Source organism: Macrobrachium nipponense, chromosome 41, assembly GCF_015104395.2.
Source record: "Macrobrachium nipponense isolate FS-2020 chromosome 41, ASM1510439v2, whole genome shotgun sequence".
Classification (NCBI taxonomy): Eukaryota; Metazoa; Arthropoda; class Malacostraca; order Decapoda; family Palaemonidae; genus Macrobrachium; species Macrobrachium nipponense.
The window spans coordinates 23,941,127-24,013,215 of NC_061102.1; the positions used below are offsets into that span (position 1 = coordinate 23,941,127).

A 72,089-nucleotide genomic window follows, 5' to 3' on the forward strand; every position below is an offset into this window, starting at 1 on the left:
TTCTCTTTGCAAAAGGAAAGTTCCTGTTTTTCTCTTTGCAAAAGGACAGTTTTACAGTTTTTCTCTTTGTAAAACGACAGTTCCTCCATTTTCATGGCGTATTTTACATATGCCTTCGTAAATGGACGCTACTGACTGTATAGTTTGTTTGTATGGTGTTTTTACGTTGCATGGAACCAGTGGTTATTCAGCAACGGGACCAACGGCTTTACGTGACTTCCGAACCACGTCGAGAGTGAACTTCTATCACCAGAAATACACATATCTCCCCCCCTCAGTGGAATGCCCGAGAATCGAACTCGCCCTACTACCTGTACGACATTCGACCCTGCTCCAGGATATCAATATTACTACACGAAGGGTACCAATAAAATATGAAGGACTTCCATATCACACGAAGGATTGCAATACTACACGAAAGATTTTGAAAGGTTTCAATAACACACGAAGGATGTTAATATTAAACGAAGGATATCAATAATATACGAAGGATATCGATATAAGTCGAAGGATATCAATATCACACGCCATCTAGATTACAACAGGGGATATCAATGTTATTCGGAGGATATCAATTCATCACGAAGGATATCAATACAACACGAAGGGTATCAACATTACACAAAGTATACTAATAAATGAAGTATATCAATATACCACGAAGGATATCAATATGACACGAAGGGCTATCAATAAACAATTAAGGATCAATTTCATTACATGCAAGGTTATCAATTTCCCCACAAGGATATCCACTATGATACGAATTATCTAAATAAGAAGGATATCAATATTACATTACATGAAGGTTATCAATTTACCACGAAGGATATCAATATGATACGAATTATACTAATAAACGAAGGATATCAATATGATACGAAGTATACTAATAAACGAAGGATATCAATACGACATGAAGGATATCATGAAGATCGCTTTTTTTTTTTAAGTCCTGTTAAATTCAGATCGAATTATTTCATAGACAAAGAATCGAAATAAATACAAAAAAAAACCAAAGCGCCACCTATGCAACACACTGCCGCCATTTCCTCTGACATTCCCATAAAAACTAAAATAACTTTTACTGTAAAAAAGACACTCACATACTCTGAGAGTAACCAACAGAAAATTCTACCTCTCCAATACAGCTCCTTGTTAATATTCTACTGCTCGAAAACTAGTTGGATGTTTTCCTAAAACACAAGTGGCAAATGTTCTCAAGTGACTATTACTCCTGCTGTTATTATTTACGGTGTGCCAGAAGCGACAATAACAGGCTAATCAAACTTCTATACACGAGAAGAGCTCTATGTGTAAGATGAGGGGGGAGGAGGGGGGGCAGCCAAGGTTAGTAAAAAAAAAAAAAAAAAAAAAAAAAAAAATCTCTTAACGTAATAAAACGCTGTGCGCAAACAGATATTTCCTTTTGCAAGTAACGATAATCTACGGAGGTTTTAACTTAATTCCTTGGTTTATGTCTGGCGTCACAACAGCTAAGGTCAATGGATAAAACCTCTAAATAGTATATAACGTCCTTATGATAGGGGCTTCCGGTCTCCACAATTTCATACGTTACTATAATTCTTTTATTTTTACTTTATGGGAACATTCGTAGAACAGGAAAAAAAAAGCAAGAGAAACACTTTAAAAGAGATTTCCCAGTTAATTTTTGCCTTTCTGTAATTTGTTTAAACATTTCTATTCTACTACTGTCAATTTACCATTCTATCCAGAGATTATAATTAATTTAATGTTATTTATGATTAATCTTTTTTTTTGTGGGGGGAAGGGTTTACAAGAGTCAGCACTACTATAGTAGATTCACATCAACCGTGCATTTGATGTCTAGGCCAATCCCTTACGACGCTCCTGATTGGCTGTTGATAAGCCAATCACAGGACTGCAAATTCTGTCTCTCTCGAGAATTCAAATAGGCAGGATGTAGCGATACTTTTGAAAGACGTATACCTCAGGAGAGTAGGAACATAGATCCTGCCCATGTGAACTCTTGAGAGAGAGTGTGTTTCCAGCCCTGTGATTGGCTTATCAACAGCCAATCAGGAGCATCGTAAGGGACTGGCCTAGACATCAAATGCACCGTTGATGTCAATCTATTATAGTCATTGCCTAACGTAAGGAAATGACGGGGAGGGGGGGGGGGGGGCATTTAGATCAACGGCCGCTCTTTTAGACTAAAACTGTCTCATGAACGAATGCCCTTGAAAACAATAACGGAGAATTGAATCAATTTCACCTACATTTATACATCGCCATGTGTTTAGCAAAGACATCCGCAAGGTTATCTCTCCGACCCAGATAAGAGGCGGCTCCAAAAGTGACGTTCAGCAGCATACATAAATCACGATACCTCGACAATGAAAGGTCTAAGGAGGTTAAATATACATCGTCGGGGAAACTGGAGGCCACACCCCGGAGAACAAGTGAGCCAGCAACGCACTATAATCCTAACAAACACCTTTTCTCATCATATTTATAGACAAAGGAGAAGTGCGAGGGGTAAGCGAGGAGATGAGGAGAGTAAGAACAGCCCTACTTCTTCTTCAAAAGAACCTTCTCTCTCTTTCTCTCTCTCAATTACCCTCAACAGCTATATTCCTCAGAGGAGGGTACAAACCACGCCCCACCCTATGTGTATGCGAGTGCGTGTGTGCGCGCACGCATGTGTGTGTGTAAAAATATGATCCCGTTCTCTCAGCTCCTAACATCAAAATTTGTAATGTTTTTACTCTCTCTCTCTCTCTCTCAAATAAACGGAAGCGTGGCTGTACCAAAAATTATTCTATATACCTACTATATTTAGGACATAATAATAATAATAATAATAATAATAATAATAATAATAATAATAATAATAATAAAATAGAGAAACAAATCCACAACTATGTAAATGTACATGTATTTAAATTTAAAACTTTAAAGATAGCTTTCGGGAATCTGTTCGGTTCCCATTATCAATAATAATAATAATAATAATAATAATAATAATAATAATAATAATAATAATAATAATAATAATAATAATAATAAGCGTCCGAGAAAGGGACGACAGCCCAGTCTAAAATTAGGCCTGGGAAAGGCAGGGTTCTGTCGAAACGACATACTTGGTATTTCGAGTACCGAAAAAAAGGCAACAATCAATCAATATATATATATATATATATATATATATAATTAATATATATAATATATATATATAGATATATATATAATATATATATATTAAATATAATCTATATATATAATATAAATATATATATTAATATATAATAATATATATATACATATATGGATATTATACAACCTTCTTATATCAAAAATGCTTACAGTGAACCTTCTGTTAAAACCGTAACCTACAATACTATAGAATGTTTACAAAAAGCTACGGAACACAGAAAAGCAACGTTTTTTTTTAAAAGGACCCTTCTAGGACAACCGTAATCTACGCTATGCAGAAACTGGACTAAAGCCAATGGATGGGGGAGAGTACAGATGGTTTTTCAATCCGAAAGGAAACGATCAATTTGCTGAAACACACTCAAATAACTGTATAAAAGAAAGGCCCAATAAAATATAAACTAAAAATTTGAGATTAAAAAAAAAAAAATAATAATAATAATAATAAGACTGAGCCAAATTAAATATAAGACAAGAAAAATGAGGTCTAAAAAATTAATGACCGAATAAGACAATCTAAATATGAGGATGACAACCAAAAAATCAGACATCCAAAAATTTAATAACAGAATAAGTCAATTTAAATGAAAGACAACCCCCCAGAACATAATGATCCAAAAAATTAATAACTTATAGAAAATGTAAAGTCAGATAATACATTATCTCAATCAACACTGCTGACCAAAGCTAAAGTTAGCCATCGAACCCTCGAATCGTGACGCAAAACGTCATTTTCCAAGAGTTAAGAAATCCCTGTCTTCTTCAGCTTCCAACTTTGGCCTCCAAAACCCTGAGGTTAAACAAAAAAAAATGCTTAAACTCCGATGACTCAACGCCAAAGCATGCCACTTATAAACACACACCTGTTGAAAACAACCATTCACATTTCTTCTAAGAATTCTCTCTCAAGACACAGCGGCCGGGTAAAAGTGATCTTGTTATTTAAGCACTCGGTGATTTTCTATCTACTACGCAATGCAATGCAATATGTGACCTTGTAACATAGTTACTTTGAGGATAAAAAGAAACATGAACATTAAATGTTTGGGTGTATAATTAAAGTTTCTGATAAAAAAAAAAAAACTTAAAATATATCTACTATTCGAGGCAATGCATATACAATATATGGCCTTGTAACATAGTGAGTAACTTTGGAGATAAAAGAAACATGAACATTAAATGTTTGGTTGTATAATTAAAGTTTCTGATAAGAATAAAAAAAAAACTGAAAATAATCCGTTCATAAGAGGAATCTGCAAACAAAATCAAGACGAAAATACCACCAGCCAAATTCCTCCATCATTACCCTCCACCACATTCCACCGAAAAGCGACTCGATCACATAAACGCTTCTGACAAGAATCCCCCTCCTAAATCTTAAATACCTTCCCTTAAATAATCTTTCGGACACCCTCCCTCCCCCTTCCCCCCCAGCCATTCTAACTAAATACCTTTATAGGTACCCCACTCCTTACCCCTCCTCCTCCTCCTGCCCTCTCACTCTCAGGCGTCCCGGGCTCCTCCTCGACTCGACAGAACGACGACGTCGAGGCGTAAAGCACACTCGACATACATGTTGTAGTTACCTGCCACTCGGCAGGGGCCAAGACATAATGGGTTTAAAGAGTGGAGGAGGTCTGACTTCGTGTGTGTGTGTGACACTCAGTGCCGTCGGTAAAGGCTGCGCCCTCCATAACTGCGAGTTGTTTACATTAGTGTTGCACGCAAAGTCGATGTGACCTCAGTTCATGTGCAAATTGATGGGTGTTCCGGGTGGAAATAATATACGTAACTTGCGCTATCAAGAATAATGAGGTCTGGGGTCACCTACAACTTCAAAAGTGACCTCAAACCATGTGTGATTTTAAAGATACTCCAATTGGACTTCGAAACATATTAAAACAGTTGCTAGAAAACGTCCGATTCACTCAAAGCTTGTAAAAGTTCCCATAAAAGATGTTGTCCAATTGAGAGACTTTACAATAAGTGTTACAAATATTCAAACGGAAGGAAATCAAAGCACACATTAACGATATAAACATCTTGAAACGTGACCTCAAAACATGCAACCGTATTGTAGATTAAGAAAACGACTGAAAAGGCTCGCGTGTCATTATGGACACAAAAAGACAAGGAGTTTCTCGAGGAAAAGGAAAAATTGCTTGTGTAAGGAGGATATGTGAAATATACAAAGTGGAAAACTAAGCTGGGTACGTTAACCGGAAACGTTTCTGTGCGCAGAAAATGTTTTGCTGAAACCACATGCTGCTCAAGACTTGTACAACGCGTATGGCATGAAGAGTATTTTCGTATCACATAAGAAGAAACAATTATCACATACCATGGCTTGTACATCCAAGGATATGCCGAAATTCACATACATTTTCCCAACACCACAAAAAGGTAAGCAGGACACACGAAAGTTTAATATCATTTGGTTGTAGTGAATGAAAATACCTAATAATGTTACTAACCTCACTTTTAAATATTCATTGCCGTTTCATTCCAATATATTAAAATTGCTCCAAGTTGTAAACATAAGAATCGATATCCAAGAAGCTTAACTTTAGAGTGGAAGACTACCTACACCAAAGACTATTTATCATTTGTCCAGCTTATGTTATGTAGTCGTTGTCAAGCAATCAGTTTAGAGTATTTTACCGTTCCATATGTGATAATATATGAAATACTAACCAGAGACAGGTGTAGGTACAACCCTATGAAAGCACACGAACGAAAACGTTGAATAAGGCATATTATTTCTTCAAAAATTGTCAATGTTTCTAATTCAGAATTAAACAAATGATTAACTGTCTGTAAAATGCTATTTTGTACAATTTTCAACTGAAAACGCAATTTTACACAACTTTCAACAGAAAATGCAATTTTGCACAATTTTCAACTGAAAATGCAGTTTTGCAGAATTTTCAACAGAAAATGCAATTTCGTGCAATTTTCAACTGAAAATGCAATTTTGTGCAATTTTCATTTTTAACCGAAAATGCAATTTTGGACAATTTTCATTTTTAACCGAAAATGCAATTTTGGGCAATTTTTAACTGAAAATCATATCGTGTCTAGTACAAGGAAATTCAAATTGAGCTCCCTCAGAGAGAGAGAGAGAGAGAGAGAGAGAGAGAGAGAGAGAGAGAGAGAGAGAGAGAGAGAGTCTTTTCCCAAGAAATTCCGTACACATTTCCCAACGGAACCTTTGCAACAGAATGAAACGAAACAACTGTCATTTATAAAGCAAAATCCAATCGCGATTCCAGGAAACTCCTCGATCAATGATTGACTGGTCAGGAAAACCTACCTCTTTTTTTCTTTTTTTTATTTTACCAGAAAACAGAATGGAATCACAAGACAAAGATGGAATACAAAATGCTGATTGGTAATACATCCATAAAACGACAAGTGACGCAATCAATAAGTGTGACTCTTCTTCTATTAATCTCTCGGCTGAACGTCCGCATTCGCACAAACGCAAGGCACAAACACACGGAAGCGCACGCGCAAACAAAACAATCATGATACATACAAATACAAAATGGACGAAGCAGAATCACACTTTTCCAAGTAATCGAAGTTTTCTATTTCTGGTGACTCAAAGAGCTACAAAGCAATGATTGCATCACAAGTATCCTTTCAGTTCGGTTCTTTTAAACGTTTGCTATTCCACTTTCTTCTCTTAACGCTATTTTGTTTTTGCTTTAATCGTTTTCATTCGATGCCAAAGTTTTTCTTTATCCAATACGAGTGAAATTCGTGTTCCGTCTACTTGAGGTTTTGTATCTCAAGCTAAGATTTCCAGCAGACGTTCTCCCCTTAACGATCGAGAATCGATTCTTTAAGTATTTTCCTTTTGTTAACCTATTCTGTCCCATTACATTGTTGCCTTGAAACGTTTCAGACTTCACCCATCCTATAGTAGATTCACATCAACCGTGCATTTGATGTCTAGGCCCGTCCGTTACGACGCTCCTGATTGGCTGTTGATAAGCCAGTCACAGGGCTGGAAACTCTGTCTTTCTCAAGAGTTCACAAAGGCAGGATGTATGTTCCACCACCTCTCCTGAGGGATACTTCTTTCAAACGTATCCTAGGGAGAGGTGGAACACACATCAGGGCCGTGTGAACTCTCGAGGACTGATAGTTTCCAGCCCTGTGACTGGCTTATCAACAGCCAATCAGGAACGTCGTAAGGGACGGGCCTAGACACCAAATACACAGTTGATGTGAATCTACTACAGTTTCCGCTCTTGAAACGTTCAAATCCCATTCCCTTTATTTCTACAAACGTTCTCGACCTACCCACTTTTTGCTACCATTCCTAAAAACGTTTTCGATCTGCCTGGGCCGGGCCAGGATTGCCGGCTGACAAATTTCAATAAAGGACAATAATGAGAAATGTAGCCATATTTCTTAAAATTAGGGTTTACATGTATCCACAAGTTTGAATATACTTTGACCATACTTTTACACAAGCTTCTAGTTTTTAAAGTTATATTTGTTTTGACTTTTGGAAGACCTCAGCAATTGAAATAAAGGACGGTTGGCAATCCGTGACCTACTGCATTTTCACCCTTTATCAAAATGGTATTTCAATTCCCCCTCAAGTTGCTTCATTGATTTGACCAACATAAGGCAATCTGCAATAAACTAGTTAGGACCTGTAACAACTGACACTTGAGGACTGGAAACATTTCCAAGAAACAGCCTAGTATGTTTAAAGGACAAAATTGGTCGGGTAACCATCCATCATTTGCACAAGATTTCACCAAGAATTCCATCTCTCGATGTAACAAAGTGAAACTGGAGCATAATGGGTACAAAACCAATTGGGTCTTAAACCTACTAGACCCACTCTGCCAATGTGGAATCAGAGGAATTTGTTTCTGGTGATTAGAAAGTCATTTCTCGATATAATGGGGTTCGTTCGTTTGTTTGTATGGTGTTTTTATGTTGCTTAGAACCAGTGGTTATTCAGCAACGGGACTAACGGCTTTACGTGTCTTCCGAATCCCACATTAGGCTGTAGGTCCCGTTGCTAGGCAACCAATTGGCTCCTAGCCACGTAAAAAAAATATCTAATCCTTCGTGTCAACCCTAGGAGAGCTCTTAATCAGCTGTGGTCTGGTTAAACTAAGATTTTATTTTTTTTTAAAACCTACCAGACAATTTCTGGAAAATGTTTACAGTCCTCAAGTGCCAGTTGTTATAGTTCCTTATGTAGTTTATTATTGCAAATTGCCTTACATTCGTATATCAGTTACGCAACTTGAGAGGGAATTGAAGTACTGTTTTGATAGACTTTATCTACAGATTATTTCTAGATTCATTTTTAGTAATGATTTTACGATAAAAAGCCTACTAGCTTTCAAAGAAACTGTCTGATTTATTGCGTTCTGGTATTGTTTACCCTTACACATGCCCCTACTGCCAAGTGGGTGATTTGGGTAGTTTCAGAAAGGCGCTCAAAACAAGCTACTGCCAGCATGCGGGAAGGATTCAAGGATCACACACACACACACAGAGAGAGTGTTTGTTTGTATGGTGTTTTTACGTTGCATGGAACCAGTGGTTATTCAGCAACGGGACCAACGGCTTTTCGTGACTTCCGAACCACGTTGAGAGTGAACTTCCACCACCAGAAATACACATCTCTCACCCATCAATGGAATTCCCGAGAATCAAACTCTCAGCCACCAAGGTGGCACGCCAACACCATACCGACCACGTCACTGAAGGCGCTCCTTTTTTTTGTCGTTTCTTTTTTTATGGTTCTTAGTCCTGTGTTTTATCTATTGAATGTGAACTTTTTTCTTTCAAGTTTCCTTTTATTAGTTTTATTCTAACGTCTATTGTAATTCACTGAATTCCTTACATTAAAAAAATACTAATGTTTCCATATTCACCCACTCTGCAGTCCAAGAAACACTACTTACTTTATTTACGTTCTGTTCCTGACCATTTTGTGACCATATTGGTCAGTAATATCAATATTTAAAAGAAATAATTAAAGACACTTTAGGTAGAATCGGATACCATGGGAAAACGTCAAAAAGATATAACAGTAGATCAGCGAGAGAGAGAGAGAGAGAGAGAGAGAGAGAGAAGAGAGAGAGAGAGAGAGGAGAGAGAGGAGGAGAGAAGAAGAGAGAGAGAGGCATGTCGAAGGGATTCAATTCCTAGTCTAAAGGGAACGAGCCTCCTCGAGAGAGAGAGAGAGAGAGAGAGAGAGAGAGAGAGAGAGAGAGAGAGAGAGAGAGAGAGAGAGAGTCTAAGGGCTTCAAATCCTAGTCTAAAGGAACGAGCCTCCTCAAGATATAATTGCGAGTCCCCCCTACCCCCACCCCCCACAATTACACGGGTGGAAGGCAACGGCTATTTATTGGATAATCATCCCGCCATCTCCTTACTCACCCTGCAATTACCTAATAAGGAGGAATACCAAAAGCTTCGCGTTACATAGTGCCACAAAAACTCTTAAAACACTCTCAAACTCACCTTACAAGCGGGATAGAAAACTATACCGGTATAAAAGAAGGACAAGCTGGAGTTCTTTATTTGACATAGAACAGAACATCGAATTTAGGCCAAAGGTCGAGCGCCGGGGCCCTATTCAGCGCTGAAAGGCAAATTGAGAGCAGTTGCAATATGAAACAACTGTTAGCGGAGGATAGACAGTAAGTTGGAAGAGAGAATATGAACTGAAGTACAATAAAAGGAATGAAAAGGGTCGCAGCTAGGTTTGTTTGTTTATATGGAGTTTTTGCATTACATGAAACCAGTGGTTATTCAGCAACGGCTTTACGTGACTTCCGAACCACGTCGAGAGTGAACTTCTAGCAGCAGAAATACACATCTCTCACTCCTCAGTGGAATGCAATAATCAAATTAGCGGCAAACGAGGGTGTCACGCCAACACCATACCGACCACGCCACTGAGGCGCTTACACAGCTAGGAGCCGAAGAGATGCAACAAAAACCCTCAAGTCAAGCCTACAGTGCACTGCGTGAGGTGCACTGATGGCACTATACACCTCCAGTACAGAAGCCAGAATAATAGGATTACAAATAATTGTACTGCAGCAGCTTACCCACATATATATTAATAATGATAATATACTAAGGCTCCATAGACCATAGACCATTACTGCTCACGGCAAGCGCACAAGTTACTCCGTCTACGAGGGCTCACCTCTTGCCACTTCTAGTCACCTGCACCACAGCACTGACCCTGCGCCTCCAAACACACAACAAAGGGATCCCTATATATTCCGACCTCTGACATGACGGACGCACCGGTTATTTTTAACGGTCCAATTTTACAGGTTAACGACAGATTTAAACTCCACTAAACCTCAACACCAATATATATGGCTTCTTACCGAATGTCTATCAATGGCATCCTATTGCCAGACATTTCAACAGCCTAATGATTTTGATTTCTTTCCTAAATCACGTCTGGTGAATCCACCTAGCAACTGTGAATAACATTTGAAATTGTTTAATTTTTCATATTCTGGTAGGTAGACTGTATATTAAAACCAAATACGTAACGAAGCCTGGTGCTGAAACGAATTCTTTGGTTATTTTCCTACGCATATCTTGAAGGATTTTGGAAGAAACCATACACATAAATAAAAGAATATCACCAAGATGATCACTCCATTCTCTCTCTCTCTCTTTCTCTCTTCCAATGCGTGGCTGGTACATTTCCCTAGACCTAGCAGACGTGACCAACAGACTTCATCTTTTAATCTTAAAATATAAAGATATCACCAAGGCGATCATTAAAATAGAATAGCTGACGCATTTCCCTAGGTCTAGTAGACGTGACCCGTAGATTTTATCTTTTAATCTTAAAATATAAAGATATCACCAAAGCGATCATTCAAATTGCATGGCTGACGCATTTCCCTAGGCCTAGCAGATGTGACCCAACAGATTCATCTTTTAATCCGTTTAATAACTGGATTACCGACAGATCAATTCAGCCGGTAAACTGACGTCACAAAATGAACGTCTGGCTAACGTCTTTTCATCCGGGAACTATTTTCCCCTGAAGATGAGTAATGGCAACAACATCATTATATCAACGCCGACACCAACCATAAACAAGTCAGCGAAATCTAATATTAATCTCGTGAGCTAACGGCGTCAATACATCTTCCTGAAGGCACGTTCGATCTGGAGTTGTACGCTAATATTCAATTCAGTTAAACTGAATATGGACTTTATGGCCAAGGCCAAGAACTGGGACCTATGAGGCCATTCAGCACTGAGACGGTTTGAAAGGTGTAACAGGAGGCAAATTCGCAGTTGTACTATGAATCAATTGTTAGGAAAGGGTGAAAAGTAAGATGGAAGGAACAGAATATGAATGGAGATACAGTAAAGGGAACGAAATGGATTGCAGCTAGGGACCAAAGGCACGCTGCAAAGAACCTTAAGTAATGCCTGCAGTGCACCGCATGAGGTGCACTGATGACACTACCCCTCAACGGGGTGTATGCATATACCACGCCAGATATACCAGGTTAGCCAGAGCGCAAGTATATGAACATTAGTCAAAGGAGTAATGACGTCACACGTCCTAGAGAGAGCATTGGCTGACCGTGACATATACAGTGGAGCAGTGCGTGCTATAAGGCAGTAGATTCACATCAACCGTGCATTTGATGTCTAGGCCAGTCCCTTACGACGCTCCTGATTGGTTATTGATAAGCCAATCACAGGGCTGGAAACTCTCAGTCTCTCTCGAGAGTTCACCTGGGTAGGATCTTCCACCTCTTTCAAAAGTATCCCTGAGGAGAGGTGGAACATACATCCTACCTATGAGAACTCTCGAGAGAGACTGGGAGTTTCCAGCCCCGTGAATGGCTTATCAACAGCCAATCAGGAGCGTCGTAAGGGACTAAACATCAAATGCAAGGTTGATGTGAATCTACTATAGGATGTGTATGCGATTTATGGAGGGAAAAAAAAAACACTTGAGGAGTATACGTTCAAATTTCCTATCGTTGTTAACATGGCGTTATTTCGGTAACAAAAATTTTAATTCACGTTTATATGAAGCCTAATACTGGGCACTTGCTCAATCAGACGAATAATATAAAATGTAACCGTCTTTGCCTGTTATTACTAATTTCAAATTACCTACATACAACTTGGAATTCTATTTCACATAGTCAAAAAATTAGTTCGAGATCACTAAACTAATTTGAAAAAACCATCTTTTATAATCCCCTGGAAAATGAAAGGTTGGAAGCAAAAGGTCTTCGAAAGTTCTACCTGCCTGTATACTTTGCCGTTTTCAATGATCTTGCACAGAAAACCACTCGATATCTCTCCCCCTCTTTCAACAGATTAATAAAACGTTATATGTAGTCTCAAACTAAAATGTAAGACTTTTCCTACAATAAGATATGGCATACAGATTAAATATACAATTCATCATCCAAAGTTCACAAAGGCCTTAGAACATGAGAGGAGAGAAGATGGACCAAGATCCAGATTGAGAGAGACGGACGGAGAGAGAGAGAGATAGAGAGAGAGTAGAGAGAGAAGAGAGAGAGAGAGAGAGAGAGAGAGAGAGAGAGAGAGAGAGAGAGAGAGAGAGAGAGAGTCATCCATCCCTTCTCACCGCTCATCCTATCTCCGGAAGTATCTGTGGTTTCTTGGGGGGAGAAGTCTACTTAAAACATCTCTATTTATAGACAAGACAGGAAAGGGGAAATGTCTGGCTTAAGCAAACATTTGATATTACATCAGGCATAAAACGGTTATAGTCGTGACTGAAATCTCCTGTCCCTCATTGTTTTGACACTACTTTACTCTGAAACCCACTCCAAGAGAAATTAGTTTTCATCCGTATTTTATTACACTTCTAACTTATCTCGGCAATAGTCTTTTCATGATTTGAACGGCTTATTCCACTGCAGCTTTCTGAACTTGTTAACTGCCCTTTTGGGCGGTTCTATATTAAGACTAGGATAATATCAATAATAATAGTGAAACATTTACTGTCAAAATGTCCACAGCAAAACTGGTATTTCCACACACGCCTCACCATGATACAAGATTACCAAAGATTGTGATTTATGAACCACTGGTCTAAACAAATTGCCAAACGATGCTAGCATCACTTCGAACACTTTTTAAAAAACTGCCATATCGCACGAATTGCGTATCATATCATTACCTCGTGAATAAACTTATTTCATTGGCAAATACATTAAACTAATAATGGCAAATTAACTCATCTGGATGATAAAGAAAAATTAATTCTAACAGCAAAGGAGCACATACACCAGCCGCCATGCAACAGCGGCTTGGCAGTACTTACATGCAACGGCTAAAACAAAGCTTGTGACTCACCTTACATGAAAAAATGCCCTTGAATAGTTTCGACACCACAAAAATAATGCACAGAGACAGTGATATGCAACAACATTCGGTGGTAAACACCATATCATTGCGAAAAACGGCACAATTGATCAGAAAACCTGCCAGACTCTGCCCACCCAATGGTCGAGCGCAAGAGAGAAACTTGGACAGAGCTAACCTTCTTTAAATACTACATTTGACAGCTGAATGTGGTTGTGCATTACAGGCTTTGGCAAGATGCTATTAGGATGCTAGGGAGACTTGTTGAGTTGGATAAGGGGAGAAATAGCCAGATTAATCATGGACATGAGGTGGAATTATCTTCAAAGGAAAATGATAACCAGCCAAATGTGGGGAATAAAGAAGGAATAAAAATGGAGGATGAAACACTCTGAACAAGAATAAAATGAATTAAGAAAAATTTTGTATTTATATAGACAGAAGAAACATACTAACAAAAAGAAAACTCAAATAGGTATAAATTTAGAAAAAAATGTAATTCAAATTCAATTTCTTAACAACTGCATCCACATCCACATTAGCATTGCAAACAACATCTGCATCCGCAGTTTGAGAATTCGGATGTGCGGATGTCACCCCCTGCTCAGTGTTTAATAGTTCATATTCATACATTGTAGTTAACTGAAAGCAGATTTTGTGTTGTTTGCTAAAATTGGTTTGTTTATTTTATTATACATAATTATCCTTGTAATTTAATGTCATTTACAGTAGTTGTAATCATCAAGGATATTGCATTTTCTAAGAATCTCTCTCTCTCTCTCTCTCTCGCTCTCTCTATAATGCGATGAATTGCTTTGAGTGTTGTTACCCTTATCTTGCAATGAGCATGAAATGACCTTGTACTAAGACAACTAAAACATTTATTTATCGCTGTTACTGTTTTTATGTTCATATGAAAGTATACACACACATACATGAGTAACACTTACAGTGGAACTTCGACATACGAAAGTCCCTATTCATAAAAAATCCAAGTTACAAAAGCAAAGACGAAGATTTTTTTGCTTCTGTATACGAAAATAATTCAGGTTGCAAAAGGGTGTACTGTAAAGTCCGAGATTCGCCCGGACCGCCGAGAACAATTTTAAAACTCGCGCGCCGCCAACTGAGTAGACTCGCCACCATCTTCCCGCTCTCCCATATTGGTTCCTGATGCTAGTCACCGCCCTAAGATCCTGCTTTCCTATTGTTCAGCATCTGTCCCATCATCCCTCTACATAAAGGTGTCCTTCGACCATTTCGTCGCATCAGCGCTATCGTATGCACGTGGAATTCATTCGTTCACTCGTGTTAGTGATTTCACTTTTTTGTATACTTTATCATGTTGTGTGTGAACTTAATTAGCCATGGGTCCCAAGAATGTTGCTGAAGTTCACGGAAAGAAGAGAATCCTTTCTATGGAGACAAAGATAGATAATTAACAAGTATGAAGCTGGCATGCAGTTGAGTGTGTTCGCTAAGGAATACGGCCGAAATCCATCGACGATAGGCACCATCCTTAAGCAGAAGAAAGCCATCAAAGCAGCTACACCTTCCAGGGCGTGACTATTTTGAACAAGAGCCACGTGCATGATGAGATGGAGAGGATGCTTCTTGTATGGATTAAAGACAAAGAAATCTCTGGCGATATGACAACTGCGACGGCAATCTGCCACAAGGCCAGCGCTACTTTCGGTGATCTGATTGCCCAGGCCGAAGACGACGGAGGAGAAGGGACATCGTGGGTGGTTTGATAAATTACGTAAACGGAATGGCATCCATTCAGCGGTGTGGCATGGGGAGGCTGCCAGCTCGGACACGAAAGCGGCCGAAGCCTTTATTAAGACGTTCGACAAGATGACGATCAAGGAAGGCTACAGTTCTCTGCAAGTCTTCAACTGTGACGAGACTGGCCTTTTTTGGAAAAAAATGCCTCGTCCGACGTACATCATGGAGGAAGAGAAGAAGCTACCCGGGCATAACCCTATGAAAGACAGGCTTACGCTCGCACTTTGTTCCACACAAGTGGGGATTGTAAGGTCAAGCCCCTACTTGTGTATCATTTCGAGACTCCTTGAGCCTTCAAGGCCCACGAAGTGCTAAAGGAGAAGCTTCCGGTCATGTGGAGGGCTAATGCGAAAGCTGAGTAACGAGACTTTTGTTCACCGAGTGGGTAAATCTGTGTTTCGGCCCGACAGTGAAGAAATTCTTGGAAGAGAAGTGCCTCCCTCTGAAATGTCTGCTGTTGTTGGACAATACCCCTGCTCACCCTCCTGGCCTCGAGGAAGATATCCTAGTGGAGTATTCTTTCATCCAGGTTCTTTATCTTCCGCCTAAGACCACCCCTCTCCTCCAGCCCATGGACCAGCAAGTGATATCGAACTTCAAGAAGCTGTATACAAAACATCTTTTCAAAAGATGTTTCGACATCACCAATACCACAAACCTCACCTTGCGTGAATTTTGGAAGGAACATTTCGATATCGTCATATGCAACCGACTCATCAATCAAGCTTGGCAGGAGGTTTCAAGGCGAACCTTGAATTTTTCGTGGAGGAAACTCTGGCCTGATGCCGTATCCGCCCAAGACTTTGAGGGATTCAACATGTGCAAAGCTAATGCAGATTCAGAAACAGCTGACGATCCTGAAACTGTTTCCCAAGCAGATCTTTATGAGATTGTTGCACTCAGCAAGTCCATGGGGCTGGTCGTCGACGAGGACGACATCAATGACCTTCTCGAGGAGCACCAAGAGAAGCTTACGACAGATGACCTGAAGGAGTTGGAGGCCATGCAACATAACGTCGTTCAAGAAGAGTTCTCTAGCAGTGGCGAAGAGGAGGAGGACCCTATGACAATGGCAGAAATTAAGGATGCTCTAGCTGCTTTTCATGAGGTGCAATCATTTGTAGAAAAGACACACCCCGAAAAAGCTTACACAGGTCGTATGCTTGCACAGTTCGATGATGTTTGCCTGAGTCGTTTCAGGAACATTTTGAAAAGCAGGCAGAAGCAATCTTCCTTGGATAGTTATTTTTTAAAGAGGCCTTTAGTAGTAGTAAGCAAACAGGAAGATTCAATGATACGAAAAAACAGAGAAAGTTGAAAGTGGTGATGAGAGAAAAAAAAAAAATATATATATATATATATATATATATATAGATAACAAAAGAAAAATTTTTAAAAAATGCAAAAATCAGAAAAAGGCGCCCCCACCCCAAAAAAAAAAAATTTTATTTCAAGTTTTTCGTAACGTTAAGTGTTAATGTTTTCTGCCATTTGTCCTCCTCTCTGTCGCCATTTTCGGAGATCGCCTCACTCAAAAGGTAAGGTTCCACATTTTACTACATATGTATGAGCATGTACGTACAGTATTTCTTGTACCATGTACACTAATACACTTTATTTACAGGTACAGTAAAGGTTATGTTAGGTATTGAATGGTCCAAATTGTTGTATTTCATTGTTTATTGGTCAATTTAGCTTTATTATAAAATTTACTGTGGTGTTTTGTAGGGCTTGGAACGAATTAGGCAATTTACATGTAAAATGTAGTTCGAGATACGAAAAAATCAGGTTACTTTCAGTTAGTACATCAGATATTATGTGGTAACAATTTTGAATTAGTATATAGTATAATAAATTGTCTTTAACATTTAAATATATCTAAATTATTTAGATTTATAACATACCCTCATCTGCGAGGGTATGGTCATCAAATATCCACATCTGCATCCGCGTATTTAAAAAGATTGATATTTATATCCGCAAATTGAAAAAAATTTACATCAGCATCTGCAAATCCTATTTTCAGACACCCGATGCATCTCTACATAGTTAACACTGAGTTAGTGAGAAAAATGTGTAAACAATAGGGTACCAAAAAATAGACTGAAATTAACAAAATTCAGAACTGAAAATACTTTTTGTCAGAGGCTACCTAGGTGTAAGTTACAACTTATTACACGTTCTTATGAGGCCACTACGATGCAATTTTTTTTTTATTACATATTTATAATGAATTACTTAAAGACGACAACTGAACTACATATTGAGACCCTCATTGGGATCATCTAAGGGCTTTGTTCTTACGTGAGACAACTGAAAATTAGCGCAAAACAAGAGTTACAGAAGCTGTAGGGAGAGACCAAAGGGAATGAATGAAAAGTAATAAGTCAAAAACAATGGAGCAGAGGGGGCGAAGGGTCACTGCACAGAACTTTATAAGGAAAATTTTGACAGGACAGGAGAAACAAGATACTATTATACACAATTAGAGAGATTGGTTGTTCAAGTACAAAACAACCTAAAGAATCTGGTTCTTCTTTTCATGTGAAATGGCTTATTGCAAAATGCTCAAGGTTTTAACATTACTCAAATAACTGATCAATAACTAAGCACATTTTTTCATGCTAGTTTTCATTTTATTCACATTTTTGCCTACAACAGTCTGCTATCTGTCTACCACAGCACTGACAACATAATGTCAAAACATTAAACTATAAATAAAAAAAAGTAACTCAGCCTAATAAAAACAAAATACAAGCAAGTTCATCTGATCAGATGGAAACTGAACCTATTCCTCTCTATCAACATAGTTAGATTCCACTGACACGATTATTAGCATTATCAAAAACTAACATCCTTTGAAATCTGGCTTACCAAAGAAAAATTTAATTATACTAAATTTCTTTTATCTTCTCAAGCTGACTTTCTTTTCAAAACATTTAAAGACCTAAAATAAAGTAAAGATATTTTGAAATTTCTCTCATTTCTTTTATAGTAATACAAACCATTTACGCTTAGAGTAACCTAGCTGAGATATACTATTATTGAATCTTTTTGAATATTTTGCTCTTCATGCAAGGAATTCTAGTTGTTACATGAATTCTTTACTCGAATTCACAAACCTGATGCTGTGAACAGGTGTATATTAGTGTATATTCACAGACCTCAAAAAAAAAAAATAAATAAAAAATAAAAAAAAACTTTTAAAGGAAGTTAATACTAGAAAAAGGTCTTGAGGTAGCATTTTTCTCACTCATATTATAATCTTTTCTGGGTGGGAAACATATTTGGAATGAGTTTCTTTGTAAGATTTTTTTTTTTTTTTTTTTTTTTTAAGAAGCCTCTATTGTACTGCTGCTGGCAGCATTGTGTCGCCTTGACCTTGTACTGATTGCTAATGTATATTTCAGGCTGGCAGAAGGTTAAATGAAGATTATTCACACACAAAATTTGTTTATTCCAAAAACGTTGGAACAGCCCAGGAGAGTAATGAATTCACATCTTATAAAAGCCAAGTTAATTCAAAAGTTTTCTTCTACAGACAGGTAAGAAGAAATAAAGTATATTTCTTTTATGTCTATTAATATGTTCATCGGATCCAGTAAACTAAAATACCTAGTGTAGTGATTTTTCATCTGATTGTACTGTGAAATAAATGCAAAGGAAATTTTACAATCATATATTCAGGTATAGTATCTATTTTGAACTAAAGCAAAAACACCAGATGAATCAATAACTTCTAATAACTTCCCCTGACCCATCTATGGCACAACCCATCTGAGACACTAATACCCTTGAATGTTATATCTGTTTAGGCCTGTTGCCCTGTCACCAGCTGCAATCAAAAACTAACACTCCACGGCTCAGAAAACGATACAATTTATCAACTAAACAAGAAAAGAAATCAAAGCATCAAATAATGACGCATCAATCTGGAATGGCAAAATCATATACCTTAAATAAAACAAATGAGCAGTCAGTAAGCTTCATGTGTAAAGTAGACAAAATCCAATTATTACTGTAGTGACAGTCAGAATTCACTTTGAACTATAAAAATCAGCACAGCACAATCATCACATGTACTAGGAGCATCAGGGTAGGAAATCAGTACTACAATGCAATGAGTAGCCTAACCAGAGAGGTCTAATGTGCAAAATACCTCAGGCCCTCCTAGCCAAGAAAATTGTTCTTTTAGAGCAAAAAACAGGATGTAAACTAAGAAACAACAAAGAATTACTACTTTTAAGGTGTGTGAATAACATAATGGATGTGGCAATGAGGCAGATAATATGATCTGCCAGAAATCATCATAAATGAAGATGGAAAATAAAAAGAGAAATAAGAATAACCAGCAATGTGAACATAACAGAAATTTTGAGTTTCAAATGGCATTGAATATAATGGCCACAACTATGGACTGTCGTCCTTTAACAGATTAAATCGTTCTGTAATGTTTACGACCACTGAAAGATTATAACCCCTTCAACATCATTTTGATGAATTTTCAAAATAGTTTTGACCAATAAAAACTGTATTGATCCCTGTCATTTTAAATTTGTCTGTTCTATCATAACACCTACATTATTAACTTTGATTCATCATACAATGTAGGCATTGTTTCTATGCTCTTCTTCACCATCATAACCACTGTTCACCAAAAGAAGAATTTGGAAAAAGGATGACAAGTACCATAATGAAGATATTTTAATAATTATTTTATTTCTTAATAGATGATTTTAGCTGATGTCTCAAATAGATACAATCTCACAACACTGTATCACAAGAATGTACTGTATAAAAAATGTAATTTATATAGGGCTGGATACTATCAACAGTGTTTATTACTGGTCAAATTCCATATATAGAAGCAAAAGGAAGAAAGCCAACAAAGATCCTTCAATACTGTCTAATGCAACATGTAGATGTCAGTGACTAGAGAAGAATAAGAATATCACAGCAGTTGCTGAGGTCTTCTATGATTTTGCCTCATAATGGACAGTTATAACATTTTCTTAAAATTCAGCATCTCTGTAAAATACACAAACACCATGATGTCTTCACCTCTCTTTAATAAACCCAAGTACTAAAGTTACATTAAAGCATGCACTTAAAATCACATAACCTTGAGACAAATAAAAATTGCTGTTCTTGGAGTTCCCAAAAAATCCATGCTTAACATGGATAAAATTAACTTTACTTTGACATAGCTGATTTTTCATAATTATGGTTAATCATTACACCAATATTACCCCTAACCTTTCTATCAAAACTTTTAAAATGTTCGATATCATGAACTTACCAAGTAATAACGCATACGATTAAATATTGGTGAAATGTTTGTGAGGAAATCCCACATCTCTCGTGGTGTCTTATTCTCTAGAACCTCTTCCAAACTGCACCCTTCAACCAATAGATTTGTCATGCTACCTCCTTTCCTGCCCCTAATACCATTATAAGAGTCAAGTCCTTCCTCAAAGGAACTCCACTGTTCTTGTTCCTCACACTTGCTCACCATAGAAAAATATTCCTTTCCATTTTTCATAGAAGGTGACTCAGGCAACATATACTCAACACATGTCCCAGTAACGCCCGAACATTTAGACTCAAAGGAGGACCTTCGGTCCATGACATCGTACTCAGGAGGCATTGTAGTTGCAGCATGAGTGTAAAGTTCAAGGTATAAGGCTTCAAATTTATCCATTTCATTACTTAGCAATAACAGTGGATTATTTCTTGGATCCATTTTGACTGATTTTAGTGTTTACTCAGGAGAATGCAAAGATGAATCTAAAAGAAAGGAACACAACTCCAACTCCCAACATTTACACACACAAAGAAAGGAGAGACAGAGGCCTTAATTCTCAGAACCGAGATTGGAGTTTTTGCTTTGCAACAAGGGACTTAATTCTTAGTCCCTCCTGTAGGTGGCTCAAGAGTAAAACCATGACTAGAAAAATCTTCATTCCCTAAGAGGCTCAGATCCACACTAACATTTTCAGACCCCTTGAATGTTCAGAGATAGTCACTAACACTGAAACGCACTCACTATTAATGATCCATAGCCAGATTATGTTAATCTTTCTGTTAATTATTCGATTTGTATGTAATGTACACACTGTATTAATATCTGTTTAGTATAGAATTGTGGTCAGATGAAATTATCCTGTCACAGTGAAGAATAGATATTGTAGTAGTTTGGAAAACTTTAGCTTGAAGTCACTAAATAGTACAAAGATCAATTTTACTTCCTTGAATCAAAAATCTTCCTTCATAGAACAAAATCAGAATTTCTGAGAAGTGCACTTTGATATTTGTTACCTTTAGGTGATCTTTCAAGAGAGCTAACATCACGCCTGACCTTAACACCAAAACCTTTTTCAGTATACTATACTACTACTCTCACAAAACCACAGTCATAAAATGAACATATGTTGCGACATCAGCTTGTTCCACTCCATCCTCACTCACTGCTCAATCAAAACTACCATAACAACACCATGGACATTAACCAGAGAGAGAGAGCGAGAGAGAGAGAGTTGATATAAGCAGATGCTCTCAATGACCTGGTAAGCTAAGAAATAAATTATTAAAAACCATAATTGTAAATGTAATGTAAGGTCAGATTAACATGAAAAAAATATACTTTCAAAAATTCTTCTCGCTACGATGCAACCTTGTTTTTCTGAGAATCGATCCCAGCCAAGAATCAGACATCTGTTCATGAACACCTGCTCATGAACACCTGCAGAGCACAAGTGCACACAAAATGCTCTACCAAACAGAAAAATCAATCTATAAATTCCCTTACTAAACCTCTGGAGCAAATGCTATAATAAAAGTTGATCTAGTGAGTCTTTCAATACTTTCTCTAGCTTCTACATCACTACCTCATCCTTTTGGTACATCTCAGTTATGTTTAAGTTCTCGAAAAGTTTTTCAAATGGAATGAAATTACGGTAATCATAGTGTTCAAATGGAATGAAATTAATCATAGTCTATCTAATAATATACACAATTTTAACTTCACAACTAGCAGGACTGAGAATGTTGAAGATGGTAAAACATTTATAAAAGGATTTTGTTCAAAAGATCAAAGACCAACTCATATAGATGAAAAAATCTTGACTCACAGGGTTGGTCTCAAATGTTTGTAAACAATCCATTTGATTTTGTCAGAAAATTCAATGCTTAAAAATAATTCTTTTATGGGCAGGACTAAAAATTTTAATTCTACCCATACTTCTTCAAATGGATGTGCCCAATAATTGTTTGAAGATGGCTGTCATTTGGGCATTCATTCAACTCATGTTGTATTGTTGATGTTGTCATTAATATGTGTGGACAGTTATCAGATGCCATAATACAAGGTCAATTTGACTGTCAATCCTACTGCTGGTGTAATTCTGTTTTTCATTTAATCTTTCTACAAATCCTGCCACTTATTCATCAAATGAACTTCTTCATCTGACGCCAAGGGAATTTTGAAACAACTTTGAACCGGTGTAGTTAATTTTTAAAATTCCAGAAAATTACATTTTGTGAAGTTATATCTATAATATTCTTAAACAACAGAAAAGACTCCAGGTAATTCTGCTCTGAAAATAGTGCCTATATCAGGTATGAACAACTATATTTCTTTATCTGGAAATATTGCAATAAGACCCATACCTGTGGAGACTTTACATCCAACATATACTACATGATATAGTTCTGACCTTTATATTATATAAGACCTCTGAGATTCTGGAGACATTTTTTAGTCTTCTTACATTTTTCAACTTTTTAGATTTTGATGACTACTATTATCCTATGAAAGATATTTTTTAATAAATATACCATAAACCATGAAAATTTAATAAAATTTCAATATAGCACATTACCATGATGAAAAGTGGTAAATATTTCAATCCTATTGTGAATTTTTTTTTTTAAAGTGCATTCTACATGGAGGATTTATGACGTTCAAGTATATTTTACATTTTCTATAATGAGCTCCGTGGCTCAAATTCTAATGAACTTCATATTGGAAGGCAATTTACCACAATTTTACTCTGTAAAAACAGATATTTAATACGTATGTATCTTCTTTCTCTGGTTTATCATTTTTCCAAATTACAGTGAAATTTTTTTTACTACAGCTAATTTCAACCAGTGATATTAATCTTTTTTATTTTTTACATTTTTTTTAAATTTCACAATAAATTTTAATGCTTTATCTTTAAAGTGACACCAAAATTACACAGAGCAATCAATGAAATTTATTGCAAGGCCTTTTTGCTTGGTCAGTAAAGGATGAGCGGTTTGTCAATGACAGATTTTTATGCCCTCCCTGCCAACAATTCCTCAAAAGGTTAACATTCCACTATATGCTGCTTATGAAATTCTGACATGAGTAACTACATAAAATGGTACATGAGCAACCTTCATGTATTGTATCATGCAAGGAAGATATTCTATTATATTGCTGGAAGGATAATTCACTTTTGGCTTAAGGTCACCATATGCTAGCTAGCTATAATCGGTTACGGAGGTGAATGAACACTTGTAAATACTTCCCTTGGATAAAAAAAATTCTTGGGCTCATGGCTTTATCTTACCCCTACATGGACTAACATGACGACTTCATCATCTACATTTCTATTGGCTCTTAAACAACAGATTTTATCAAACACTCTTTATGTCAGACCTGACGAACTTTAGTGCCTTCTATCAGAGAAAAGCAATGAAAACTAACTGGTCAAAAACAGGGAAACTAACCTCAGTCAAATGTTGATATTGATACCAAAAAAGTCTGATGCTTTGTGCATTTTTCTGCCTTTTTGTTGATCATGGATGATATATCAGGAATATCACAAGTCTCATTTGTTTTTGGATAAAAGAGTACTTGTAGGTTATGAAAATTCATCTACTGTGTCTTGAGTTTTTGCCAGAGTATATGATTTGTGAGCAAACATAAGAACAATCTGACTTGCTCCCAGTCATGTGTAGTACAGGTAATCCTCTACATACGGTTCACTTTTGATGGCTGGTTTCTAAGTTAAAATTAGCTTCAGCAACTAGCACTATACGTGTAGTTGGTCTACAACACGACACTCTGCAGTGATCAAGTTTTCTACCAACATAATTTTATCTCTGTAGTACATAAAATAGTTTAGATTAAACAAAAATAGTGCAAGTTACTCTTTCCTTGAAAAAGTGACAATGAATGCTGAACCAATTTATATATCCCATATATCATGCAGTCAAAGCATGAAGAGACAGAAGTTTTGTATCTTTTACTTCATCAGCACTCAAGTGATATCAGGCATATACAGTATAGTATGAAGAATTAAGAAGTGTATCAAAATTTGCCTTATTTTTTCCTCAATAATGTTATGGCAGACTCAAGTGAGTATGCCTAATGCCTTTGTATTTTTCCTTAGTTATAAGTATTCTTTTCCTTTTTATACAGTATGCAAAAGAACACAAGAATGGCACCAATTGAACAAGACAGTTCATAGTGATGACTCTTCTGATGACAAAAGCAAGACATGACAGTTGATGAGTATGGGTTATACACTTAACACAAATGTCATTATTCTTGGTAAGAAGAATACTTGTGGAAAGTTTCTTGGTGTACATTCATATTTTGAAAACATTTTACCCATTCCTTTGGACATGACAAGTACATATAACTGTTAATGCAAGAATAGATTTATGATAATTCTATGTCCATTTTGAATCACATATGTATATGAATACCACTTTAAACCATCCCGTCATTGTTTGTTGAAAGACTTCAGTACAGTACATCCTTGTCACTGATGATATGATTTAATTATCATTTCAAGCATGTAACTATTGCCAATACTGTTGGCCATAGTAGAAGGCAGGATTACTAATGAAAAAATAACTAAAAAGTTGGAATCCTGCAGAAATATTTTCTAACATTGACTTACAGCATAGACATAAAGACAGTTCATTATGCCTGTTGCAACGACAAACATCCTCTGCACTATTCTTTACCTAACCTAGCTCTTCTTACACACAACACTCAGCAGACTGCTGCTACATCCCTGTGTGTCATTTCCTAGTATCAGCGTTAACACTACATACTAAGTTTGCTAGGAATTTTATTTTTGTGACAGCTTATATGAGGAATTAATGCAGTTATGGAATCTTCTGACCTCCAAATGCTTTAGCAAGGAGCAAATCCATTCCTGCCTTCTGTTGATGTCTCCTGAATTCTGGTGTATCGATCTTTTATATTCTCTCATATTCATTCATCACCTTTTCCTATAATTAGTCCTCAAAGGGTTTCAGCTGAAGATTTAAAGAAAGAGAGAAAGTGCTGCTTCTAAAGTTCCTGATAATTAAGAGGTTATTCACATTCCTTCAACTTCCTCAAACACTACTATAACCAAAACATCCCAGCCTTTAAAGCACATTCTATGGACAAGAAGATTCAATAAGTTACTCTTGCCAATACCAACTTTTATCCTAAGTAATGCCAAAGCCTCTGGGGAATAATTTCTTTGCGATATATTAAAAAAACTTCATGTGTTATTTCATGAAGTGTTTCACTTTAGAAATTTTAAATTAAATAATCCATCAGCTGAATCTCTGTGCTACACAGAAAAATATAGACAAACAAATCTTAGTTGGGAGGAACTTGGTCAGGAATACTATTCAATTCACCATAATCAGAACTCCTCAGACATGTCTTGATTGGAAAAGGTATATTGCTATGGTGATGAGCAGAAATAGATGAGACTATAAATCAAACCTACAAATAACAGATAACAATGAAGTAAACAATGATGAGCTCCCCAAGATGATACCAGATGTACATCATTTGAGAAAAAACGAAGAACTTCCAATGAACACAATATTTGCATCAATAAGTAGACGGTACCTTCCAAAGGAAGGCACAGCATGAAACACCTATACAAAAGTAAGGTTTCAAGAACCAGTACCTGCAGATTATGGAAGTCATATGCATAATTCTATTCCCTGGACAGGATCAACTCAACCTGAACATGGAGGTGTTCCATACCTTGGTGCATCTTCAAACATCATTTTGCCTTTGGCTGAAACAAAACAAAGCAAAAAAATCTCCTTTTTCATTTTGATGATTGGTTTACTTTGGTTCCACTTGAAAACATTAGCTGAAAGAGATTTTTGGTGTTGTGGGTCAGTTAGGTCATGTCCACTTCCAAGGCTAAAGTTAGTATCAAATGCTGACTTGAAGAAAAACAGTGGAAACACTTTTAAGGAACGGAAGACATCTGGAAATGGCAATCACCTTACTGAAGCCACAAGGTTTGTTAATGGTGTGACCTTGCACTTCACCTTTGCTGGGAGTCAACCAGTTAAATATTGGAAGCCATAATGACAAAACTATGAAGAAATTTATAGCAATTCAGCACTGAAACATAGTGAAACTGTACAAGAAAAACACAAGTGATTAACTTCTCACACAACTGACAAGACAGTTACTTAGATGTAGTTGATATGTCAAAGAGACTGCAAAAGCTAAAGTACTCCATAGGAGATAAGGCACTTCCTACTGACCTTCAGGATGCCTTGGCCTGAATCACTATTCAGAGGGGGGAACATGCTCCTAAAAGAGGATGTTCATCTTCAAATTAGAAGCTAAATGATTCAGCCAAGAAAAATTGTTAAGTCCTGTGAAGCACAATGATGTGATGCTTGAAAATAGTAGATCACTGCCCAAAAAAAAGTAAAATCCTAGCCTTTACTGCATGAGATCTGGGTGCAAGAGCCTGCACAGATGTTAGGTACATACCTTGTCTAAATAAAAGAAAATACAAAAAGGGGATATGAAAATTCACACATTTTGTGCCTGCATTATAAAAAAGGATGGTTTCTGTTGATGATTAATAATTTTAAGATGTAACATTATAATAAAAAGATGTATTCAAATTTACTTTGACAAGCTAATATTCATTCCTCAGTAAAAAATTAAAAACAAAAATGAAATAAATCAGTACTACACCAACTGGCAAAGTTCCTTTCACTGGTGACCAATATGACAAATATCACATGGTTGCATAACTGCATAAACTGAAACAAATATCACGATTGTACAATTGTATAAATTGAATTAAATAGTAAGATAAATGACCAAAAACATCTGTCAGGTACACATAAAGTGTAAAAACCACAGCATTATCTTTTAAGCTAAGGAAGTATATATGTGGGTAACAAAATGTTAACAGCACTTTAAACAGCCTCACTAGATTTGCTATAAGATTTTTAAGCTGTAGTGCATATTCAGAATCAATAATGAAATGAATTTAAAGTCTTTAGGCAGATATTGGTAGAACTGCTGCTTCATGACATGAAGGTTGACCTGTTATCACCCCATGTTACTTATGAAAATCTTTTAGCTTTTAGTTGATTAAATTTAAGCTTTCCAACTAAGATGTCTAAAAAAATCCACATGCATTAGGTAGTCTCACCAATAATTTTATCATTCTTCCAATTTACTACCAGTTTGTAAATTTCCTTGAGAGAATTGGAAGCTGACTGACAAAATTTTGATATCTATTAGCTTCAGAGCAAATGCTGAGGATAAGTTTACTATGACAAATTTTATCGAAAACTCATCCACATACTGCATATATTACATTACCTTTAATTTTATAAGTTATTAATTACAGATGACATTTACTACTAATGTGATTGACTGGCCACTGCTTAAAATTCTTCTAAGAGCAGGGATTCTCAATCAGGGGTAAATTTACCAAGTGGCTTCAAGATCCACAAACAATTCGTCAAAAGAAAATCAGTAGCCTACACAGTAGCATGTGAAAGGATAAAAGCACAGCAGACAACGCTGGACTGAAGCTCGAGAGGAATTCGTTGAAATCATTTTTCCTCTATTCAAACTTGGAAGAGGTCATCAGAAAAGAATTTTGTCCTCTCTGAAATTACTGAAGATGTCACAGCAGATCTGAAGATTCAAAAGCCCCAATTCACTGGTTACTCTCTAAAGAGATAATTGATACAAAAAAAGGATAAATAAGAAATCCTTTTTTCCTCTGATCTGTCAGTAATAAAAGATGATGACCAAGCAAAAGAGAAGCATATTGATCTTTAGGCTTCTGCTAATTTTACAAAGCAATTTATCCAACTAGTGTTGATATAATAAAACTCACAGATATATTCCCAATTCTTACTCAATGTGCCTTCCAAGTTCTTACTTTGGTAGCATGACAACAAAGGGATGGAACCCCCTAAAAGCTTGTGACAACATGAGGTCAACACTGTAATCAACAACTCATCAAATAAACAAACTATACTCTGGTTTTTTCCATCTGTCCATCCGCCTGTGGTGTTTTTGTATGGTAACACTGCATCCCAGGCTTTAAATAGTTACACTATGTGTAAGTTTTAGGTAAATAAAAGGATATCTGGGTGTAAATTGCAACTGAAAAATGTTTTAATAATTTACTGTATGCAAATTACACCGTTAATATTCGAAATGGGATATTGTTATTATTGTTGAATGTAAGCTGAATGTAACGATCTAAAGCCCAGGACGCAGTGTTACCATACGCAAACACCATAGGCGGATGGACAGATGGAAAAAACAGAGTATAGTTGATTCAGTGAATCAGCACAGTTCACACTGATAATTACTTTGGTATTTCTATTTCATATTTTACACAATTCCCAATAAAATTGTTTCCAGCTTCCTACAACTTTAAGCTAAGAACATTCTTTTTGCATAAGAGTAAGTGGCAATGATGACATACCACAATCCAAGGTGGATTGAAGACAGACAAGGAATAGGAATCATCTCCCCAGATTAACCATATTTCATACTTAATGAACAAGAATACACGTAGTGTAAACATTCTTGGAGACTTATTTGACAAAGAAAATTAAAACTGCTATCCATTTGCTCTGAAATTCTTTTCAGATTTTATCCTTGGAGTTGGATAATGAATTTATGGTCAACCCCATATTGGGAACCAAACTGGGTTGAGTGGAGATAATGTTCTTCTACATAAAACTTTCATGTAGCAATAATCGTTTACATTCCATGTATTTGCATAATTAATCAACTGATGTGACATCCAGGGGGACATATAGTCCTTTGAATTAACACCCTTCGACCCAACCTAGTATTTTTCCTGTGCTTTCTCTCAGCGCTCCAGCATTCTCTCTGGTAAACACCCCCATCCACTTCATCTGAACAATATCAAATATTGTTCAATGGATTCAACCGCTACCACATCAATTACCCTTCTCAGCTACATTTTCACAGGTTGTCCTTTAGCAAGCACCTCCCCAGCACAAGGCTGGCATAATCTAGAATGAACAGCTATTCTAATCCTCCATACAACTAATATCCTATTCAGGATTTCATTTTCATAATACTACCCATTAAATACCATCATCATTCAGCAGTATCATAACTTGTAATCATATACCACTATACTGATCTAATCACAGGCTTAATAATTTCTATTTGGTGTGTACCAACATTAACCTATTATTACACACTGTCTGAGCCTCCAAAGACATGGCCTACTATGAAATTTAACGGTGACAAAAATAAGGTATCGTACTATGCTGAAGCATAACTCTTTTGCCCAAGATAATTTCGATGTAATAAATTCATGCATATAGCAACAGGTGATTAATGATGTCAAAAGAAATGTACTCTTTTTAAAGGACTGAATTCTAATACAACATCCACAGAAAAGTTTCGTAAATTTTTTTTTTCTTCTTGTAGGATGGTTTCCTTCCCAGTGTTGAGTATATGTTTTGGAGGACTGGGAAGGATTCTTCTTAATCTCTTTTAATAGTTTTGCCAAATTTTTAGCATTAGGATCTTGCAAATTTACTTGAAATATATTTCTAAACTATAATTCTCTGAACTTCACAAATAACTCACTAAGTATGTATGGGTTTCTTCCTTAAATTTCTTTTCTGAAACCTACATATACGTACTAATTCACTATGTATGAGTTATACCATGTTAATTTCTCATGTTGTTATTACCAGTCTAGGTAATCTTTCACATGTACACTGATAATCTTTAAAAGAACTAAAACTTATGTAGTGTCAATTTGTCTTGTGGTCAAGTTGATTTTTTCCAAATAAATTACATCTAGAGAAAGCAGTATGTGCAACTATTTACAATTTTTTACTCATCCATCACAATACAATACAGCAGGAAAGGTGAAACAAATTACTGCCACTCAAAAAGTATACATATTCTAGGTACACACACCAAAGGAGGAAGACAATACCAGCATACCTTATGACCTGGGCCTTACATGGCAAACTGTTAATGATACTAAAGGTTCTCTGCAGTGTCCTTTCAGCTTCTTTTAATTTACCTTTCATTGTTCTCTGGTTTCTTGCCACTAGAGGTTGTCATTCGTTTACTATCTCGCTCTAATGTTCTAATTTCTCATTCAAGAAAACAACCTTAGAGGAGCCCTACAACTGCCTTAAACTTGAACACCATAGTCTAGTTAATAATCATTATAATCCACCAAGTTATTTTTTTTTTATTTTAGCCTCATAGTATTTCAAAATTATACTCCTTAGAAATAACCACAAAACATGAAGAAAGGCACACTAAATAATTCCTATAAAAAATCACTTAACAAGAAGAAAGGCACAGTAAATAAATAATTACTATATACTGTACTCTTGAAGATTTGAACAAACGTTTCATATATCTTATATGTGCACCTCACAATATATACTTACAACTCACCTCTTTAGCAATCCGATCTAATGCTTCATCTTCCACAGCATACTTTTTCCCTTCCCTCCGCCGGGAACCGATGTTCCCTGCGCTCTCCATCCTGAAAAAGCAGAGTAAATTAAGCAAAGTTGTCTATGACTAACAATTCTGGATAATGGATGTGCATATTGTTAAAAACCATTTAGTACCAACTAAATAACAACGAAATCTACAAGGGGTTAAGTCATGGTGACCTGTGGAGTCTTTACAGTGCCCTATCCTGGCAAAACTTTTTGAATTCTCTCAGCTATTTGGGAATTATAGACAGGTTTACTTAATTTTCCAGATATTTTGCTACTCATAACAACAAGCCTCCTATATTTATAGAGAACGCACAATACTCATTAATTCATTAACCCATTACAGGTTGACGAAAGCTGTATGGGATTACTTTTCATTTCCACAAAAACATTAACTTGTCCTAAAACAATGTATTTACGTAAAACTGAAACAGTATTAAATGCCAAAGTCTTATAAAAAACAAAAGACCCAGACACATAAAAACACCCTAACAGTCAAATATATTCAAAACCCTTCCAGGTTGTGGCATCTGTTAAAAAAGTCACCAGGTTACAAACAAATCCCCCAGTAACCTGTTCTGAACTCATAAGCACAGATTTGCTATAAAATAAAATACACCGACCTGAGTTACTAGGACAATAAGTAAAGCAATAGTTTGTAGCTTTAAGTCACAAAAATCTGGTAATACAAAATATTTCAAATGCTCATAAACATATGCAAATTTAAGAGCAAAGAATGAGTTGCACTAGATGGATGTGCAAGACTGGCTGGCACTACCAATTCAGGCAGCAACCAAAAATTCCATGTAATTCTATATATACAACAATAAGCATTATCAGAAAAATTTGTGAACAAAATGAAAAAATAAATGAAACATAAATACTTAATATAAGATTTATTTTTTAAATATTTACCTCTCCACTCCATTAAGTATCTGAATAGTTTTTACTGCCACTTATGTGGAAGTAAAAGCTATATAATATAGGTAAAGTTCATTTAAAAACTAGGTTTCAATCACCATCCATGAATGACCTTTTACATCAGGTTTCACATTATGGGGTTACCCATGAAATGAGTTTTCTCCACTACTTTTGTGACCCTTTTGCCTGAATCCTATCTTGGTCCAGGTCTTCATCCATGTTTCCATGGTTTTCTAGCTCTTACAGCTTGTTTAGATCCTCGTTGGATGAGTGGCTTACGTGCTTGCAAGTTCGATTCCCCACTCTGCCAACAAGGAATCCGAGGAATTTATTTCTGGTGATTAAAAATTAATTTCTTGATATATTGTGGTTTGAATCCCACAATAAACTGTAGGTCCCGTTGCTAACCAATTGGTTCCTAGCCACGTAAAAACTATCTAATCCTTTGGGCCAGCCCTAGGAGAGTTGTTAATCACATCAGTGATCTGGTAAAACTAACATAGTATACTTTACAGCTTGTACAAGCTGTGTCACCAAAAACAAAAATAAAGCTTTGTCATGCAGAAGGATGTTAAAGCATAGCAATGATTTATAGATAAGCACACCATCTACAACACTGAACAGATAATTATCTCAAATTTGGAGCACTTCTTGTAAACAATTATTAAATCATTAATTGGAAAAAATAACCTTGTTATATGGCTATCCTTCTTTATCTTATTAAGGTTATTTTCCCATACTTTCACCTTATTCAATTTACTTTACACCTCACTGAAATGAAAAAAGTTGCCAGGAATCTTTCAACTCAAAAGTAAATCTTGGCTGAACTGTACAATATCTATACAGCAGTGACTTTCTTTAAACAGTTAACAATTTACTATGTTCAGTGCAATACAGTACACGGTGAATAATTATGTAACTACCTCCATCTTGAAAGTTTTTGTCACCTTTTCTCTAGAAAGGGATAGACATGAAATGAGTTCTCTACCACCCTCTGGGCCCAAAATACCACCATGTCTTCATCTACTCCTTTCTCTATAATTTCCCAGACTTCCAGTCTTCCTACTGCTGCGAATCTACAGCTTTTCTGACCAATTGTTCCTCTTCCCTTCTTATTTACATTTTCAAGCCATCTCAATTTTTGAGATCAACACCATGAAGAGTCCTTTCTAGACAGCTAAACAAGTACGGACATTACAATATGGAAGTTTGCATTAATAAATATTGGCACAAGTGAGAGAACAATGCAAAAAGCAGACAAATGAAATATCTACAAACACACAACTACCTTTCATTAGTATCCCACCTACATAAAGAACTTCTGTCATTTCCCTCACAGTATTTCTTGCTCTATCTTGCCATCTAACTACTAATATTACTAAAGCATTATCATCAAGTTGACAATCTTTTGAAGTTTCCCTGTTATACCATGACTCATGTCCAAATACAACATAAAACCAGCTAAAGTATAATCATACATTTCTATGCACTTTGTTTGCTTGATTTCCAAGCCTATTATGCCCCTCCACTATGCGATCCGCTCATTGTACACTACCATTCAATTTTAGTTTGAGGGGGATTGTACTAGATGTCTTTGTTCCTAAATATGTATCTATAAGGCTCAGCCTCATTGTTCCCTTCTCAGTCAAGTGTTATTTCATCCTTTTGAGCACATTCTGCCTCCCTTATTCCTGCTTCTTGATTTAGCATAAGTATAACCTCTCTTGATAAATGATGCATTTTATTAAGCAAGCTTTCTTTATAAGTACCGGGGCATTTTTCATATATAATAAATGTCACTTTTCTATTGTTATTGCAATCTAATCCTTCTCGTAACACCCCATAATTTGCTACAAATCTACTTGATAAGACTTCAACATACCAGTAAACAGTATCTAACTGGGATATCATGTTGATTATAACCCTGCAAGTACTACTGCTAAATGTCTTCTCATAGTTGACAAAAGCTATCAAAAGGGGATTAAGGGAATTCTTCATTTCCATTCACTCCAGCATAATATGTCTTAACACAAATAGTTTATATGTACAACTTCCTATTTGGATGAGAACTATAAGAAAAAGGCTGGATTTAATTTGTAGAAGTAAAAACAATGTTAGAATTTTACATAGACTGTCTACATTGCAGGCATTGGAAGCAACGGTGATCAATACAATCACAGCACTGAATATGCAATTATTTCTAAATCAAAATGAACACAAAATTCCAAGATATGCAGGGGAAAGATCACATGAGCAGGAGATTCCCCCATTGATTTCAGTCACCTACTAACACCCAATCACCATAAAAGCCCCCTTAACAGTTATGCAACCATGAAGAATATTATCTTCTAATTTCATATGCAATAACCTGGAAAAACTGTGTACTTTACCAGACAAAGTTTCGACCTCAGCAAAACCTCAAAGAGTTAAGTAGAATGTTATACAATATCTTAACAGAGGCCCATGAAAATATCTTGGCCAGTGACTACCAATTCAGTTCTCATTAAAAAATCTCTGGCGTTACTTAAAATTGAGGAGATTATGAACAGAGAACAGCCATGTAACAGAACTAGAACTCTAACCTGATCTAAGCACAAAATCTTGCATAGTATTTATGAAGCTGTAAACTGATGCACCCAATGCAATAGTTAATTATTTTTATTAAGTACCACTTACAAGCATCAATACTAAAATGAAATAAAAATGCATCAACCAGTTTATATTTTAAATCTAAACTGCTACTGTACATTATTCAAAGATGTGCACTAGTAAAGTTGACCTGACAAATTCCAAACCTAATACGTACCATCAACTAAACTATGAATGAACAAATCAGACATAACATTAAAATAGTACTAGAAAGCCATTGTACGAGGAGCGTGATTTCAAGCTAAAATAACAACTACACAGCATTGCCCCATAAGCACAGGAATTGTTTGCAAAACTTCATAAAAATCTGAATAGTAAAGAAAGAATAGATATCAGCTGAAATACAGTAGCTGCACTACAATAACACACACATCAACAAGATGTCCAACAACTAAGACAAGACATGAAAAATTCTAAAAGTTGACATCCAATGCAGCACAAAACATAGTTCACAACACTAGGGAATGGGCACTGGTATCATTTTATATAATGACAGTCATATAAAAAAAAACTGTTCAAACATATTACAGTACATAGATTTAAAAACAATTGTTCATTTGTTCCAAAGAGATGGAATCATGTCAAACTCGGGCACCAACAAAACAATTCTGATTCAATTATGTATGAGGTGAAAGACATATACCCTTCTTCAAAGTATATCAGTTTACAGCTGCCTCTTTCACCAAGTATGCATGGATTCAAATCTCATCAGAGATGGTCAGTTTCTCTTCACAGATTTCCTGTACAAAGTCAATGCTTACGGAGGTAAGCACACCAAAGATTAAAGCATGCTTTGGAAAGTACAGCATGTAATGGATACAGCAGCTTATCCTAATACAAAGAGCAAATCAAACAGTAGTGGATAAAAATCACCAAGCATTTGCTATCATACTATTAACACAAGATACAAATAATAATTCCGCAAAATCTATTCCAAACCCCCAACTCACTCTACCCACTGTATTTTTTGGGGGAAATTTTAATGCTCACAAGATACAAAACAAACACTCCTGCACTAAGGATTATGAATAAAAAAACTACATTGGATCTACACAATACAAATCTGTTACAGATGCCTGACTGAATATTTTAAGACAACAGGTGCATCTTTAACCTATGCATGTGGAACAAAAATGAACAATTGTTCAAATATTGGATGCAAAATGCCTCTATCATTAACATCATGCAGTTATCAATCAAACATAGGGACATCTCACCAATCGGGTAATTGCTTAGCAATAGGCATTATTGTTGATTTGAAGATTTAGGTAGTTATCAGGATGGTTGACGTGCTCTGTAATATAGAATGTTAAGACCAACTTAAAAATAAACTTAAACCACCGATTTATTTTTTTTTTACAAAAACTAACAAAGATCATTCAAATTCACAAAGAGGATATTTATTCACAAGCATAAATGGTGATGCATGACAAGGTTTCACATGAACAATTAATCCAATCAACCAATAAAATCAAAGGGATATGAAATATTTTGGCAATCCTAACAACTGAAAAATCAACAATGGTCATGCTTAAACATACAATAACCTGAAAAAGATCACTGACTTTACAACCCAATGGATACCAGCACCCAAAAGTATAACCTAGCATTTTGTCAAGTTTCTTCATACAAATCTATAATAGCTAGTGTTGGGTTATAATTTTTTTTACAGAATACTAATAAAGGTGCATTTGGGTGAAACAAATTACAGATAACTATATTTAATCGTCAAAACAAAAAAGAACAAAATGTGCACAACACTGACTACTACACTAAACCAGCATGAAAATTCCCTTAGCCACAAGGTGTCTCAATCGAATGCATCTTATATTCAACCTGTCATTACAACTAAAAGGAAGCGATATTTCTTTCACAACTTTTTCTTTACAAGGCTTATGATCCCATGTGAAAAAAAACTTTGTCCATTCTGTTTTCCCTTACTTCATTTGAAGGAACTTTTGATAGAAATAGGCCTATTGCAAGCACAGTACACCCAATTTCTGGCAAACCACAGGCGTCGACCTATCAAGCTTGGGGTAAGCATTTTGTCATGTGCATGCAATGATATGGGGGAAGGGGTTCAAAGCAAACTAACTTGTTAGATATGACTCGACATCCCATCTATGATTAGGTAGGGCCATATTCCTGCTTTTCACTTTGTGACTTATGACCCTCTAGGCCAGGTTAGGATTAGTGGGTCTGACAGAACCCTTGTCAAGGTAGGACCCAGCACCCTATGTTAGGTTAGATTAGGATGTAACCCTGTATTTCACTCTATGAGTCTAAGTGAGGTTAGAATTGGGAGAAGATATGATCCAGTACCCTAGGTTAGGTATGTTGCATCCTTGTATTTCACTGTACAGTTTACAGAATATTACGTCACGATAGGTCATGGGGGCCGACTTACTAGGTTAGGATCAGTAGTATCTCTATCGTTACCCTACATAAATATTCCTGCTTCATATTTATGGTGGAGATTATTACCGATTATACTCACATGAACAATAAATGTCTAAAACTGTCTTAATTCAAATTTTCTTATATTCATGTTACAATTCCCTTGCTTTTGGTTCCCTCCATCAAAAATTTATTTGCCGCTGTGATCCCCTTAACTGTTTAAAAGACAAGTTGTTAAAATATAAAACAGGTCTGCACCACCAATCGTATCACAAAATGCATAAAACATATGAATAGTAGTTGAAAAACCGTATGGCTCATGCACCAGCAGCAAGAAACTAATTTATTCCTGCAGTCTACTATGGGTTGGCTAATTTGCTGTTTATTTAAAACAGATTGTAAAAACCAGCCAAACTACAACCTCCCAAACAGGAATTAGTTTAGCGACACTGGTGCACACTAGCCTAGTTAAACATCACTCAGGATATTATTACCATTCCTGATGAAAAACTGAGACTTTGGTATAGAGGTAGAAGAATTTTTCCAAAAGTGAATTCCTCTCAGTCTCTCTCTCCTAACAGCTCTATTGCATCAGCACTCTTTACAAATCCTTGAAGTGAAGCTCCACCCTACCTCACTCAGGCTCTTAACAATAAGGCTAGGCTAGTAGTACTCATTCGCTCTCTCTCTTACATAGCATAGTTCACATAACAGACAACCAATCCCACTGTGAAATTGTATAAAATCTTAGCCTGTGACCTAGGCTACAACAGGTGTGTGCATCTAGGCAAGCCTCAGACAAACAGCCATGGTAATGTAAGTCAGATAAGATAATAGGCTTCGCATTACTCGGACAGGACAAGAATATGCCAACTGATGACTAATGGGATGTCACTTATTATAATTAGGCAACCAAACTAATACCTATCTGAGCTCAGAATTATAAGCTAGCCTTCGCTAAGCTACAAAAGTAAATTGAATCTATGACCTAACCTAAACCATCCCACAGTAGAGCGTAGCACCCTGCCTGAACGAGATGGTTTAATTTCTTGTAATCGCCACTCATAAACTAGCCTTGGTCAATTATTGCTTAAGGCTGTTACCATCTTCCTAGCCTTTAGGATACAGCCAACATTTCAGCATCAGAATTTGGCTCAAGTTTTTTTTATCTTTACACAATCTACAAAGAGCAAATGCCGAGCAGAAAGTAACGGATACTATAGGCCAAATAATTATTTTTGTAGTAGGCACTTCTGAGGGAGGTAGATCTAGGGTACTTATCCGCGGCGGTCTAGACTACGGCAGCTGCGGTTTTTCTATGCAGTTTTACTTACTGAACAAGAATTTTAAGTAATATTTATTTGGACGACTGTAATTAACCCCCCCGGGGTCCAGTACTAAACACGGCGAAATACATTGGACGGCCCAATCCCTAGTGGATGTCGTATCCACGGTTACATTCCTTGCAGTCCGTGCGGATTGCTTCTGTAGAAATACCCTGAGGGAATATAACTTAATCTAACTTACCTAGCCTAACCTAACCTTGGACACTGTCTCTTAGACTGGCCATGGAGGCTTTGCTTCCCAGGTAAATTCAAAATCTAATTTGTGACCACCTACTTTTCATATTACCCCAATTTACAAAACACTAGGGTAAATGACCGAGCGGCAACTTAGCAGCATTGGTCGCGGAACGCGGCCACTTCCCGAAAAAGCACTACCTAGGATGCCAATAAGTACTTCGAGAAGAGTATAGAGGTCACATTGTGCTGCCTGGAGGGGCCACAATTCTTGAGAGATGCTCAAGGCAGGGAATTCAAGAACTTTTTCGGGAAAGTGGCTGCATTCTGGGATCGGGGGCCACTAAGTCGCCGCTAGGTCATTTACCCTAGTCTCTCCCGTGCAGGGAAATTTGGTTGAATGTCAAGACAGGGAGAAAAATTACTTTTGGGATAACTTTTTAATACAGGAAACGTTACAGCTTAAGACTGGGGGTAGGCTAGGCTTCACAATAGGTAATGTCTACGGAGGCCATGAAAAACCAGTCTACCTTAGGCTTGAATAGAATGAGTTAACACCTGTGTTACAAACAGAGCTTTGCAATTCAAATGATGCATTTACATATGAGTATTTAACAGAACTCAATAGGTTTATTAAGAAACCAACTTAACTTGGGGGTAAGGCAGCTACGAAGGAACAAGACCCGAGGTCAATAAACCTACCTGGAAATGGTTCATCAATAGCCAAGATATTTATATTTTCACGCACACTACACACACTTCAGTGTTCAAATTGTCCGTAAATGTTTTCTGTGATGAAATTCTCCGAAGAGAAAGAGCACGTTGGGAGATTATCACCTTCGTCAATAAGGGTCATTTTGCAAACTTTTCAAAAACTCGAACCAAACAGAAGTTCGGGATTTGCTTTATTTCGCGACTGCCGAGCAATAAATTATGATATTTATTAAACCAAATCTCTTCTCGTCCATTAAATGACTCTGAGACGACCGGAAACATGCCATGGTAAGTTTAGAATTCAATATTGGTGGTACATTGTTCCCGCAAGACGATGAGATGTTCCCTCCTGGCAAACAAACAAACAAACATGACCCGACCCGACACACCTCCTCATTTAGTTTCTCTCCTCTTTTAATTACTCGTTTACCGATTTCTTCTCCAGTTTTTCATTACCTGCTGGTTTGTTAATGTGAGACGGTCCTGTGGGAGCGCTGCATACACGCTGCACGGTCTTAATCTACACCAGAATGGAATTTTTTGCTAGGAGCAGACATGCAGCTCTACCAGGCTGCCATGTTGGGTTCCCGGATGTCCAATTGTCCATAACAATGTTCCAATACTTTACTCTCTTAACTATAGAACCTCTTACTTAGTTATTAAAATAATTTTACACTACATCTACTATATTTTGAACACAAATATAAAGAATGTATCATAATGAGAAATCCTTTAACTTAAATTTTTACTTATTGTCATTTCAAAAGAGTTAGACTTCGGCCTGTAAGTTTTCGGTCTCTCAAAGTTTACAGTTATTTAGGGAAGAAACGAAACGTGTGAAACTTTCTCAGATTTTACGCTCAGTTCTCACGCTTCTGCAAATCTTCGAATTTTTGTTGAGCAATTTTCTCGTTATCTTGCTTTTATTTTTTCTTAGGACAATAGTTATGACCTCTAGACAATATTTACTAAATCTACAGTGACAGTGTTTCACATTAATAAGTCCTCCATGGCTTTAAAATGAGTTGAATAAGTAAAATAGAAGCTGGCGGCGGTGTAGGTGCTGAGTAGGGCCACGGTGCCAAAAGTTCACATAAGCCTTCTTGATGATGAAGTCCCACTGTTGTTTTGGTTATTGGATACGCACTTCCGCCTCCATAGTCTGCATTTTCAGAATATGACTGACATCGTCCCCTAACCCCGAATCCTTTTCCTTAAGTAGATCGATCTCTCATCTGAAGTTTATCTCACTTTCACCATCGACCATCTACGATTTAAAGTTTTCGTGCGCAATTTTCCTTGCCTTAAACGGCACCTGCTTAAAAAGAAGGAAAAAAAGAGGAAATTATTTTTATATATTTTACCACGTTTTTTGGTCACCATTACGGTACAAGACCCCAAAATACCTGTCCGAGCGGTATGCGCTGTATGCTCGTAAGATATAAAGTGGATATTGTATTTCTTAGCTGTCGAGGGTACACACTTTCGTTGTTTTCCCTGTCTTACTTTTCGCCTCTCTTTTAGCAAACAAGACTGTTAAAGAAACATTTGCGGTATACTTTACTTTCAAGTTTTCTGTCTGGTTGACATTTAATGATTTCATAATAAACTCAAAGGTGAAAATAGCCTAAAATGACACGCATATACAGAACGTGCTGCTTGTCGCTGAAATAGACCAACCAGAGATATTACTGCGACCATCGCCAAAATAAACTGCAAAGAAATGGTGAGATAAGGGTGGAATGAAAACAGACGACCGTGGCGTATCATGGTACAGAGTGGAATGGTCTTTCCACACACACACACACACACACACACACACACAAACACGGATACACAAGCGAGTGCAAGCACACGAAAGCAAATGCAGACATGTCAGTAGACTGAAATTCTGCCGGCACCATTATGAATATGATGATAGAAAAATAAATAAAGAAATCTAGTAATTATCTATTAATATAATACACATAACGAAAGGTACACGTTAAAAAAACCTCTGGAACATTGTACTAAATTTCAATGCAAAATCTAACAGCCTTCAGCTTGTTGGAAAGGAAAATACGTCTCACATGGTTATTAAAACATTCGTTGCCATAAATACTAACTTCCAATGACGATGTTTCATCTTTATTTCAGGATGTATGACAGCAAATGATATTTACATGATGAATGGGGATTATCTTAAGCCATATGATGAGCTTTGAATGACTTGATCTCTGTGACATAAATAATTGTGTCTTCTGCTGGCACAAGGCCTGGACTCTAACAACAACAACAACAACATCAAAAACATTATTTGAAATCTCCCACGGAACTAGGTCTATTTACACAATCAACTTGACCGCAAGACTTTGACACAAAGTCCGTGTTTTCGTTTTCTCTTGATTCCTAAAGACATTCCTTCTTTCATTTCGCCTTTCATAGGATAGATAAGGAATTTCGTTCGTCACTTCCTTCTACTTTTCCTTAGACTAAAGAGATGAGCGCCTCTTCATTAATCCTATGGTAGCGAATGTTTGTCATATGGTTAGAAATTTATTTTCCAACATTAGATGTGTTTTGTGAAGCCTAACATTGAGCTTAGAGAGAGAGAGAGAGAGAGAGAGAGAGAGAGAGAGAGAGTTACAAGGATTAGGATGTCTCAAAGACGTATAACTTAGTCCATCCGAGGAGACGTCGTGTGCCCACTTATCTTATCTTATCTGAGAGAGAGAGAGAGAGAGAGAGAGAGAGTTTCGAAGTGGTCTAGTGAGAAAATACATACAGAACTGAAAATTCCACCGAAGCCGAAATTAACTAAAAAATGCGACGTAAATAATTACGACAGTGGCCGGTTCTAAATGGGATTACAACATGTAAATATAATCACAAGCAGACAAACAGGCAGACAGACAGAAAACAGAAAATCTGGAAATCTCGTCTTCCCGCAACGGAGAGAGAGAAATAAGCAACCTTCTTCCCTTCCTTCTCTCTGCAGTTAATCCGTAGAGCGAAAAAGGTCGGCCGATTGCCCAACATATTCGCAAGCGGCGTGGCACCTCGGTCTCTTGCCAGCTAACCTTTGGCTTAAGAGAGAGAGAGAGAGAGAGAGAGAGAGAGAGAGAGAGAGAGAGAGGAAATGGATGGGGGGAAAGAAATACAAGATCCGCCATGCGACCATACGTCATATACCTGTCAAGCGAACATTATAGAGCGGAAGTCGTGTCATGAGATAAAAAAAAAAAAAAAATGGGCCGTAGAGAGAGAGAGAGAGAGAGAGAGAGAGAGAGACGACCAAGGTTTTTATAACCACGTAAATATAAATTCTTACAATTTTCTGTATATATAAACGACTTGAGTTTTGACCCCGAAATAGTGATAGACTCTACTCTTAGACAAATGGAGAACGTAAGCAGAAAAATAGTACTAGAGATCGGCAGCACAGAGTGGGAAGGGGTTGCCTAACGAGTGCTACCACGTTGTCTTGAGGGAAGGAGAGAGTCTCAGTTTTTATATCAACGGAGCAGTGACCGAAATAATACCTGTAGAAAAAGAGAAAGAGTGTAGACTTTGAGTCAATGTTATGAAGAGAGAAGCCACTGATTAGGATTCTGTAATGTGAGAGCAATATTCCAAAATGTACAGAGAATTTCAGAATAAAGAAGAGACCTTGTTTCACGTCAATAACGCACCGTTTTTTTAAACGCACAAGCTGAGTGATCTGAAGAACCAAAATACCTATTTAACTTGAGACGTTTAATTGCATTTCAATCAAGCGGAATTGAACTAGAGACAGAGAACATTCATTATTATTATTATTATTATTATTATTATTATTATTATTATTATTATTATTATTATTATTATTATTATTATTATTATTATTATTATTATTAATGAGCATGCATTCTCAGCAAATAAGCAGAAAGGCCATGAACTGCACAGCTAGTTTCGAAGAACAGGCTTCCGTAATGGAAAAAAACGGGAAAAAAGTTAAATGATATTACATCAATACAAAAAACAATAAATAACTTGCTGTTAATAAAGAGGTAGATGGTTAAAGAAATGAGGAATGGCACTTACATTATACATGAGTGCACCCTCAAATACAGCAGCACAAGCCAAAGGCTAAATCTAAGGCTACGGCGTAGCCCATTGTTTGAGAACGATGGCTAAATGGTCACAAGTAAGCTTCAGGCCACAAATACCAACACAAAACACACCAATTGCTAGAACAAATCATTGTTAAAAAGATAAGATGCCAAGTGCCCCGAACTACCGACCACTGAAGCGTCTAGAACAAGAAGCAGGTGTACCGTGGTGCAAAAGGTCGTGGGTGTACCCCATCTGAGATTGTATACCCTCTCGCCTGCAGTACTATTAAAGTCTTTACCGGGGATTCTTTACAGCCCTTGACGTTGGGTACAACGCATGATAGAGGAAGGGAAATATAGGTCAGTTTAGTGTCGTAAGATGTATGAGGAGAGAAGGAGATGCGTAGTAAAGGTTAGGCCTACAATTCAGTGATGGCTTATTCATAAAAATGAATCGGAATCAGACTACACTAGAAACCATAGAAGGATCCTATAAGTCTAACGGTAATTACAGCGGGCGGTTGATGCCTTGGTCTACTATCATTGAAATAGTTAGTGATATGGACAAAGCGGAGATAAGAATCAAATCACAGAAACTTTATCTTTAAAAATGCATTCATGACAAATGATAATATAATTCTGCTCACGTATTTCTACATCCACAACTCTCTCTTCATCTACACTCACACACATTTTTACATATGCATGTATGTGTAATTATATATATACATATACTATATATATATATATATATATATATATATATATATATATATATATATATATATATATATGCACATGCAATTTGGTTTACGTTTTAATTCCAAATATACTGAACAAATGTTTATTCTGTTTGCAATGAAACTATGTAGAATGAGTTTTTTTTTTTTATGGAATGTGGTTGTAGTTTCGAAAAGTAAGTAAAGTTCAAACGGCCATGTGCATTTATTAATATAATATAGCTTAGCTCTCGTCAGCCTATGTCAAGGACCAAAAGCTGTTATCAGTCAGACTCGAGTAAATGCCATGTTACTGACCGTATCTTATTCATTGTTACATTATCCAAACGATATGATACTCCAATCAGATTCCCTGATCTGAGACTAAAAAAAATCTAATGATTTTCATGAACACCAGCATTCATGTTTTTTTTTAATGAAATATAAAGTGCTACGTCATGTTACAGAGATGAAAATGTTAAACTATCCTTTGCCGGTTAACAAGTATGATGAGTCCTAATATAATTTTCATCACTTTACTTTTATTTCCAACCTACTTTTCTACATCAAAAAGTCACTAGAACATGTAGAAGCTTTCTAGCATGTTGCTAGACCTAGTAAAGAGACTAGCTTCTAAAGAATCTCGTGTAAAATGTGCAAAAGAAGATGCTGTGAATTGGTCAGTCTACAATTGTGGCGCCGTAGATGCAAGACACGAGAGGAGGGCGGAGTGGTGACAGGGGTACACTGCTGTCTAAATTAAGGTTTCAAGTTACACAACAAAAGGCACAGAGAGAGAGAGAGAGAGAGAGAGAGAGAGAGAGAGAGAGAGAGAGAGAGAGAGAGAGAGAGAGAGAGATGTGGTCCAAAGACATCGGTATAATAACGGAAAGCAGACTTAAATATATGGTGAATGGCATTTCAATAATGCCACAATGTTTCATGCGTCATAGGTCTGAGGATTAGTTGGCGTGTGTAGGTCTGTTTTTATTTGGCAGCAATCTCTCTCTCTCTCTCTCTCTCTCTCTCTCTCTCTCTCTCTCTCTCTCTCTCAAAACAATTTTAGCATGTTATGTAACACGTGCACCCTAAACATGAGAATCAGGCAAACTATTACGTAAGCGTATTAAACTATCAATTTCCCGCTTTCCCTATATTTTGAAGTCTTTATTCATTATAATAACCTTAAATTCGCAAATCAAATGAATAAAGCCTGTTGCCATTGTACCACATACGTTACTGGCATCTACAAGAAGGAGCGAATTACATTAATACTCTCTCTAAGATTAGAAATTTTCTTTTATCTGTTCGTACTCAGTGACGGAACTTTGCATAGACACCCCAGCCATAAATGGTTACAAGGTGGCGCTAAATCCTAGACTAAGTCTAGACATTAATTTCTTCTTCTTGCAAGCTGCAAGAGTTCTGCAGCGTTCTGAGGAGGCAGGCAGCCAACTCTGTCCAATTTTTATTTGAGTAGGAAACATCTTTTATCATCATCACTGTGACCGTTATTGCTATTAGTGTGGCTGTAATAATTTTCTTTCTTCTGACTTTGCACTTGTCCATAAGCTTCAGTTAGACATATTGTTATTATAATTATCAACATGAGTTCAATATAATCGTTATTCGGTTGCGTTCATTCTCATATACATTCATTTGTAAGCCCAAGTTTGGTAGAAAAATATTCCTGAAACGTTCGTAATAATGATGCGCATTGTATCTCTGAATTTTGGAAGTTTAACAAAAGATTCATCACAAGACAGCAAATGTTTATTTGAAAGACTACGGAAACAAAAAATCGAACGCATATGAAAGGGCGAGCGTATCTAGGCCTATATTTCTGCACGGAGAGAATCATTCCATGGTATTGTTATCAATCATCAATCGTTATTTTCAGCTGATACACTTTCCACCCTAAAAGATATGCTTCAAGAAAGTGTGACCCTTCAATTCGCAGTCAGATGATGAGGTTGCAAGACCCACGTCCTAATTTAGCTGAGTGTCAGTGGTATAGACCAATGAGCAGTATCTGGTGCCTTGAAGAGAGGTATACGTCCAAAGACAAAACATAAAACCCAAGATGTGTCGACCAGTAGGAAGCGCAAGGCGTTAAAGTAGAGGCCGCAAGTAAGGACGTGTGTCTAATATATACACACACACACACACACACACACACACACACACACACACACACACACACACATATATATATATATATATATATATATATATATATATATATCTATATATATATATATATATATATATATATATACCGTGAACCGACATTCCCACGTTTCAATGTTAAATCTACTAGACTCAAGCGCGCCGAAGGATGATCACTATTATTTTTTATCCGAATTGCTTCCTCTCTCTCTCTCTCTCTCTCTCTCTCTCTCTCTCTCTCTCTCTCTCTCTCTCTCTCTTCCTGCGGAAGTCACCGTCTACCTGGAGAGTTGTGGTAAGAACCTCGAATTCCTCTTTGAAAGATATTTCCAAGGAAAGGGATTTTGTCTGGCTTTGGCTACGTCCTGGTTTTCAGTCAAAGCGAAAAGTGGCGGACAACGTTCTGGCTACAAGCTTCTTCTCTAGTACTATTAATGTCATTATTAGGCCTATTTTAAGGTAACATGGATTTAAGACATTTGGTTAAACAACCCTTAAAAACTTCCCTTATTGAACGGAGGGGAAGGTCATTGAACACAGCCATGAGAATTTTTTAAACAATCATTATAAGTTCCAATCCAGGATTACAAAGGAAGCTGAATGTTTTGTTAATCTCTCTCTCTCTCTCTCTCTCTCTCTCTCTCTCTCTCTCTCTCTCTCTCTCTTTGTCCTTGTCTTGTGTACTGAATATCCCCTGTCAGTATCTTTAGACAGCGGACTCGACTAACACAAAAAAAGTAGATATTGCGCAAAAATTTGAATCCGTTCTCTCTCTCTCTCTCTCTCTCCTCTCTCTCTCTCTCTCTCTCTCTCTCTCTCAAAACAAATGAATTACATAGTCACGCGTTAGCGGTCACACGTTAGCTATAAAGTCAACCAATAAAAACAAGCAGTTCTGGTTATGGTCTGTACTTAGATGGGTGGCCAGTAACATGCTTGGACCACAGCTGTCAGCATTATCAGCCAGAATGGTCTGTAACAATGTTAACTCTTACGTTGATCATTCAGCGTATAGTGTATGAGGCCCTTAAATGTGAGTGAAAAGGTTGAAATATAGTTCATTAACAATACGTTTATATGAATATACTAATATATAACGAGTAAGTTCCCAAGAACATGGAGCTCTCAAGCAGCGCTGGATCTTCCTAATCAAATCTTTACTTTAAAAGATTATCCATATCCCCAATGACCTTATTGCTTGTTAGGTAAATTTGAATATACAGAAATGGGACAAAGCATTGATCTAATATTAACGAAGGTTATCAGCAAACGAGGATAGTACCAAAATATCTAGTTGGTATCAGATTCATTGCAGAAAAGAACTGAAAACATTTTCTATTTTTAAAAATGTGCTGCTCTGATCTTCTGCGCTGAAGAGTGTTTATTATTATTTTTCCATGGTACTACACACACGCACGCACACACACACACAGAAGAGAGAGAGAGAGAGAGAGAGAGAGAGAGAGAGAGAGAGAGAGAGAGAGAGAGAGAGAGATTTCATATCTAACGAACAGCCAAAAATATGACGAGATGCTAAAAGCGTACGTATAAAAATATGTTTGACACAGATGAGTCTAGTTGGGCATGAGGATGTAAGAACGAATTTCCCTTTAAATGTAATGATTTTAATAAAAAAAAAAAACGAGTCATCGTTTTATTTCATTACGTAAGCCTCAACATGAATCGAGTTATTGTCCAGTCACCATTTGCCTAGAAAATGTTCAAAAACACATTTTTGCTCAGAGCCAGTTTTCCCACAACTGAAGCATGACGCGTCAATTTCACACCTGAACGGAGTGGCGTCACTCTAATGAGATTAACTTAAAAAATATCTGATCTTGTTGATTTAAGTGACTTTACGAACCCATTTATGTGAGTCATCTATGTCAGTTTTATTTTTTATAACTATCATTTTTTTTTCTTACAGAGAGGCTGCCTCAGAGGGACGTACTTTCTCAGTATTGGGATGGGATTGCTAGACCTACACCCCTTGCCTCAGAGACGAATATCAAGTCATTTTCGTGCGGGAGGATGGTCCAGACAACGAACATTCAGCGATGCCCAACGCCACTGATCCAACGGCAATTTGTTTTACCAACGTTTTATGCTTAGCGAGTTAATGCATTAAATATCCCGTATGTTTGTTCCCCTTGCAATAAAAGGTCTATGTGCGAAAAATATTGTTTTTTTCTTACTTCTTAGGTGTGTGCGTGTGAGTGTGTGTGTATACGTAATATACATATATATATGCAAACATACACATTTATATTTGCAATAATACATGTTATACGCATCTGGAAACATTTGCGCATTTTGTTGTTCATGATAGAAACAAATGCTCCTCGTTGGAGACAAGTTAGCTTACAAATAAACAGTTAATCCTCAAAGCTGAGATTTCGAATTAAGGAAATCTAATAACCTTTGGTGTAATTTAGTACTATATTACACAAGAGATGATCCGGACCACTAATTTCTAGTAAAGTAGAAATTCTAGAAAATGGAACCTAGGAAAGCTTCAGTATACAAATGTGTTTGAAAGCCGAGATGAAACACAATAAGACAATAGTTTTCGTAATGACAGATCAAATTACTGAAAAAAAAAAACGAAAACTGGAAGGCGTCGCTGAGATATTAAGGCGTTTGTTACGACAGTTTTATCACTTGGCGGGACGGCGCTGCCATTTAATTATCTCTCGAGGAAGGAAGTGATTATCTCGTAGCAATTAGACATAATTGTCTCGCAGATTGAGATGTTTCGATTGTCCCTTGTTGCTTTAGATCTGCTGCTACGGGCTCCCGTTGCCAGTCCCATAGGTCTCCCCCCTTCTTTACCTGTTTTTACTCATTACTGAACACACCAAGGTCTAGAGAAAATATGTTTTTCCACAGCGTTCCTTCGGCTCCCCACTGCATCACAGCATCTATTCCATCTGTTCTCTTCCAACTTAGCTGTCCAACTTCTTTAAGTCTACCTTTGCTCCAGTTTTTACCACTGATGAACAAATCCTTCGAGCTAGACTTATAGGAGTCTCGAAACGTGATCAAGTGGTCTCGTTCAACAACCTATTTAATACAATAAATAAATGAATAAACAAACGACTCCTTTCGCGTCTGAACTGGACGAGACTTTGGTTACCTACCACACAAGATTCTTCACCACAAAGCAACGAATAAATGATTAATTCCTCTCAAAGGAAGAAAAAGTTTTTCCCTATGGTGGACGCAGTTTCAAGAAGAGACTAATAAATTGCCTGGTAGTGGCGCGGCCCGAGTGATTTCCAAACAGCGGGTGTAATCAATCTATACCGTATTAAGTATAAAAGGACCCTCTGTTCCCGTCCCGTTATCTAATCTAGCAAAGGCGTGGCGACGGAGAGAGAGAGAGAGAGAGAGAGAGAGAGAGAGAGAGAGAGAGAGAGAGACAGAGAGCGGACTGATACTGGGGCAGAAGAGACGTAGTGGGCGGGGGCGAGTGTGGTTGGGTGGGACGGGGCTGCCTTGCATCATCTAGCAAGCAGCTTGCTTGCTTGCTTACTTACGTTGTTCTTTGCTTCATCTGCAAGCAGCTTACTTAGCTGTATAATTCTATTTTCAAAATGGTTATCGCAGATTAAATGTTGTAGGCAAAACACTTTGTAATGTCACTCTTGGCAGACAGTAAGTGACATTATTATTATTATTATTATTATTATTATTATTATTATTATTATTATTATTATTATTATTATTATTATTATTATGCAATTTTGATAGTGGTGAGGACATTATCCAACGGTCTCAAGCACAGACACGCTTAAATATTTATTCTAGGTAGTGGTAAACACAGAAAATCTACATAGCAGATGGAATTCGTTGATAACTGAGAAACAAAGTGCCAATTAGTAAGAGTTAACAAAGAAATCGAGTAGAAATACTTGGCAATGATGTTCTTCAGAATAGTTTATTTATTTATAAGTATATTTATTTGTTTTGTTTCTATTTGCCCTGTCTAACCTTATTAAACACATGGGTAATCTTTTCTTTAGAAACCTGCTGTACAATTCAGTTATTCTTTAACGTATATATTGATTAGTAAATAACAGAAAGGGTGAAGAGTGTATCAGAGATGGGAGACCTTTTCTTCTACTCCAATTCAACGCAGTAGGGAGAAAGCGCTTAAAAGACTGGAGTCTCTCGAGACAGAGGGTCAGAGAGCGCTGCAATGTTGGCGAAGAGAGGTGTAGGAAGTACCAGAAGGCGCACTCCATAAACATCAATGGTCGGCGGAGCCATGTCAGAAATTGTATCAATAAAATCAATTAAGAGCTGATTTCACCTAAAGGGTGAATGGTTCGCCTATGGCCACTGCGGTTCCTCACAGATCTCTGCTTAACCATGCTCAGGAAAAACCGTAGGGTGATAGTCGCTGATTTGGGAGGAGGACAATAGCAACCATTCGATCTTGCTGAGACCAGTACCCTATTAATCCTGGCTGAGACGACCAAGTTGGGTGCGCGCCATGAACAGTAGTGCTCTGGTGATGAATGATATGGAAATATTGACTAGACACATAGCGAACATAACCAAAAAAAAAAATAATAGCTTTGAATAACGATGGATGCCATCTTGGTTCGCGTTAATGTCCATAGAAAACAACTGTCTGAAAGCGAAACTAAAATTAAGAATTAAAAGACCAGTAAGCAAAAAGGATTCAAACTAAAATTGAACAATAGACCGATACTGTTCGATATTGACAGACACCCTCACTGAAGATGAGTGCAACCTGTCGAATCGTTCTTTAAATCTCTCTCTCTCTCTCTCTCTCTCTCTCTCTCTCTCTCTCTCTCTCTGTTGTACTCCGACCTTCGTATAGTGTATTGATTATTGATTATACATATAATCATAATTATTAAAACCTCCTGCAATTCTCTCTCTCTCTCTTCTCTCTCTCTCTCTCTCTCTCTCTCTCTCTCTCTCTCTCTCTCTTTTACCTCAAAGCCTCGCAGTTCTTAAATTACCCTCTGTTTATCTACCTTATTTTCTCTTCCTTCACTATGCATGCGCAAGCAAGACAGTCCGCTTTTGCTTGCCCGACCACAAGTTCGTTTCGAAATAAAGTCCTTGCTTTAACAAGTCTGTAGATAAAAAGAAAGGTCACTGTTATAAAGAGAAAAATAGAAAACACAGATAAAAATAATATAGGTGTATTTATTGTTCGTACTGACAAAAGAGAAGGTGGTAGGTACTAGAATAAGTCAAGAAACAAAAAATAAAATAAATGTAGGACCGTGAAATCCTGCTATTGCCTTCAGAACACCTGCTGTCGACAGGTGTCGTAGAAAATAGAAAATAACAGAAAACGAATCTCGTCTTACATGGATGACCGTAATTGTGAAAAGTTGATTCATGAAATAATGAACGCAATGTAATTTTTTAAGGATTTCACAAACAGGCGTTTCCACCCTTTCAGAACATTCTTGTCAGTTTCCTAACAGCCGTAAATTCTCTTGTCAGCTGGAATATCTTCAGGCTTGCGTTCCACACATTATCGGTATTTTCCATTTTGTTGTTTCATTTATTCGTGTTCATCATCCATTTCTCACTAGTGCCAGTTCTTTTCACTCAAGAGATTATCAAGTGCTTCCTTTTCACAGCTTTGTAATATGTCTGAGAGATAAGTTATCTCTAAGGATAAGAATGACGAGCGTAATCGCAAAATAGCAGTTCTCATTTCGATAAGGCGTTGCTCAGATTTCAGTCTGCCTGAGCGATACGCAATGGGACGGTACAGACCTCTCATGGAAATGAAGCAACCATATGTTTTCTTGGCGGAGTCTATAATGAATGCAAAGACGATAAAAACTGAACTACATCAACATTCACCGAGTGTTTAAACGCATATCGACAGATACAGAGTCGAGTTTCTGCTATATGTATCAAATGGTTGGAAGCATGTTTCTGGCGACTATAACAGATGGAACCTACTTGACTTAACTTGACACCCAGACGGTGCCTTGAGAGAGGATCGTCGTCGTTTGTTTAGACAAAAAGAAAAACAAAGGAGCACTTGTCTTACGACGAGGCCACAGGCACATTTAACCATTTGGAAGAAGATTTCAAAACAATAGCCGATTAAGCATCTGAAAAGTTCAATGTTTGTCAGAGTAGATGGAATCTACGATCTGCTAACAGGTTTATGTAATTTACTTTCCCTGTCATTGTCACTTCTTTACCTAAGCCTACTACACCCTTAATCATTAATAATTAATGTTTCCATGACTAGGACTACTTTCGAGTTGCCTTGAGCCTTCTGCCACGCAACTTGCCTGTAGTCTCATAGTCTATACCTTAGGCCTAGGTCAAGAGCAAGACGTCTGACCAAGCTGAAAACCATACAACGACATTTTCAGATCGGTTGGTTAGGGTCAGCTGTAGCAGAGGGTACGGAAGAGGAAGTGTCAACAACCAGCAATCTGGTATTCTACACTTTAACTCATTTCTCCGACTTGGTAACGCTCCCTACCCTTCTGATGAAGTCTGAATGATTATCGTAATCACAGCACATTGCAGTTTTGCAAACATACGCTGTTACCAACGGCAGCTGGATTTATTAATACGCGCTTCCCTCACGAGTCAAGTTAGGAATTGCACGGAGTTTTGCATAATCTCGAGTGAAGTAATCCCCTAAAAGGTTGGGTTGGTCGGGTGGGTCGGGAGGTGGGGAATGGGTAGGAGAAAGTGAGGCAGGGGGGGTGTGGGAGGGGCCGAGCAGAGGTTGGGAAAGGGAGTGGTGGTGTGGGGGATTTTCGTAGGAGAGGTGCTTTCAGGGATGATCGGGGAAGGGGTGGGAAGCAGAGGAAGGGGTGCGAGTATCATTTTGCAGACTCCCAGACTACTCTATCATTCTTACCTCTTAAGCATCTGGTTACTTCGTATCATCCTTCTCACTTCTTATCAACGAGCCTACCACCCTAAGCCCAATGCGACCCCGCCTTTTTCGTCATTCACGCAGCACACTCAAGATTTTCAAAATGTCTCCTTTTTTTTTCCTGCGGTTTATTTTTCCCCAGCCCGATCCTGTCCTCTCTCTCTCTTCCTTCCCCCTTACTATATTCCTACTTTTGCTCCCTGTGCGTACCAGCCGTTCCCCTCTTCTTCTTGAATTTCTGCTGTAATGAGATAGTCTGTTTTTCTTGCAATGAAACACCTGGAACACTTAATCCGATATCTCGACCACGAGCGTTTCTGCTGTTGTTAATTCGCGAGCACATGCAAGCAAGCAACCAACGCATTTCGTCTCGTATTAACTAGGTAAACGCTCGGAGCTATGGGGGTAGGGGGAGGGTCAATGGTATATGCTCATAGAGTCATAGACCCATACTAAGCACTTCTATTATCGCTGATACTTAGAGATGGACTTTTGTAATTTTTTTCTTCTTTAAGTGCGGCTATGGAAAATTTTAAAGCAGTAGTACTGATAGCGGCAATTTTGTAAAATGCTTAGTAGACTAAGGTGTTTTCTGGTAAAACACATAAGTCGAACACATTCCCTGAACTTACGGTATTACTCTGGAAAGAGACCGGTATGGCTTATTAACAACCCGCCATAAAGACCATTTATACCGACAACACTACATTTGAGAGAGGAGAAATGTTACCTTGAGACTTTGTCTAAATCTCTAACCGAGGTGAGACATCTGGTTATCGCGAATTAGCTCCGTAAGTCACTTCATTTGAAAGAAGTTCTAGAGGGAGATGTCATAGGATAACATGACTGTTTGTCCCCCCTACTTCATATTACTTTTGCCACGAATTATGCTGCTGTTCTGACTCAAGCTCGAGTACAGTATACAACACACATACACGAGTAGCTACATGCAAGCGTATGTGTCTGTTTTGTTTGACGTTTGTGCACGCGAATGCACAAAAGCAAATGTATGTATGTATATGTATGTATGTTTTTCTAGAATGAATCCCCTATTTACAAAACGTAGAATAACTTTTTAAGTCTAAAGTGTGTTAGCTCTCTTGCTATGGCATGCTAACATGAAGTCACAATCAGTTCTGTTGCAATGTAATCTTCGCAGAAGCAAATAAAGTCTTCTTTTTTATTCACCATTGCACATCACATCTTTATTTGGTCCGTAAGGATTCTTTTCCATATTGGACTGCGATGGAATTAAACTTCACGGAAATGCCTTTTACGATGATGTCACCAGATCCTTGTGACGTCATATTCTTCCCCGCTTCTTTTATTCTTCTTCTTCTTCTTGTTTCGTCTTGGATTACTGTGCCTCTTCACTTAGCTTCTCTCATCCCTTCTTGTTCAGGTCTTAAATCATGCACTTTTGTGATGTTCGCATCACTTCATCTCTAGCGTTCTCGCTGTTTTATCTCGTATATATATATTTCTATCTTACCCTCTCTTGTTCATACCCGTTCTCACGAAAGCCTTTGAAACGACAGGAACATTAATTTTAAGAAAACTAACTTAAGACTCGATGGCTTTTGCTCCTTAAGTCTTCACCATTAGTTTTGTGTTTTCTCTGGCATGCTGTTGCACTCGCGTCTTTAATGTTTGGTTGCTTTATTTAGTTTTATTTGTTTACACTCACTCGGTTATATATTTTCTCGAGGTGCGTGCCTTGTCCGATGCATGATAACTTCGCTTTGGTCTATCGCCATGGTTCCATATTTGTTTTCTGTTGAGCAACTGCCTATAACTATTGGCATATTCCTTGTTTTCGTGTTCACTGCGTATATCTCAGTCGCCTCAAAGCAACTGCGAGTCGGTCGTTAATATCTGCTGAAGCTTTCAGGCTTAATGCAGCTTTATAGAAAAGAACAATTCTGCTTGGCAGTTCAGAGTTCTCACATATGTTTAGTGACGAAGACCGCCAAGCCGTGATGAGTCCCCCGGTGTTCAACAGGTGCCGTGATTAAATCATGCCCATAACATCTGTTTTCTGCTTTCACAACACTTCTGTTTACAACTTTATTGCTTTGCGGGGGGTTATCTTTAAATCGTGTTATTTTGTGTTCAGTGAATCTGTACCGGAATTGACTAAGATTACATCATACTCCAAGGAGGCCTTGCACCTGATTTAAACTCTCCCTTTTCTTTAGTCCTATGCACAGAAAATGTTTGCTAAATCAGTTTAAACTAAGAAAAAATTGAAAAGGCATTCGTTCACCCTCATATTATTAGAGAATGTGTTTATTTTACATAAAGTTCAGATGGGAAAAAAAAAGGGGGGGGGGGGTGGGGGGTGGCAAATTCTCCCGCTGAAACAAGGTCTCATTCGCGCTCAGAGCCTGTAATACATCTTCCTCAATTTCCCCTCCGAAATAATGAGCCTCTAAAACGTAATGACGAGGCCGCGTGAAAAGTTAGGCCGTGACATGGATCCCGGTGAAAGTTGCAGGTCGATAAAGGTCATCCCGAGAAGAAACAATACGTGTATGTGGCCCCTAATTGCCTTAGTGCTTTAGAGAGCGTCTTCCTTTGGTGGATTCGCTCTTGCTTGTAGGCCGATGCTGCCACTTTCACTGTAGTTAATAATGATATATATTATTTTGACAGTGCGCGTTTTACAAAATAAAATAGTGGGAGTTTAGTGCAAAAGGTTCATGGGGAAGCATGATAATAATCTTTTCTCTCCAATTACATAGAAACTACATAAAAAAACTAAAATTCGTAAAACACTGGGATAATAGTGTGGCACACGCTAGCATTAGAAAGAAGTGCACTTAGTACATCTAGCAGAGCTGCATTTACCTAAACAAAATTAACGTGTTTTAAACATGCATACTCATTAATCAACAACGCATGCATGTTTATTTGTTTAACTACTCTTCAGCGGCTGGAGCATGGAAGTAACAGTACAAACTAATTATATAATATACATATACATACATGTGTGCTATTATTAAGCCGTTTCTCCTAACTCCTAAAGCCCGCCACTAAAATTCAGTTATGCCTACACAATTATAACTACGCAGTTCAACTGTGCAGTTATAACTGCGCAGGCATAACTGAACGCTAGTGGCGGGTTTAATGCTTCTGTTCTTGCCACACGATCGGACCACCTCAAAACACTTTGATCCATCGTTGTACTCAACATCCAAAGAACAAACACATTTGGCTTTTCTTACGCTGTTCATTCTGCTAGACTGCTCTCTCCTTCCTCCACGTATCTTCGCATGTCTACCCAATGAGTTCTTATTTCTTTCATATGCTTTCAACATGCATACCACACTTCCATAAAGGTTGAGTTGAATATAGAATTTAGGCCGAATGCCAAGCACTGGGACCTACGAGGTCATTCAGCGCTGAACTGGAAATTGACAATAAAAGGTTTGAAAGATGTAACAGGAGGAAATCCTCGCAGTTGCAATATGAATCAAGTGTTAAGGAAAGGGTGGAAAGTTAGATGAAGAAAGAGAATATGAACGGAGGTGCAGTAAAAGGAACGAAAGTGGTTGCAGCTACGGGCCGAAGGCACGCTGCAAAGAACCTTAAGTAATGCCTACAGTGCACCGTATGAGGTCCAGTGACGGCACTACCCCTTTACGGGGGATTCCTTACAGGAAAGATGGCTCCACAACACATTTCACACACATATAGTTTATTCTCTTCAAAGACGGATAACCTGAACAAATTGGTGAATACAGAAACAGGGAGGGGGTTCCACAGTATTGGTTTGAGTTAACAGAATTCCAGTCATTAACTATAAAGAAATCTCCTTAGGCATACTGAATGTCGCTGGAAACAGAGGAAAGACTCCCCCTCCAGCCATCCCCCCCCCCCCCCAAACTCTCTCTCTCTCTCTCTCTCTCTCTCTCTCTCTCTCTCTCTCACATCTCTCTCTCTCTCTCTCTCTCTCCGGTGCATCTCTCTCTCTCTCTCTGGGGGTACACTCTCTCTCTCTCTCTCTCTCTGGGGGTACATCTCTCTCTCTCTCTCTCTCTCTGGGGGTACATCTCTCTCTCTCTCTCTCTCTCTCTCCGGTGCATCTCCACTCTCTCGCCTAATGAAAGGACTCCGTTGAGTCATGACATCAAGAGAGAGAGAGAGAGAGAGAGAGAGAGAGAGAGAGAGAGAGAGAGAGAAATTAACTGATTAATTTAATTGCGTGTCGTGAGTCATCTCGAAACTGCTGAATTAAGCAATTAATTACATTGGGGATCCGAGATCATAAATGTTTGTCGTTCAAAGCTAAAAGAAAAAAAGGAACACATGTGGCCCTGAGCGCATATTAGAAGTGCGCATGGCTGAGTGCATAATTGTGGCAATGAGTGCATTTTGTTGTGCTCTATTTGAATCGAGTCTTATAAGATTGGCTTCAAGGACAGAAACATACACTTCGAAAAGGGGCGGTAGGGGGAACACAAAAGCAGATACAGAAGCCCAGAACTCTGTGACAGATGGAGGGAAATGGACTCAATGGGGATTCCAGGGAAGGTTTTGTGCAACTGAGCAAATGTGTTGAATGAGGTCAAAAGGTTAAGGATTATTTTCAGAGTTTCAAGAGGGATTTGCCTGAATTACTGACCACCGATATTGTATGTTTTGCCTTATTCGCTTTTCAGAGGAACCGATGATGAAAAATGAACGGATAGGACTAAATAGAATTGGGGAAATAAACGATAAACAAGGGAAAGAATATTTGTTACTATGAATATACGTGGTTGCTTCGTTCAGTTTCTCTCTTCCCACGAGAGGTTGTAGGTCGTCACTTTCCTCATGGTTATTATTCCTTCCTCTCTTCCTTCCTTCCTTCTCATTTTTGCGTTTTTCCTCGGTTTGGCCTTAAAAAGGCAATAATTTCCCTGTCCCATTTCCTTATGCTTTAAAAAATAAAAAATAAAATAATAAAAAAAAATCCTTTGGCATCTCTCGTATTGAACTGAATTGAATTGATTAGAGAATTTAGGGAAAGGGCCAAACACTGGGATCTATGAGGTCATTCAACGCTGAAACGGAAATTGAGAGTAACAGGTTTGAAAGGCGTAACAGGAGGAAAACCTCGAAGCAGTTGCACCATGAATCAGTTGTTAGAAGAGGAAGGAAAATAAAATGGAAGAAAGAGAATATGAAAGGAGGTACAGTTCGAGGAATGATAGGGGTCGCAGCTAGAGGCCGAAGGCACGCTGCAAAGAACCTTAAGTAATGCCTACAGTGCACCGTATGAGGTGGACTGACGGCGCTACAAGCCTTCGAGGAGGCATTTCTTGTAAGTAAGTGAGCTTCGGTTAGGTCTAGAGCCAGTTGCCAGATTATTTGATAGGAACCCACTGGCGTAGCAAATTAGCAACTGGGGAAAAAGTGATGAAACATCGAGAACAGAAGAAGAAGAAGAAGAAGAAGAAGAAGAAGAAGAAGGAGAGAGAGAGAGAGAGAGAGAGAGAGAGGGGAATTCGACCCTAACTGTACTTCCACAACCTTCAAGGTTGTTTTGGCTTAGGCTAATGAAAGGATAATAAACCACTTTAAATTCCTTTGCTTAAATTTTCCATAAATTATGTCATCGGAAGATGGCGCAGCGAAGGCTTGAGCATTGGTAATCTGCATGTTGGAGCACACCTAGGCCTATATATAGAGGAATGTTTATGTAATAGAATTAGGTCAATAAACCTTGGACTTTTCGTAATAATTTAATAACTTACAAAATTGCTTGAGTATTAAGCACCAAAAAGATTATACTATATGGAAATGTGGTTATAAGGAGAGGACAAGTGCTCAGTTAGACTAATTGAGGAAAATGTTCCCCACTGATAAAATCGCGGTTTTTACCTGCAAGAAATTCTAATCATGCAAATGTGATCCCTGAGTCCCTGACGTATAAGCAGAAATACAACTTTTTACAGCAACAAACTTTTCATCGGTGTAATCGCGTATTTGTTTGTTGTTTGTATGTGTTTTTACGTTGCATGGAACCAGTGGTTATTCAGCAACGGGACCAACGGCTTTACGTGACTTCCGAACCTCGTCGAGAGTGATCTTCTATCACCAGAAATACACATTTCTCACTCCTCAATGGAATGGCCGAGAATCGAACCCGCGCCAACCGAGGTGAGAAGCAAACACCAAACCAACCACGCCACTGAGGCGCTAAATCGCGTATTTGTGAGGATCATAAATACCAAGTAACAACTTATATATTGTGCGACCGTTAATATATGACCTCCATTTTGAACGCGAATTTGATACAGTATTTCGCTGCTGCTGTTGCTGAGGTGTGTTGTTTTCTAGTAACAAGTTTAATACTGATAGTCTGCTGGGAATTTTATCATGGCTACAACTTCTTTGCCTACAGCTTTTCCCATTTCTATATGGGGTCGCGGTTACTAGTCAGCCTTCTCCATCTCCCTCTGTCCTGTACATCTTGTTCTCTTAGACCCTTTTCCTTCATGTCATTCAATAATATATCTTTCCACCTGAAGTTTGGTCTTCCTCTCCCTCTTCTGCCCTCCACCTCCATGTGCATAACCCTCTTACATACATATCATGGCTACAACTAAAATGTGGAATAGTTTTGGTGCGGTTGTTGTGGGATATTCTGATCTCCAAGTGTTGAAACGCGGAGCGAATTCATCCTACTCTCTGCTGCCATCTCCTGCATTCGGGTGTATACGTTTCATTTTCTGTTGCGTCATATTTATTCATTTATCACTCCTCCTATAACTTATCTCTCCCTGCAGGCTGATTTCCCTTTGGAGTCCTCTTAGGTCTAGTGCCTTTTTACTCTGCCTTTAAAGATTTTCAGCTGAATATTTAACGATTTAACGAAGAAGAAAGACATAGAGACAAAGACAGCCATAATTGTGCCTTTCTCAATATACTAAAATTTAATGCCATTTATAATGACATTCTTTCCAACAATTTCAAAAGAGTCAACAGAGCGTGGCAACACAATAATTTCCCTCATCATGTAAATAAATCTGCTGAAAATAATTATTTCCTTGGGCCAAAAGAAAATAATTATAATATACCATGAAGGTGAACGTAAAATTACTGTATACTTGCCACTGAACTGGATAAGGTATCTGGATTCAGTGACCTGACAATACATTTTACAATCATGATTTTGTGTGATATTAAATATTCAGCATCAAGGGAAGCAGTAAATATGCGGAGGAAAGAGAAAAATAAGCCTATAGGTAAGAATCGACCACACAACAACAACAACAACAACAACAACAATAATAATAATAATAATAATAATAATAATAATAATAATAATAATAATAATAATAATAATAATAATAATAATAATTTAGAACGTTTTCGAGTTGAGTCACATAAGTAATAAACGGTAGGATATAAAAAAAACTCTACGGAATTGCCTTCCAAATTTTGGCAAAAGTTTATATTGAACATTTTACCTTATAATGAAATCATTTTATTAATGAAACTCTCCATACCTAGATATGCCAGAGGTTAGTTGTGGATATAATGAAAAATATAATGCATTACAGTTTTCCCATCATGGTACTATGGCCATCATCAAAGTTTTGTGGTGAAATTATAATCTCCGATAGCTCAAAATGGTCCACCGCTCATAATTTTCTCTAAGAAGGCAACAAAGATAAGAATTTTAGGCACTGGAATTAAATTACAAAATAAGAGATCAATTTCTGTTTGTCTTAAATCTCGATGGTATTCGCCTAACGCTACGAGACAAGAACTGACCCAGCGTTCTTTTATAACTCGCCGATACACATTTGGCCAAACATGCAAATGAACTTATTTAAGATACTCGGATAGTTCGATGCCTTCATGAAGATAGGCACAGGAAATGATTACATAATAAATAACTAGTAAAGAATGGCATTGCTCGCCATTATCGGGACCCATGAACGTCTTCTCAAAAAGCCAAGTGGAATCAAGAAGAGGGGGAATCTTGTCCCCATTTGCGAAATACGGGCGAAAACTTTTTTATTTATAATTGAAAAATAATAATTAGTAATTATTAAATAGCAACTCAAAATGAAATCTACAGTAAAATTAATGATAAAGAAATGAACACGTTTCTTTTAATGACAATGGCAATTAACCGTGTCATTTTATGACATCTGCACCTAACAAAACACCTCTTTTGGATCTACTTCTCTGTAATTTCTGCTTATTTCATGGAAAATTTGGCTCAATGCATTTGGCGCACAGACATTACTAACAATATTGAAGTGAATCAAAGTTGTATGCATAGTGGAACTTATCAACTAGTTTTATTTAGGGATCTCTAGAACCTCATTAGGTTTCTTCGGTATGTATGCTTCTGGAACACTGTTTAGTCTATGAACCACATATCCAAAGAAAGAGACGCTAAACCTACAGAAGGAGATTTCACATCCAGGCCAAAAAAAAAAAATTAAAATAAATAAAAAAATAAAAGAAGCCGCAGTGGCCCCATTCTGAAACTGTTTTGGTTTATCTTGGTGCTGAAGGAAGTGTTTTCATCTACAGAGCTTCCGACGCTATATAGACCTTAAAATACATCAGAGCAAGAACATACAGCTTCTGATAACTTTCCCGGCACATTCAGAGACTGCTTCGGCGATTTGCCGTTTGGTCAGTTTCATTGTCTTTCCAACAAGACATGTCAGTGGATAGCCCAAGGCAACTTCTGATCTCCGTAGGCCTAACAGAGGCTTCATGAGTTTTAGTACTCATCACTAGACCTTGATACTCACGGTGAGCGCATGACACCGCAGTCTACTCTAGCCCTCTGTATCTAGAGCACTTTCTGCTCAGTCATTTGTTTTCGCTCAGATATAGATCACATTTCACAGAATCATTGAAGATAAATAACTGCTATGTGGCTGAAGATAAGTAGGTCAAACGCTTTATCAAATAATATGAAAAAACGAAAGTCTATATGAGAAGATGTTGACAGTTGTAATAATGATGTGGATCGTGGCAGTAGTTCTTCAACGTTCACGAAAATTTATATTAATAAATGGAAACAATGACTATATACTTTGTAAGTTAAACAGAAATCACTGCTAGCATTTTCCGAAGTCAAAATAAAAATACTAAAATGAATGAAGACTGAGCATTATGTTTAATTTTCCTTGTACTTGCTTTATATACATATGGAAAACATATGATAGGTACTATCATTTTTTCAAAGGACGTTGGTTCTAAATAACGCGTCATTTCTGACTAGTTTATTTTGAGGAATTAAACTCCAGAGATCTGCAGCTGAGAATTGTAGACTGTAAATATAAATGAATAAAAACTGGTATCAAACATCAAATTGCTTCAAGACACTAAAATTGGAAGATCAGTCTAACAGGAGTGGGATGAGCAGAAGACTAACTACATTCAACTAGATTTGCAAAGCACAATGAGGATGAAGACAAAGGCCTTCTTTTGCAGTAGAACTGTTTAGAAACGGCGCCCCACCCCCCACCCCCACTCTCTCTCTCTCTCTCTCTCTCTCTCTCTCTCTCTCTCTCTCTCTCTCTCTCTCTCAAACGCACACACAAGCAAATACACTGCATTATTATTGGGTCATTTATGCATTTGTTTGAATATATAATTTTCACGCTGCATAGCTTGAAGTGATATTATTATAAATGTTATTTACATTCTATTCTATCTGACTTTTTACTTCTCCCCTGATTAAATTCGTCATACTTACGTAAACATCATGAAAAAAAGAACACACACACACTTATAAATTATGCACATGCCGTCTGTGACTGACAGAGAGAGAGAGAGAGAGAAGAGAGAGAGAGAGCTCGCGCATGCGCGAAATAAGAGACGCAACATCATGGTTTGTGTATACGTCTCACGACTTAGGGGGCTTTCCTCGCAGGAGGAACATTTGATATGCAAATGTCTCCAGGCGCTGATCTCCCCTAACGAATTCGTAGTGCGGTTTCTTCTCCTCGTCTCTAGTGTGGGCATGACGTTGACAGAGGCATCTTTCGAAGAGAGAGAGAGAGAGAGAGAGAGAGAGAGAGAGAGAGAGATGCGATTATGCCCGAAGAACGCGACCTTGTGTTCTTGCAAAAGGGACTGTTGAGAATGAGCATTATTCCTCTTGTTTTTTATTTTATATATTTATTTTTTGTTTCTATGCATTTTTCAGGTATATATCTTTTCTCTTTTATTTACTATGTAAATGAACACGTACGTTTAAATGAGGACGGAATAAATTTTTCCTTTACTAAAGCATTTTAATAATAATAATAATAATAATAATAATAATAATAATAATAATAATAATAATAATAATAATAATAATAATGAATAATAATAATAATAATAATAATAATAATAAATCTACGCTATTCCGAAGGTCAGGTAGACCCATTGTGATTTAATTCAAAAGATTCATAAACTCTCAATTTCATGACCTAGGTTTTGTGACGCCAGTGTTAGTAGCTGCAATCAATCAGTCAATCCCAATGGTGATTTTAGTCAAACCGTTAACTGCCACTTTAGAAAATATCGCTCAATCAGGAAATCCTGTATAGATAATATAAACTTGGTCAGTCTATAATGGGGTGAGTACCTGTTAATGTTATGCTATGCTGTTATGTTATGTTATGGGCTAAATATTGTAGTTTTAATGGTTTACAATAAAGGCTGTTGTTTGTGTCTTGTATTTTAAGGTTGTTGTTTTAATACTTACAATAAACGTTATGATTTTAGCAATTTACAAGAAAGGATGGAGTTTTATTTACAATAAAATCTACCATTTTATGTCTTGCAATAATGATTATATTTTAGTGACTTACAATAAGCATTTCTGCTGACTGGCTCATTAAAATGCTGTTCTTTTAAAGGTTTGCATTATGATGTCTTATAATATACGATCGTTTTCATCTCTTAAAAATTCGGTTTTAAGGATTTATATCATACTGATAAATTAAGCGTCGTTACCCAGAACTGGCTGTTCATGGGTCCATTACCGGATAAAATAGCTGGTAGCTACTATTAGTACTTTTAATTTTCTGTTGTCTGAAAATATTTAAGAAACAGAAATATCTTAATAATTGTTCTTTATAACAACTTGTAATCAAATAAAGATGACTATCTCTCCTCTATCTCATCATATTAAGTATAAAGGCAGTGTGGATCTGACAGTGAATATGGAGCACGCCGTATAATTATATCTCAGATCTTTGCACCATTGTATATATGACAAAAGTATCTAAAATCCTCATAGAGTGCCTTCTGTTAAGTGAGACCTCAAAAATAAATAAATAAGTAAATAAATAAAAATAATTTGTAAACTGGGTTTCTCAAACGATGAATGCATTACGAAAGACATCAAATGTATAGGCAAGACATTTTTCACAAGAGAGAGAGAGAGAGAGAGAGAGAGAGAGCACAATTCGTGTTCTATTTGGTGATGAGCATTTAGGTAAATTGGAAATATATCTATATTTTGAGAAATCAAGTAACAAAGGCGTTTTGATGGAACTGTAGGAAAGCTTAGCATTTTCTGTGTAAGGATGCTACAATCTCACTAAAAGTAGTCTTCTTATCATGTTAAACTCCGCCGAGAGCGTCCGGTTTACCTGCACATTTATTTGTCATAACCACCCGTATGCAAATGTGCAAATGTACTGAAATTCGAAGAATCTTAAGGTGTCGGTAGTATATACTCCATTTTCATTTTTCATTACCAAACTATCATGACACTCCGAATATTTGACGGTTTTTAATATTTTAGTTGAAAGACTTCATCTCGTCTGTTCACCTGCTATCAAGTGGGAGCTTTTTGTGCAAATCTTAAGGCTGCATGAAAGCACTCAGCAGAATTGCGTCTAGGCTGAGATAACTCGAACCCGCTGTAGCAAGCTAGCTAACTACTTTTTTAGTAGCTAGCGATTGTAGTCTTGTGTTGGCGCCATTCGTTGGCTCAGTTACGTTTAGCACGTTTTCGAAATACTCTGAACAATCAGTCTTGATAACTTGCTGGATGACATTGTAACACACTTACACATTATTGTTGGGTTGATGGGCAGCAGGTATAACTTAAACAGTACATCATTATTATTATAATTATTCAGATGGTGAATCCTGTTCGTATGGAACAAGCCCACAGAGGCCAATGACTTGAAACTCAGACCTCCAAAGAACATGGTGTTCATTTGAAAGGAGTAACTGAAAGTAATAGGAAACGTAGAACGAAGAACAATCCTGTCACGAGGCTCGACGTCTCTTATTAATCTTGTCACTCTGTTCAATATATTTTGCAGCTTCCTAAGTTGTATCTTAGGTAAATTATGATAGACAAAACTGTAAAAGCCCACTCTATTCGCGATGCATTTAACCCTTAAACGTCGATTGGACGTATTATACGTCGACATAAATTGTCTGTTGGGTGCTGATTGGACGTATGGTACGTCAATATAAATTTTTTTTTTAAATACGCTGAAAAATACTTATAGGCCTACCAGGCGAAAACTTTTGAATCACGCGCCTTGGAGGATGCTGGGAGCTCACGGATCAAGGTGTTGTTTTGTTTACAATCGTTACGCAGGCGCGCAAGCGCAAATTTCTTTCTTCTCACACTAAAAAACATCAGCGACACATCTCAGAAATTATTTCGTCACTTTGACAAAATTTTTGCACCATTTTATATTAGCCTTTATATTAGCCGTTACATGGAGTATTATATATGAAAATGTGTGCAATTTCATGTAGAATACAACTAAAAAATACTCATGGTTGTAGCTTCCATCAGTTTTGAAATATTTTTATATAAATAACGATAAGTGCCAAAATTTCAACCTTCGGTAAACTTTGACTCTACCGAAATGGTCGAAAAACGCAATTGTAAGCTAAAACTCTTATATTCTAGTAATATTCAATCATTTACCTTTATTTTGCAACAAATTGGAAGTCTCTAGCACAATATTTCGATTTATGGTGAATTTATGAAAAAAAACTTTTTCCTTACGTCTGCGCGGTAACTCTTCCGAAAAAATCATAAATTTTTTCGTACGATTGTCGTAATGTTTGCACCATTTTAAATTTGCCGTTACATAAAGTTTTATATATGGAAATGTGCGCAATTTCATGTAGAATACAACAATAAACAATCCATGGTTGTAGCTTTTATCAGTTTTGAAAATATTTTCATATAAATAATAATAAGTGCCAAAATTTCAACCTTCGGTCAACTTTGACTCTACCGAAATGGTTGAAAAACGGAATTTTAAGCTAAAACTCTTACATTCTAGTAATATTCAATCATTTACCTTTATTTTGCAACAAATTGGAAGTCTCTAGCACAATATTTAGATTTATGGTGAATTTATGAGTAAAAAAAACACATTACGTCCGCACAGTGACTCTTCCGAAAAAAATCAGAAATTTTTTCATCCAATTGTCGTAATGTTTGCACCATTTTAAATTAGCCGTTACATAAAGTTTTATATATGAAAATGTGCGCAATTTCATGTAGAATACAACAAAAAATAATTAAAGGTTGTAGCTTTTATAATTTTAAAAATATTTACATTTAAATCACGATAAATAGAAAAAAAACCACGTTCGGTCAACTTTGACTCTACCGAAATGGTTGAAAAACGCAATTGTAAGCTAAACCTCTTACAGTCTAGTAATATTCAGTCATTTATCTTCATTCTGAAACAAATTTGAAGTCTCTAGCACAAAATTTAGATTTATGGTGAATTTTTAAAAAGAACTTTCCTTCCCTCCGCGCTCGGATTCTCCGCCGCAAATCTCCGAAATGCATACGTCGCATTCTCGGAATATTTGCTCCGCTTCATATTAGGCGTTTCATAGAGTTTTACATATGAAAATGTGCACAATTTCATGTAAAATACAACAAAAAAATAATTGAAGGTTGTAGTTCCTCTCATTTTTGAAATATTTCGTATAAAAAAAATATATTAAAAAAATTCGACATTTGGTCAACTTTAACTCGTCCGAAATGGTCAAAAACTGCAATTGTAAGCTAAAACTCTTACAGTATAGTAATATTCAATCATTTATCTTAATTTTGAAACAAATTGGAAGTCTATAGAACAATATTTCGATTTATGGTGAATTTTTGAAAAAAACATTTTTTTATGTTCGCTCGTTACGAATTCATGCATCATTTTGTGATAATATTTTCTATGTTGCTTTGATTGTTTTACAATGTGTTATATCCCAAAATGATCACAATTTAGTGTACAATACAACGAAAAAAATGAACTCGTTAGCTTTAACCGTTTTGCTATCAACGCGATTTGAATACAATTATATGTGAAATTTTGTTTTTGCGCTATCATATATCGCATTATTTATATATGATGATTTTTTTTTATTTCTGATGGTTGCAATGACAAAAAAAGGAGCCAAAAATGAACTCTTAATCTTGAAAACTAAGCGCGCTGTGATTTTTTGAAAAAAAAATATTTTGTTTTTCCGGCCTTCGGCGCTCACTCCGAGACCCCCCCCGGATGCGGGAGACAATTTTTATTATACCCCTTTGGCGTTAAAGGGTATATATATATATATATATATATATATATATAGATATATATATATATATATAATATATATATATATATATATATATATAAGTAGATGAAGGCAGGCAGGAACACACAGGAATTTGACAATTTGACATTTATTCCGACGTTTCGCAATACATTATTGCATCCTCAGGAATTCTACAATAGATGTAAATAAAATAATTTTTAAAAACTTTTTAAAAAATCATAAAATTAAAAACAGTTATCTAAAAGTCAATTTAAAAGACCATATTTGAAACACAATAAGTTAAGTTAAAACACAAGTTAAAAAAAAAATAAAAAAAAAAAAACATGGAATTGAACATTAATCTACAAGGATTTATTAAAAAATATATAATAATAATAATAATAATAATAATAATAATAATAATAATAATAATAATAATAATAATAATAATAAAAATAATAAATAACTAAAGGAGTGGAGCTAACCTGCCAGAGCAAAGTCAAGAGTAAAACTGAAGGCAGAAACGAAAAGTAAACAATAAGAGGCTTTAAGAACAACAACAAAGTCAAGATAAAAAAAGTTGAACAGCCAAGGACTGGGTATTAAAACAGGAACAAGTTGTTTATTTTCAATGTCTCTAAAATAAATAGCTCTTTATGGTTGTTAACCTGTCCAATTATAGAGAAATCTTTGTATTGGATGGTGTAGTTTTACATTGCAAAGAATGATTTCTTATGTTGGATGCATCTGGGTTGGATAGGCGACATCCAGTTCTATGACTAACCCCCCTATGGGAATCGACTCGTACCCTAAGAAGACGCTTCGTGGATCCCACATAATTTCCCATATCACATCTGGACAAGTATACTTATATACCACATTAGACGTCATCAAAGGGCAGAGTCGGTCTTTTACTCTGAAAAGGGAGCCGATTGTAAGGGGGTGTTTCGGAATCAAATTTACGTCAAGGGCATTAAAATGTTCATTGATTATTTTAGTGAAGCCTGTACGGAAGTTGCCAGATTTTATGTACGGAAAGGATGCATAGAATATTTTCTTTGGAACGTTAAAATACAAAGGGCTGTTAGAGAACTTTTTGCTGAGTAATTTCTGTATGACCTTGTTAATAATCTTGGTAGGGAAACAGTTATCGTTAAAATATTTGTAAAGGAAGGTAATTTCGTTATGGAAAAGTTCCCAGTCTGAAGTGAGTAATAGTGCCCGATGAATTAGTGTATAAACAGAGATTTAACTTAAGTTGAAACAAAACTATAAAAATTGGAGCCCAGACCTATAAAGGTTTTCTTCCTAAAAATGGTGGTGTTAAAACAGTTACTATCCCTAGATACCAAAACGTCTAAAAATGGTAAACGACACTCCTGCTCCTTTTCGATAGTAAACGTGATGTTAGGGTGACGTGAGTTAGCAAATTCAAGGAAAGACTCAGAGTGAAACTCACGCCTGAAAAGGGCAAAAGTGTCGTCCACGCATCGAGCATAAAACAGGGGGCGGAAAGATAATGGGGTTACCAAGAAAGTAGTATCCAAGAACACACCTTCTTTCTGGCTACGTGAGGTGATCAGAAGGGCGTACGAGACTGATGGTAGTGACGACACCCGTACCCCTCGTCCGAGAGTGTGAGACAGTTTCTGACCAAGAATGGCATGACCCCACTTACCCACCCTCCCTATTCACCCGATCTTGCTCCCTGTGACTTCTTTTTGTTCCCCCGAATGAAGAAAGCCCTCAAAGGAAAACGTTTTGCAGACGTTGAAGAGGTTCAGAAGAAAACGACGGAGTCATTAAAAGCCATAACTTCACAAGAGTTCCAGAATTGCTTTCAACAGTGGAAAACACGTCTGGATAAGTGCATTGCTTCAAATGGAGAATACTTTGAAGGTGATAAGACTGTAAACATGTAACAATAACTGAAGAAAATTCTATGACACAATTCCGGTTATATATTATATATATATATATATAGATATATATATATATAGATATATGTATTATATATATATATAAAATATATAATATATATATAATATATATATATATATAATATATATGTGTGTGTGTGTGTGTGTGTGTGTACGTATATATATATTTGTATAAATTATATGTATGTTTATCAGTGGGTGTTAAAAACAAGTATTTCTCCGCAATCCTGCTCTCTATTTTTTCCTTGTTTTTCCTTCTGTCGATATGTCTTGGGAAACACATTAGCAAACAATATGAAAACAAGGGAAAAGGAAAATACAGATATATATATATATATATATATATATTATAGATATATATATATATATAATATATATATATATTATATAAATACAAACAAAAAGTAATGGCGTTGGTTAGTCTGCTTTTATAACATCAGTGCTGCACGGAAAAGGGCTGGTTTCACAAATGATGCAATGATGCATGACAAAATTCGCCTTGTTGTCGATTCTGTTCTCATTTCTCTTTGAAGAGACTTCAAATTCAGATAATTTTTAGTCAATTGAAGAGGAAATAGAAGGACTCTGATAAATTCTGTTAGATCCAGTAGCTGGAAATTCCAGGGACCACGCACCTGCGCACTCATACATATACATATAGAATAGACATATAGGATGTATATGATGTATAATTTATATATCATATAGGTATATATATATACTAACATAGTATATGTATAAGATGTATGTATATACTATGTTTATCTATCGATACTATATATATATATATATATATATATATATATATATATATATATATAAGATGTGTGTATGCATGTGTAAGTATATGTATATATATATATATATATTAATAGGAATCTATATGGATACTATCTATTAAACGATAGTTTTGTACAATAATTATGTCTGTTCCATGCCAGGATAAAAACGATGGGTGAACGTTCCTTGCTTTAAAAAAAATAAATAAATAAATAAACCATCACTACTGAAACTCAGTCGACGTGACATAAGTTTTGAAGCCAAACGCGACTCAAAGGATTATCATCATCATTATTATTGAAATTCATCCAGCATCGTATCTTTCAATCGACAAGGGCGTCGCCTTTTTTGGCCGTCCAAGCGAGAGCAATTAAGGAGCCCCTAATTATGTATATAGAAGCTGATAATGCGTAATTAGACGGTTTTATTGAGCTGACGCGAAAAAGTAATTGTAGCAGAAACGCTTAGATTCCTGCTAATTATCTCGGTCATAAAGAATGTGTTCATCGATGTTCACAGTCAAGTTTTCTTGGGTCTCTCTCTCTCTCTCTCTCTGTACATATATAGGTAGATGTATGGTTTGGTGTATAAGAATATTATATATATATATATATATATATATATATATATATATATAATATATATATATATACTATATAGCGTTTCCGAGGTATGGCGGTTACTAGTAACTAACGCGAAAATAGAGACTTGTAGGAGGAAGTGCATATATCGGATCAATAGATTTTTAAAGTGTCTTAAAGATAAAAATATTATATCTGAAGAAAAGTACCATTCTCTCTATAGTACCGGTTCTACCTATGGCATTATGTATGGACTTCCTAAAACACACTAAGTTCCTTGTTCCCTTGCTTTCCCCATTGACAGAAAATGAATATAACAAAAAATTCCTTCAACTTCAAAGAAGCCATACTTAGCCAAGACTCAGACGTCTTTATGGTCAGTTTATGACGTTGAGTCTCTGTTTACCAATGTACCTGTGAATGAGACTATTGAAATTATTATTAATAAACTCTTCCTGAAACTGACTCCCTTTTTTATAATTTTAATAAATCTGATTTTAAAGAAACTATTGGGCAAACTGGCAGTGCAGGACACTGCCTTTATTCTTAATAATCAATTGTTACACTCAAATCGATGGTAATGGCTATGGGTTCTCCATTAGGGCCCATATTTGCAGGCTTTTTATGTGCTCCTGGAGGAGCATTTTTTAGAAACACCTGTCCTTTGAGTTTACCATCCGCTATTCTACAAAGGTACGTTGACGATACCTTCGCGCTTTTAAATCCAAGTACGACGCTGAAAGGTTTCTTCATTTAATTAAATAAACGGCACACCCAAATATAAAATTTACTATGGAGTGCGAAAGTGATAATAAACTACCATTCTTAGATGTTTTAGTCTTACGACAATATGATCATTTTAATACTTCGGTTTACAGGAAGGGAACTTTTACAGGATTAGGTTCAAATTTTTATAGTCACTGTTTTTATGGTTTTAAATTAAATTCTTTATCCACATTACTTCATCGTGCCTTCTCATTGACATCTAGTTGGGAATTTTTTCACGAAGAA

The 72,089-nt window shown here is 36.8% G+C and overlaps 2 long non-coding RNA genes across 3 annotated transcripts; one reads left to right on the forward strand and one right to left on the reverse strand.

Annotated features, from left to right (window-relative positions):
• The first annotated feature begins 4,698 nt into the window (after window positions 1-4,698).
• LOC135212606 (uncharacterized) lies at window positions 4,699-48,513 on the forward strand. Its single transcript, XR_010313938.1, has 3 exons — window positions 4,699-5,601; window positions 18,789-18,923; window positions 48,263-48,513. It is a non-coding gene; the product is annotated as an uncharacterized LOC135212606 (long non-coding RNA).
• On the reverse strand, window positions 25,139-41,034 carry LOC135212607 (uncharacterized). Of its 2 annotated transcripts, none has more exons than XR_010313939.1 (3): window positions 39,831-41,034; window positions 31,124-31,214; window positions 25,139-28,336 (listed from the first exon to the last, which is right to left on the reverse strand). It is a non-coding gene; the product is annotated as an uncharacterized LOC135212607 (long non-coding RNA). The 2 variants fall into 2 exon arrangements; XR_010313940.1 differs by lacking the exon at window positions 39,831-41,034 and adding an exon at window positions 35,961-36,005.
• Window positions 48,514-72,089: the final 23,576 nt, after the last annotated feature.